The sequence below is a fragment of the Lepisosteus platostomus genome, chromosome 7, assembly GCF_059453375.1.
Source record: "Lepisosteus platostomus isolate fLepPlt1 chromosome 7, fLepPlt1.hap1, whole genome shotgun sequence".
NCBI lineage: Eukaryota > Metazoa > Chordata > Actinopteri > Semionotiformes > Lepisosteidae > Lepisosteus > Lepisosteus platostomus.
The window spans coordinates 619,995-671,100 of NC_142617.1; the positions used below are offsets into that span (position 1 = coordinate 619,995).

General features: G+C 43.1%; 3 protein-coding genes across 3 annotated transcripts; all 3 read left to right on the forward strand.

Moving 5' to 3' along the window:
- The first annotated feature begins 2,783 nt into the window (after positions 1–2,783).
- On the forward strand, positions 2,784–12,454 carry LOC148657715 (matrix metalloproteinase-20-like). Its single transcript, XM_088638357.1, has 10 exons — positions 2,784–2,977; positions 4,638–4,879; positions 5,135–5,283; positions 6,756–6,881; positions 7,251–7,412; positions 7,745–7,931; positions 9,161–9,294; positions 9,691–9,847; positions 10,328–10,431; positions 10,763–12,454. Exons 1-10 carry the CDS (start codon positions 2,849–2,851, stop codon positions 10,861–10,863), a joined length of 1,491 nt encoding a protein of 496 aa, XP_088494483.1. The 5' UTR covers positions 2,784–2,848; the 3' UTR covers positions 10,864–12,454.
- Positions 12,455–13,457: 1,003 nt separating this feature from the next.
- On the forward strand, positions 13,458–34,269 carry LOC148657716 (uncharacterized). The gene is made up of 20 exons (XM_088638249.1): positions 13,458–16,155; positions 16,566–16,807; positions 17,114–17,262; positions 17,366–17,491; positions 17,840–17,998; positions 18,525–18,690; positions 19,578–19,711; positions 19,829–19,985; positions 20,103–20,206; positions 20,770–20,869; positions 25,479–25,575; positions 26,952–27,193; positions 28,798–28,946; positions 29,551–29,682; positions 30,478–30,639; positions 30,799–30,901; positions 31,216–31,358; positions 31,942–32,098; positions 32,628–32,731; positions 33,435–34,269. The coding sequence occupies exons 1-20, from the start codon at positions 16,021–16,023 to the stop codon at positions 33,533–33,535; spliced, it is 2,862 nt and encodes a 953-aa protein (XP_088494375.1). The 5' UTR covers positions 13,458–16,020; the 3' UTR covers positions 33,536–34,269.
- A 3,930-nt stretch (positions 34,270–38,199) lies between these two features.
- LOC148657717 (collagenase 3-like) lies at positions 38,200–49,241 on the forward strand. The gene is made up of 16 exons (XM_088638250.1): positions 38,200–38,898; positions 40,009–40,238; positions 40,328–40,476; positions 40,827–40,952; positions 41,881–42,042; positions 42,130–42,283; positions 42,545–42,669; positions 43,341–43,506; positions 43,632–43,729; positions 44,242–44,339; positions 46,166–46,306; positions 46,804–47,021; positions 47,277–47,425; positions 47,653–47,778; positions 48,695–48,856; positions 49,060–49,241. Exons 1-16 carry the CDS (start codon positions 38,779–38,781, stop codon positions 49,104–49,106), a joined length of 2,271 nt encoding a protein of 756 aa, XP_088494376.1. The 5' UTR covers positions 38,200–38,778; the 3' UTR covers positions 49,107–49,241.
- The last annotated feature ends 1,865 nt before the right edge of the window (positions 49,242–51,106 follow it).

The following is a 51,106-nucleotide window of genomic DNA, read 5'->3' on the forward strand; positions in this document are numbered from 1 at the left end:
AAGTTCAATACCCTCCTAAAAGTACATTTAAATGCCAGAAAAGGCTCAGCTGGCATCTTCCTTTACTCATGTACAGTACACAAGACACAAGGGTTGTGATGATTCAGCCTTTTCGATGTTGTTTTTGCAGTGTACATTAAAGCAGGTTAAGGTAAAACAGACTGTATAATTAGTGCTGACAGAACGCATGCTGCTGGCTGTGGTTTCATTTAAAAAATGGTTTGAGGACTTTTGTAAGCAAGTGGATGGAGCTGAAAATCAAAGTGTGAGGCACAAAACATCCAGCACTTCACAAAACACAGCACATGTCCTAGTTACCTGCCTTCTGCAGTCCAGATCAGGGGTCTTCCATGACCTTTTTGTGCTTGTTTAACCAGCACAAAATTACAAGCACAAACGTGTGATTTCATGCTACATAACCTGCAAAAACATTAGAAAGATAAACATAGATTTTCTCCTCCAAAAGATGCCTACAATACTGCAGTATATTTGAAAGCCAGTTTTAGCCCATCATGAAACTTTTTAAAGGCTACATTGTCACAGGAAAGACAGTGAGTTCAAGTCTGTATTCTCCACAATATATATACATTCGGCTTTCTTGAGAACCTCCACTGACCCCTTTTGTTTAATAAACGGAGGAGAGGAGGTCGAATTTACAATCTCACCCACTTCCACCCTCCTGCATAAAAATATGTCACATGCTGAGCCCCCTCTCTACACATCTTCTCTCTCTCCCCGCCCTCAACCTCATCTTCACCCTTGCAGCTGCTCCCTGGCTCATTCCTCGCTTGCAAAGGTGGGTCTTGTCAGTCTTGATCTTATAGTCAGGCTGCTATTTCCTCAGCTACATGAGTTACGTCAGCTTTATCCCTAAACGTTCTGTTTGTCATATGAATTTAAATTAGACATTCTTTTCTACTACACTAATTACGAATTTCTAACCACTAAAAGGACATTGGGGAGCCAGGAATCACAATTTTTTAGATGGAATTGTCTTCTGATTGGACTGATGCTTCAGTGTTTTTTATAATAATTAGCTACTCTCACTCTTGCTATATGAAGCAGAACAAGATTCAGCCATAATGTGCTGCCATCAATTTCAGGAGGCTAATTGATTTCTGATTCCAGAAAAGAATGAGAACATCACAACTTATACAGTACATGCCACCTTGCACACCAAGCATTGTCTCACTTTTTTGTCTCACTGTTCCCCTTTTTCTCATTTTGCATCTATTATAGTTTGTCTGACATCTAATGTTTAATTTGTCCTTCAACCCATCTGTTCCTTATTAACACAATCAATAAAGGGATTTTTGTCAGACAATAATTGGAAATTGCATTGAAATAAGGCAACAGGCAGTTCTGGGGGAGAAAAGTCGGATGATAAAAATCCATCTTTAGATAACAAATCAGATTGTTATAACGATGCAAAGGAAAAACTAAAGCTCTAATAAAGAACATCCAGTTTCTCAAAGCCTTTCTGGTTTCAGAATCCCCACATAATAACCGCTCCCTGGCTCTGATTTGTAGCTGCTGGTGTGCGATTTGATATTCATCATTACTCCTGGCAGGGGAGCTCCCTTTGATCTTGAAGCTGGATGTCTGCTGTGCTCTGCTGCCTGTGCTTCTCTCTTCAGTCCCCGAGCTGCAGCGCCCTGTGCATCCAAGTGAAAACAGCAATCACACAAACCCGAGAAGAAACCACATTCTCACAACAATGCTCCTGGTTTACCTCGCTCTACAGTACCTGTTCTGCAGTTGCTTTGACTCCCTGCCAGTCTCTGGAACTGATGATAAAGTTACACATGCCTGCGCCTTCCTGCAGAGATTAACCTGAGAGCCAGCACAGACTGTGGAGTGATTTCCTGTTCCTTTTTGCCAATTGTACAGTATATCAGAGCTGGGTAATAATCAGAACACCATTCCTGTCTGTACAAGAATACACAAATACACAATCTGCTTGTTATTTCCTTGGAAAAAACATAATGGTTGCTTTTATATATAAAAGGACATTTACAGTATTTGCTCGGAAAACATGGCTAGAAATCAAACACAGAAACTAACAGCTGGGCATTGTAAGTTAAGGTCATCTCGAGAATCTAAAAACACCTTGAAAAGACTAAAAAGGCAAACTTAATAATAGAGAAAAAAGAATGACATAATTACAATAATTGTCACAAGGCATTATCTGTCGCATCAGGAATAATTCAGGGCCTGATGCTGACAACTTAAGTGAGAGAAGAATCTCATTTCCCTATATGTAATAATATGAAAACCTTATAATGAGTGCATTTACAGAACTGTAAGCTGCAGTGTCTCTAGTAGGAAATTCTCAGTTGCTGCTGCAGATCAGACTCTCAAAGCTCAAAGGCCTCTTTATTTATTGGCAATCTGTCCTCTGGCTTCCAGGAATCATGTGGTTTGTATGTGTCTTAAACAACAGACGTCCAAACAGCTCAAACTTTGATATTAAAGGTCTAGCAATCTATTTAATGACAAAAGCACGTTATGTGTGAAATATATACATTTCATAACTATACGCATCTGCCAACATTTTTTAAATGTTTTGATTCACCGAAAAGCCAATGGGCCTTTACATCTTTACACTTTTCATAACACTTCATCCCCGCATTAGATACATTAGACTTTTCCTTCAGTACCTGTTTATCCAGAACTGAACCCCTTCATCTACAGCCCCAGCTGTATAATTAGAATTTGAGACATGATTCATCCTGGCTCTCATTACATATCCTTGCTTATCTCTATAAAAGAAGCAAAGGCCCTGCCACTCTGTGCAGTTGTTCGACTTCTGGTGTAAAATTAAAATCCAAACACCTCCCAAGGAAAAATGAAGCTCCTTTGCGTCTTCTTGCCTGTGTTGGTTCTGCTGATGGTGACGGTCCGGTGTTCCTCAGCTCGGCAATTTCGAAAGCAACGGTATGGACGATCGACCTGGAGAGACTTTTCTTACGCCCAGGTTTGTGAGATTTAGTCAAATACGACTGCTCTCAGGGACCGACTTGATCACTATCAGTTGTCTCACTGTGACTATTCATAGTTTAAGCATCGTTTCTCATGTGGTAGTAATTAGAAATACTTGTATTTACAGCTAGCTAAATGTTTGTGGAATAAACTGCTTGACCAAACTAGATATTGAAGTGAGTGGGTACTGCATAAATTAAGCCGACGCACTGCTGGAATACAGGTTTATGTTTTGCATTGTGGAATTTTTGACTAGTTCTGAAACAACACCCAGATGCTGCAAGCACTCCTGACAGTGAACTAATATCCATTCAACGTGATCTAAAAGAATAAAAAGAAATAAGGCAGTAACTTTGCTCTAGTGGTACGTTTCAGCCTGTAAGGCATGTAAAACTATCACAATGGAAGCAGATAAAGGAAATACATTCAGTATTTAATGGTACAAAGGATGGAGGGACGTAAATGTCAGTAAATGAGGCTGCAGGGAGGACACTGATTATTCCTTTATCTTAGGCTAGCAGTCTGTTGACTGTTAAAAAAGAGCAAGCTCTTGATTACAGTGACAACCCGGAGACCCAGTTTTACAGCTGAGTGTCTTGTCCAGGGGTACCACAGCCACCCCCAAGACCCTGCAGACCCCGCCGCTCATGGGCCCAGACTGGGGCACCTTCTGCGTGGAGTCCCGTGTTTGTGAGGGGCTTGACCAGGAGCCGCGGTCTCTTCCTGCCTTTCAAAGGCGTGCAGGAGAGGCCAACCGACATCTTTAAAATCCTTAAGGGTTGTGTGCAGCTCTGTCCTGCAATAGACAGGAGTCCTTTCTGATGTCAAATGGCTGCTCTCAGAGAAGGATGTCAAAGGAGCAGGCAGGGGCGTCCTGTTCAGGGGGCTGCCCCTGGAGGAGGATTAAGCTGTTTGCTCTTTAATCTGTTGCACAAGAGCGATCATGTTGCCCTGTGATTGAAACCCACTGTGCTGAGCTCGGCCTGTCACGACACCACCCACTCAGAGCTGAGGGCAAGACGTAGCCCTCGGTGAAACCAGTCGGAGGAGAAAGAAATCCTACTTCACATCCAGCGGCAATACTGCATCAAAACAGAACGAAAGCTGAAAATATTATCTGAATATAGGAGATATTAATAAACTGAAGAGCTGTGCATTGTCCCTGTCTGATATGAGATATTTTAAATAAATATATAAATATATAAAGAAATAAATAGAGAGAGCTTAAAAGTTTAACTTAATTATTAAGTTCTCACAATCTCTTGCTTAACATGCTTAAAATTTAGCATGGCCCCGTTAACACCAGGCTTGAACAGACACAGGCAAACTCTAGCGCCCCCTAGGGGCCCAGGGGAGAGAAGTCACCACAGCAGGGTTGTTCTGCCCTACACCCACTTAGAACTGAGGACATTCTGAGCTTTACTCGTGTACTTAGACATGATTTCAACATCAGATGTCCACATCATGTTTTTTCTTGCGACAAAACTGTTCTGTGACCTTCCCATTGATTCTGAAGTGGCACAGAGCTAAGATCAAAACACTCTTGCTTTCAGAAAGCGAACGAGAGATTCTGCACATAAAAAGCACTGTGGCACTGATACACGTGAGATTTGTCTTCCAAGCTTTCTGTGAGTCTTTTCTTCCCCGCCGTGCAGGAGTACCTGTCCAAATACTACGACTCGGAGGAGGAGAGCACGGGCCTGCTGAGAGCCCCCCGCCAGCCGCTGGCGCGCAAGCTGAGGGAGATGCAGTCGTTCATGGGGCTCCGAGTGACGGGCCGGCTGGACCGCAGCACCATGGCGCTGATCCAGGCCCCGCGCTGCGGCGTCCCTGATGTGGAGAACTACCGGCTCTTTCCTGGGGCGCCCAAGTGGAAAACAAACACCATCACATACAGGTAACACCCCCGGACTGAGGGCCAGCAGCCCCAGGCCTCGTCCCACAGCTGTCGCACACGGGAAGAGCCCAGAGGGGCGCACCGAGCCGCCCGTGATGCAGGAAGACACTTCTGAAGGACGAGGTGCCTTCTGTTTCACCACATTGAGTTTTTCTGGCCGGCATTCGTTCCACTGAGCTCCGTTCTGAGGGTTTTAGAAGAATCTGTTCCGAAGCCCCCAGTCAGGCAGCACTCTGTCTCTCGTCCCTGTGAAAGGGTGGCGAAGTACACATCCTCCCTGACGCGCGCGGAAGTGGATCACGCCGTCGATATGGGGCTCAGCGTCTGGAGCAGCGTCACCCCCTTGCACTTCCAGAAGATCCACAGCGGCGAGGCAGACATCATGATCTCCTTCGAAGTTGGAGGTATGTTCCCGGCGGCACACAGGGCTCGCCTCTCTGCCTCAGGCGATGCAGCACTGGCGTCTCGGAGACTCAGCACAGACTCGGTGTCTCGGAGTAGTTTGCGCGCCGAGCTGAGCCAGTTTGATATTGTTGATGAAAACGCAAACGCAGCCTTTGTGAGAGGATTCAGGCCCAGGGTCTCGGCTCCTCCGTGTGTCAGGACAGTGTTGTGACACGTTTGGTCAGCAGCAGGGCCTCTGTAAAATGCCTGGAGTTTTTCTGGATTAATCCAGATTTAAATCTTCCAGAAGTACAGTACTAGATGGAACAATTCCACAAAATCCCAAAGCCTTTCTGACTCTAATGAGGTTGTGCTGAAAACAGACACGTCCCTGATGAAATGCCTGCTAATTTTAAACATCATGATGGATTCCTGCTCAACAACTACAATCAAACTCACATCGACTGAAACATGACTTCTTACTTCAGCTCTGACTTTATTTTGTAGTGAAGGAATTATTGTTGTTTTATTAGATGTTGAATGGAAACACTTTTCGCAGTAGGATAAAATGGAACAAATTTCAGCATAAAAAAAGAACACGAATCCTCCAGTAGTGTTTAGCACAATCACTTCCATCATTCTAATGTTGTATCTATTGCTCCATGCTTTAATAGTATAGTTCCTTATTGTACATCTCTGTAACCATTTCCCATAAAGTCTTACTGCAGTTGCAAACTCTGAGTATCTGCCTTGGCCCACATGCATTTCTGTTCCATTCTGCTGAGGTTGCCAGAAGCGCCTTTGAAAGGCTCCTGGAAAGAAGTCGTCAGCACCTAAAGCCATTAGCTGGACAGATGTGCTGATACAGAAAAACACAGGTGAACCAGAGGGGGAGCTAGAAAACTATCGTGCTGCTGCTGCAAGGGAAACTTTCTATTACAGGTGTTTGGAGGATGGAGTTAATAACAAAGAAGCAGATAAGAAGTTAAATTACTGCTCCCTTTGGCGTGGCCGGCAAATCCATCTGACTATTTCTGCTCTACTGTAGCAGCGGCGCTTAAGCAGAGACCCTAATCCAGGAACCTCCCCTTCTCACGTGTATTAGGGGCAAAAAACTAGACCACTGATTCACATTCTTACCCTAATCATTACTGCAATGGAGCAATGAATATCAGAGGTGCAATAAGACCCAGATGTCCTAGTGGCCCACCCCTGGTTTTGCACACAAAACACACATTCTGAAGACATTATATCGCCTGTAAGAAAACTGTTGAGTGGTGGACACCTATTGCCCTACGGGACTGGTGTCCAGCCCAGGGTGTGTCCAGCCGGACTGAGTGATGCCCGAGATTCCTGCCGCAGCCGTGTGCACTCAGAGCTGAACTCGTCGCAGTTCGAAGTCACAGGGCAGCACAGCAAAGCGCGACCCGAGGAGACGGGGAGAGCAGTGGTGTTTCGAGGTCTCACAGCGTGTTCGTGTCACGGCCCCCAGCTCACGGAGACGCGTACCCCTTCGATGGCCCCCGAGGGACCCTGGCTCACGCCTTCGCGCCCGCCGAGGGACTGGGAGGGGACACGCACTTCGACGACGAGGAGAAATGGACAATGGGCACTAACGGTGAGTACGTCCCCCCTACATCCTTCTGCCCCTAACAGCACCCCATCAGCCAGAGGTCACTTCCACAAGGAAGGGTCTTGTCCAGGCCGGCTTGCATGGGGAGTTCACCGCGAGCAGCCTGGGGAAAGCTCGGGTTTCAGGGTCCAGAGCAGGGCACCTGGGGAGACAGCAGAACCATCAGAGAAATAACACATCGCAGTTTTGTAAGCTGAGGTCCTAATCAGAATAAAGACATGCAGGTGAGGCCATATTTCCCAGAGACATCTGACAGTGGGCACATTGGGGGGAGCCGCTGTACGAGCTGGTATCGCCTGTTATATGCTGAGCATCAGTGAGCGTTTCATCCCCGTTGTCCCCCTGTCCTGGCAGGATTCAACCTGTTCACGGTGGCGGCCCACGAGTTTGGCCACGCTCTGGGCCTGGCACACTCCAGTGACCCCTCTGCCCTGATGTACCCCACCTACAAGTACCAGGACCCCCGGGGGTTCAAGCTGCCCAGCGACGATGTGAAAGGCATCCAGTCTCTGTACGGTATGACAGGACAAACCTTCCTCTTCAAACCACTGGGGGAAACACACCCCTGGCCTCTGCAGAGCACAACACCATCTCCAAATTCAAACAGTGTTGTTTGCAAAACATGACTTAAAACAGCCACCTATAAAATTTGCAATGGGTTTTGTGAGATTAAGTTCATGATTTCTAACACCTACCACCTGATTCTGATTGGCATATCTCTAACGCTAATTGCGTCTATAAAGATTATAGTCATACTAAACAAATATCAAAATCAAAATATTTTTTTTGTTTTAAAACAAAAGTCCTGAACTGTTTTATTGTTTGTATTTTATCCCTCAAACTTGCAGGATCTGCCAATAAAAATCAGGAGAAGCATGAGAAAGAGGACCACCAGAACAGGCAGCAAATCCCCGTCCCTCCGGTGCCTCAGCCTCCCTACTGGCCAGTCCCCCGACACCCGGACATGTGCGACAACGACCTGACCTTCGACGCCGCGGCGGTCTTCGGAAACGAGCTGCTGTTCTTCAAGGATGGGTGAGGTCCCGACCCGCCCTGGCCCACGCAGGAGGAAGGCTCCTTTCGCCTGGCGCCGTTTCCAAGTTCAGCAGAGTTTTAACTTTCACAATTTTGGAAACACCTGAGCTCAATAGCTGATATATATCCTGGGTCAACACAGTCGCATGAAACAGGAAAGACAATTCAAGATACCGAGAGAATGCTCTGCAGGGAAAGACATTTGAAGAAGAAAACTATCTCAATTAAAGTAGTAATTTTCTTAACATTGTTTTGCACAAAATACATTTAGGAAATAAGAAATCTCAGCAACATGGAGCAGGAGAAATGAAACAGAAATGGCTACGGTACTTCCGGTGGTATCAGCCTGAAGCCAGCAGACAGAAATCCACCCGACTTTAATATTAAAGCTGTAAACCAGGCCACTCCAGCATGCCAGCACAGCACCGCTTTGACATCACAGCCCGGTGTTACTCATAATAAATATTTACAGAGCAAAAAGCATTACCCATCTGGTAATTACACGCCCTGGCAATGGCAGCATGCACTTTTCAGGCCTGCCTCAGCTGTTTCTATTCAAACTTGCCTCCTCTGCTCAATTCCAACGCCTTCGCTCCCAGTGTGCTCAGTGCAGCTGTAATCAAGCATCTCACATGACTTTTAATTTGCCAGCCTGTGATGAACAAAACACCAGAGGCTACTAACTGCTACTCAAATCTGTGATCCACCAAGAAGGTGTGAAAGGAAAATTATTGGGATATTTCTTCATTTGAGACTTACTATTTTCATTGCCAGTTTTCATTTTATATGTATAACACATTTTACTTATTTTCTCTCTATTCCCTTCATAAACCTTAATGAACAACATGGGTCTAATAATCGGGTCTTAAATAAGTACAGCAGTGGTGCCAGAGTGATCAGTACTCTGCCAGCTGCATCTGTTACTGTTACGATTATTTCTCAGGCTTGACGTGATTCAGGGAGCAGAGCAATGATTCGAATAACAAGTGTTCGAATAAAAAGCTTTTAGAGCGTCTCTTGCTCATTTTAAGAAGCCTTCAAAGTGGGGACAGTTCTGGACACACAACCTGCACACACAATCACTGTTTGGGTATTTGGATGTTTGGGACTTCTTGTGTAACATAAGGGGTACAAACTGTGATGCACAGGCTCTGTCTAAGGACTTCAGAGGGAGAATATCCCACATGGTTCACGGAAGTTGAGGATATTTTCTGCTTGGTTTTCTGTAGCTTCCTCTGGCGGAGACAGTCCCGGCTGAAAGATGTCCTCCCCGGTTACATCAGGACCTCTTTTCCACAGCTGCTCACGAGCATCGACGCTGCCTATGACGTGCCCGAGAAAGGATTGGCCTACCTCTTTAAAGGTAATGTTTCCCCGTCGGCCGGGGCTCGGGCGGTCAGCCCCCCACACCGCAGCCCCCTGACACACAGGAGCAGACGGGACAAGCAGACGCTCGTGACTTCAGAGCGCGAACCGCGAGGGCTGACTTTTTCAATTAGAATAGTTTTGTCCACAAGTGTTTTGTTTGAATGTGATTTTTAAGGTCTTTTTAACGGGCTATGACCACACATGAGAAAGCTGTGCGTTTGGTTGCACCGTGGTGTGAGGTGATCTGCAGGGTGGCAGTAGATGAGAATAGCATATACTGTACTCAAGTCATTACATCCCTGTTGCTTTCAGTCTCGGGTATGGTCTCCAGGCCTTCTCTGCTGTGAGGGATGACCTGCTGACCTGCTGACCTGCGCTTTGTGCTTTTCAGGATCCAATTACTGGACGTCCCGGGGGTTCCAGATGGTGGGGGGTCCCAGGTCAATCACAGACTTCGGCCTGCCCAGCCGCGTGCGACAGGTGGACGCCGCGGTCTACCTGAAAGACATGAAGCAGACCCTGTTCTTCGTCGGAAACGAGTTCTACAGGTGAGGGCAGTTTCTCAGCTTTCGCTCTTCAGACGAACACATACTGCCATGGTTGGAAGAAGTTCAAGTAGGGAGCTAGATCAGCATGCAGAGGCTGCAAAGGAACAGGTAAAGGTTTATTCCAATGCTGAAAAGAAAAGAGGCCCAACATTTCACACCTGAAGAAGGCTCCACAGCCAAAACGTATCTCTTTTCTTTTCCTTTCAGAAAGCAATTAACCTTCACCCGTTCCTGTACATGTTTATTCTACTGTACTGTAGAAGGAAGATGTGGACAAATATTTTATTCCTTAACTGTTATTTATACATGTAATGTTTCAGTGTGAAGTTTACAGGAAGCTGGAGTGAAAATAAACATTCAAGAGCAGTAACAGATGAGAGGAGGCCATGTGGCCCTTGGAGCCCATTCACTAATGTAATGTAAGCTCAGTAATGAGAAATCCCGCCTGAGCCCACTGTCTGTCCTCCTTTTCCTTGCCAGTTACAACCACGCGATGCTGCGAATGGATGACGGCTATCCCAGAAAGATTGAAGAGGAGTTTTCAGGAATTAGAGGCAAAGTCGATGCTGCTGTTGCAGTAAATGGTAGGAATGCAATCTTACATTTCTATAGCTGTCTCAGTTGTAACAACATCTTTACATACAGCACATTATATTTGTCAAGTTGTTTTAGCGCTGAGCACAATTTTCCATGACAATCTTAAACGTATTACTGTTAAATATAAATTTTAAAACAGTCATCACTGAACTAATCTTTCTTACCTGTGGCAATATCACTGAAAGAAAAATGTACCCTTTAGAGAACGAGTTTGTAATTGATTGCTTTAATAATAATAATAATAATAATAATAATAATAATAATAATAATAATGCTGTTATTATGTTATTTATACCAGTCTGTTCTCTCCTCTTCTAGGATTTCTCTACCTGTTCTCTGGGCCCAATGCCTATAAATATGACAGCGACCGGGAGGATGTTATCCGTGTTGTAAAGGCCAATTCCTGGCTCGGCTGCTGACCGGGAGTGCTCAACGGACAGACAGACAAAGCAGGAAAAAGCAGGAGATTTAAAGACACATTTCTAACCCTCTGTGTGAATAACGTATAAAGGACCAGCATAGACATGTCATAGACACACTCATGTCTTTAAAGTAGAACCCTTAACAATGAACACGGGAAGAAGAAAATCCTTAATTTATTTGTTTTATTCATATTTTTTTAATTTTTAGGAAGGTACAGTAAGTGTGTTTTGTGCTATAAAACAGCCCCCGCTCAGTTCTTGTTCCATGTCTCTGCATGAGGAACTGGCAGCTGGCTTAACTTTGGTGTTATCAGATACTGTAGCTGTAGGTCTGTCGAGTTGTTTGTGTCACTCTGTGTTTTAAAGACCTGAACACACGACCACGTCAATGACACCAACCAGTAAAACCATCAGCTACAAATGGAGGTTGGCCCCACAGCCCAGAGGTCGCGGGTTCGAATCTGGGCTGTGCCGATGGCCAGCTGTACCCAGGAATCCTCGCGGCGTGGCACGGGATTAGTAAAGCTCCGCCTGGAATGGGTGGGCCCGGCACCCAGGCCCTCAGCCGAGGGGCTTCAGGGATGCCAGCTGAAGTCTCGGCTCACAGCTGGGCAGAGTGCGGCTAGGAGATGTGGCATCCCGAGCGAGTCCTGCACTGGGCAGAGTTGAGAACAGGCGGCTCTGGTAGGAACAGGCACCTTGCAGCAGGTTCTGGAGGATTGTCCAGTGTGGTTCCCCTCTGAGGAGACCGACAGACTTTATGATCAGCTCGTACAGCAATGGGAGGAAGCAGAATGGTGGAGAAAAATAACGTCCCTCTACATCCCCCAGAAGCCAAACTGAGGGTTTGCCTAGTGCCCACCGTTACCCCACCACTGGCTGTTGCTGGTTATGGGTGTTTTGGGCTGTGGGTCATCCCCCCACCACTAGGGGTGCAGTGGGAGAATGATCCACCAGCTGGCCTCCTCCTACTGCAATGCTAATATATGCAAAGTTCACAACAGTGCTATATAGTAAAACAGTGAGACAAAAAAAAATATGACACTTAAGCAGGGAAAAACAGGGACTAACATCAGAAGGAAATCATATAGCCTGAATATGAAGAGGAAGGAAATGAGTTGGATAGACTGACTGGTTCAGAGCCTGGCGGGAGGAGAGCTACAGACACTGCAGTACAGCTGCAGCCTACTCCCCTAGAGCACAGTGCCTGAGACAGGGAGGGCAACAGGGCAGCGGGACAACAGGGCAGCAGGGCAACAGGGCAGTCTTCTACAGAAGGAGGGTCTTTCAGGGCACTTCTGAGAGTTTCCTGCAGAGAATACGGGAAGAGCCGAATACTCCCAAGCTATTTGGTCATCCTAATCATTTTTTATGTGAGATTAGGGAGGAGGGATAGCAAATGTATATGTATTTTCAAGAATTCAGTTTTTTGTATTGCAAGAATGAATGCATATCATTTCTCAGTTTTGTACTATGAAATGTTTTGTGTTGAATCTGTGCCGCTGCATTTGATGATTCTTCTGTGTGGGAGTTTCTTATGGGAAGAGATAAAACATTGTGCAATACTCATATCACCTGCTTCAGCTGGGCCAGTCCAATCCCCTTTTCTTTCACATACTGGTAATATAGCATCATTTAGAAAGCACATTCTCCCTCCATTCGGCTTTCTTGTGACTTTATACTACACAAGCACATGTGATGACCAGGCCTATGTCAATGGCGCAGCAGAAAGATTAGTCTGGAAAATGTGTGGCCACCACATTTCTGAACATAAAGACAGGAGGATATTTATGTGTTGTTCCCAGTAGGTCTCCAATCCCTAGAAGACATGAAGTAATTTTAACACAAAAAAGCATCTGAAAAACTCTAATGATCTTTAAAAATAATAATTATTATTTTTAAATGTATTTATATTACTCACGATCTTTTGTGGCAATGTGTTACGCTTTTAGACCCCTAATTCAGGTCATTTAAAGTGCCTTTGCGAAATATACAGCCCCCTTACTGTGATGTGCCATTGTGTACAGATACAAAATGATTCATGCACATTTTCTTAAAATCAGTATTTTATTCAAACCATGAAAGCTCAAACTGAAGACATCTGTGGGTAAGATGGGTTACAGTAAATGCCAGCAGAAATTACAAAAAACTTAGAGAAAAAACTGATTTATCTTGACTGCATAAGTATTCATATGTATACTATTGACAATTGCCTGGTGTGATTTCTGCCCTTATAGTTTTCTTCTTACAGTTTCACCCTTCATGAGGCAATCGCTGTTTGACATAGATCGCAACACTAAACCAGGTGTCAATAAAGTGAAAGAAGTGTCCAAGCCCCATACACACTTGTTGTAAATCAGGGTAAATACATCTGGAGGCTGGCATTCTTCTGGATGCATGGGCTCACTACTAGCACACTAAACGTTCACTCACAGTGGGATAAAATAATCAGAACCTGAAAGGTTTTTCTGTACAGCCAAAACTAAAACTAAACATTCAATATTTCAATTGTTTAATTGTTATTCTTCTTGCTTTCATTTCTAAACAAACCTTCTTTCTAAAAATGTAATAGTCCGTTCCACCTAGAATAAAGATACACATTATTCATTGAACAGGAGGTGGGTATACAGCCCATCTACCTGTCCGGCAGTTAGTAGCTAATTGATCCAAGGATCTCGTTCTGCTGTTTCCTGAAGGAAGCCAGGGGATCGGCTTCATCCAGACACCCACCAGCCTCTGGGTGAACAAGTGCCTCCTGACCTCAGTTCTCAATGGTTATGAAGAAGAAATACTAAAAACTGCAGATCTGTAGACAATGTAGTAACTGGATTGCAAGGGCTTGTGCAATGCTAATGGTATTAAGGAGATGTGATTAACAGGGATTCCATTAACTCTGTATATAGAGCTTCACGCTGGGGATCAGAAATGTATAGTTGGATCTTTGCAGGGCACAGTGACAAGACAGATTCCACTGTTTTTACTCTTGGTGCCTTTCCTGTCTGAACTCCACCACCCTCGAAAAACCGATTCTCACTGACTGCTGGACTTCACACTCAAGTGAATGAGTACCCTGCCTTCCATTCAGTCACTCGTTTCACTCACACTGACCTCTCGAGCCTTCTCTGGAGCTTGTCCTTGAATGAAACATCTTCCATAACTCAAGTAGGGAGCTGCGTCAGCATGTGTAGGCTGCAAAGGAACAAGTAAAGGTTTATTCCATGCTGAAAAGAGAAGAAAAGAAACACAACGTTTCGACTGTGGAGCCATTTTCAGGTGTTAACACCGAAAGGCCACCACACCCAAAGAAGGCTCCACAGCTGAAACGTTGTGTTTCTTTTCTTCTCTTTTCAGCATAGAATAAACTTTTACGTCTTCCATAACTGGTCACACTCTGACTGTTAACAGATGACTTGAACATTGTTGAAATCCTTTCAATAAGCACAGAGAAATACAGCAGCGACCTGATAAAGTCAAACATTAAGAAACATTTCTATTCTATTCTGTCATCTTTCTCAGTCAACAATGAAAAAACTGTAAGATTCAGTAACTGTTACATTCAGTGATTTGATTTAGTTGCAGCCATTACTGTTACGGTTTCAGTCTAAAAAAAGCAGCGATGATTCAAATCTTCATGTAGGACGATGCAGGTGTTTGTCAGCATTTCACCATCCTCAAAGGAGTAAAAGAGAAGAAAACAAAACGTCCTTCAATGACTAATGTGCTCTGCTAGTGTGCTGATAATTGCCCAATTTGTCAAGGGTAATACTCGCAATCATTGTTTTCTTAAAGCTGTTGCAGTGACAAACACGGACACTCACGGATATTGACTGGAATACACCAAGAGACACCTTCTCCAGCCTTCCCACATTGAGCAAAGGAATGACTACATCTGTCATTAATTATTAGGAAATGTTTGCCTTTTTTAAAAAACAAGCTATCAAACATATTCTTGATACAATATGAACAGTTTTATTAAAATCTAGAAATGGAGAGTGCGTTTTTAAAAAATGAGACAGGCACTTAGATAAGTTGATATAATACACACACATCCTACGCAGAGAAAATACTTTTTTCTTGGGCTGTATGATGTATGGGCCGATCACTTTATGAGCATCTAGAAAAATACAATAAAAAATACTAATCAAAGGACCACTATTAAATTTGCAAGGGTCATTTTGATTCAAGGAGTAGATATTGCAAACATGTTAATGTCATGCATGAACTCAAGCTGTCCTACAATACTGGAGGTAAAAAAAACAGACAGTAATCCCTCATGCTAGAGAAGGCAGGAATTGGCACTTCTGTGCCCTGTCCTTTAGCACAGGTAATTGCTGTTTACAAAGGTAAGATGGCAGTTTTGGTAAATCAGGGCCTAAATCAAAACGCTCACACAGAAAATAACACTCTACAGCGCTGCCCAGGCCTGCTTTTAAATGAAAACATATTAAGAGCTGGAGTTAGAGTCTAGTATGATAAGACCACAGTCCACCCAAACTGTTTACCCCTCACATATTTTATTGGTTTCATTCATGCTTCCATCCATCTATTCTTACCTAATAATGTTTCCAAACTGGCCACTAAGATTAAGTCTTTTAGAGAGGGAATTCCTAATCTCTAAAGAATCGTAATATTAAGAGATGGAATTTTCATGAATGCAAATTCAGGGTGCTTATACTGAACAGTAAGAATTATGATTAGTTTCTGTTTTAAATGATTTAAGCACGAAAGCCTGTTTTCTGACTAGTAAAACACACTTATAAGAGTTTGTAATGTACAGTATTAAAAAAGTGTGTAAGAGGTGGTCTTTACCTATCGCTTACAACATTAAGGTGTACATAGAAGTCTGTACCTTTATGTAATCACACATAAATTATGATACAAATGTGAAAAGAGCAGCAGCTTCAGTGGTAGCATGTGTTTTTTAAAAACAAAAACAAAAGATTCTTGTGTCTTAACAGAAAGGATTTTTTCCCTTTGACCCAACTAAACCACTCCCTGATTTCATGCTGTCGTTTGAGGCTTTCATGGTTTTAGGTGAATGTGAGTCATGAAGGCACAAGTTATAAGACATCCCCATTACTATTCGCAAGCCTGTCAGCTTCGAGAATTGGAAATTGATTCAAGCTCTCCAGGTTCCCTCATCTATTCATAGGGATGAAGTGGCTTTTTCTGTTCTGGGCTTTTACCTTAGTTGATGTACGTCTCTGTGGAGCTGCCCCCGCATCGGGATTCAGAGAAAAAAACGGCCTTCTGAAAGGAACTGTTCGAAATGACCTAGAGCTGGCGACAGTAAGTGCTATAATAACATCTTCCAGGTCGGGTTAGTTTTCATTACTTGTGTCTTGCTGTCAGTGCGCTAGGACTGCAGTTTCAGAGCCGTCAAACACACGTATCAATTGTTTAAACTCAAGATTGGTTCTATATTTACTGTATATTACTGTACATCACATTTAAAGTGACCTGAAAAGAGTCCAGTGCAACAGTAACAACAAAAGCTGAGGAACTGATTAACACTGCATTCTTAAGGTGCCAACATTTTCCTTTTGTTTTATTCAAAAAGTACACAGCATACGAGCCTGAAAGGCTTTGAAATTCACTGTAACTTGGGCGAAGTGTGAGTGCGCGCGGCCTCGCTCTCGCTGCCTCGCGATGGGAGGGCCCCCCAGCTCTGCACCCACCTGACTCCGCTCTGCCCACAGGGGTACCTCCGGGACTACTACCGCCTGCAGGAGGAACCCGCCAGCCGCGCCAAGCGCAGCAGCGCCTCTTTCGGCTCCAAGGTGCGGGAGATGCAGCGGTTCTTTGGCCTCAACGCCACGGGTGGCCTGGATGCCGAGACGGTCAGCACTATGAAGAGGCCGCGGTGCGGCGTGCCGGACGTGCAGAACTACAGTCCCTACGGGGAGCCCTCTCGGTGGCACAAGAACACGATAACCTACAGGTGAGGCCCTGCTGTGTCTGGACAACAGCGTCAGCTCACAAGAGATCTGTTCTTTTTCATGTTCTTAGCCTGTACACGTGTGTGGACTCATGGCTGGTAAAAGTGCTCACTGATGAAGACCATTTAAAATATATGTCTGCTGTTCCTTTCCATCCTGATTGGTTTACAAAATGCGAAAGCACTAAAGTCTGTTTTTACTCTTAAAAATGACATAAAATATTGAATTACAGCTCTAGGTGCATCACACGGTGATGCAAACCTTACAGAAAGCATGAGGTTGAAAAAAGTGTCACTGGCATGTTGCAGTATTGGACAGTACACCAACGACTTGCCCTCCGAGACTGTGGATTCGCTCATTGACTCGGCGCTGAAAGTCTGGAGCACAGCCAGCCCCCTGACCTTCGTCAGGTCGTACTCACACAACGCCGACATCATGGTCGAGTTCGGGACGTACGGTAGGTCAGGATGGGAGCACGGGCTCGTAAGTACCAGCACAGCTGACACTGCAGCTCCCCATCTCACACTCTGCTTCTTCTGTGCTGCGTGCGGCCTTTCCAGACCACGGCGACTTATTCCCATTCGACGGGCCTAAGGGCACGCTGGCCCACGCCTACGGGCCCGGAGAGGGCATCGGAGGGGACACCCACTTCGACGATGATGAGCACTGGACAGCAGGATCGGAAGGTTCATATGAATTTCCATCTTATTGTGCTCGTAGAGAGCGTGGACAGCTTAGTAATCACAAAAAACGGCTCGACAACTGTAGGAGTGCAAGTAAGAACAGAAGATTAAAATCACACAAGTCGGTCTACCTTGAATATCAACACGCCCTCTGTCCCAGACTTCTGTTTGGGACTGTTCACCTTTCAGTTAGAATTCTGCACTTTAAGCTTGATGTTTTATGGTAAGAGCTTCAGAAAACGGCATCGTATGTGGCTTGTGATATATAAGAATTCTCTGTGAGTTTGAGAACTGAATACACCCTGTGCTCCACTTTGATTGTGTGTCTCCACATGTACTGTATGTTTCCAGGGTTCAACCTGTTCCTAGTGGCAGCGCATGAGTTTGGTCATGCCTTGGGCTTGAGCCATTCCAGGTATCCAGGATCTCTGATGTACCCCACCTACAAGACACGTAGCCCAAGCAACCTGCTCTCAGGGGAGGACATCCGGCAGCTCCAGGCTCTGTACGGTGAGGAGACACTCACCTGCTCCTGTTCTCTATGCGGCAGAGCTGTATAAAGGATCTTCACTCACAGAGTCAGCCAACTATCCAGAACTTCATTAGGCATTTCATTATTATTTCATGTTGCAATTCTGTTGCTCTTACCTTGAGGGTTCAGTGAAAGATTAGATTTTGTAATGTGTTACTTACAGACCATTTATTGCTGAATTGATCTTATGCACAATAAATTACAAATGAACGTTAACTGCTGTTAGCAAAATGAAACAACACGGCAATATATGTGCTGGATATCCTCATAAAATGAAGAGGAGAGGGCATGAATTTGGGATCAATACAGCCATACTTAATGATTAAATATTCAACACAGACTGACAAGATTATATATTTCCAAACAGACTGATTAAATACAGAAGATAATTCAATTTACAGCATCTAATTTTTTTTCAAACTGCATAAAACAATATAAAAAAATCTTCTTCCACAGAGTGTTTCAAAACAACATTTATATTTTTTTTTCGCCCTGAATTCTTAGGACCAAGAAGAGGTTTTGGGTACCCCCGATCCGGCTTTAGATCTTTCTATCACCTGTGGCGGCTGAAGTCTGGCTTTCCTCTCCCGCTGCAAGACAGCTGCAAGCCTGGCCTGTCTTTCGACGCTGTGGCCACACTGGGACAGGACGCCTTACTTATGAAGGACGGGTAAGACAGCAAGCCCTCCTGTGGCAGGCTTCAGATTTAACAGGCAAAAAGGGCAATTTGCTACATAAGATTTTGGTCTGTAAAATCAGGAATACTGGACTTTCCTATTGATAAAGCTGAAATGCACAAAAAATAAAACAAAGTAAAATAAATACCACACACTGTAGGTTTAAAATGAGTCCCAGTGGTGCCCTGTAGGGGTTGGTCAGTTTGCGTTTGCGTTTTTCATGATTTAGCCAATTTTATACAGTATAGTTACGGCACATGAAATAAACATCTTGAATATTTAGGATAACAATTTTCATTGACTGCGTTGACCGGAATTGTTAATAAATAGGTCAGAAAATCCAGAAAGCAAACATACAGTACTGTTTCAGTTTACAGATCCATATCATAGTGTGTTTTGTGACTGAAAAAATGTCAGTCGTGATTTGACCGACATTTGGCAGTAACGGACACCCCTTCCTTCCTATTAGTCCCTGAGACCAAGAGTGTAGGGCATGATTAAAATCCACGTCGAAGTCAAAGTGCAAAGTGTGTGTGTGCATGCACCTCTGCACTCTGCTTTGACCTTCTAACACATACAGTACGTACTGTCACTATTATTTACCACTCTATAATGTACTGTCTACTTCATGTGGTTTCTACTGTACTGGGCAGGTCCTGAGAGAACGGGGCGAATAAGAATCCAAATGTACATGTGCACTTGGCACATAAACTCCCCTGTCTCTTTCTCTGCCTGTATGTCAGGTCTCTGAGGGAAAGACAAGCACTGCTGCCTTTCTATATTTTGAATTCCCAGAGCTTCTGGTTATGCCCATGCAAAACTGTCAAGTACCTTAATTATGTCTGATGTTATTGAAATTGTTCTTTTTATTCCAACTCAGGTATCTGTGGCTCAGACACGGGCAGCAGCCCAGTGTAAAAGCTGGGCTCATCAGTAACTTCCTGCCGCAGGTCCCATCAGACATTGATGCTGCTTACTCTCTGCCGCAAAGATCAAGCACTGTCCTTTTTAAAGGTATCATCCCCCATGGTGGCGCAGCGCTCTTTACTCCTTTACTTCACTACTGTAGGTTAAAACTTCCACGGTCAGGGTCCAGATGACTGTTTTTTTCTTCCTGTGCGTCCCTTCAAGGATCCAGCTACTGGACAGTGAGGGGGTCCCGGGTGAAGGGCAGACCGAAATCCATCTACGGGCTGGGGTTCCCCGAGTGGGTGACAAGAATCGACGCTGCAGTGCATGTAAGCAAGACCGGAAACACTTTGTTCTTTGTCAACGACACATACTGGAGGTAAGGGAGGTCGTGGCCTCGATGTGACAGCAGGAAGCTGAGTTGTTGCTTAGAATCCTGAATTGCCTTGTTGAGATTCATGGGACTGAATACGCAGATCCTCTTTTTAAATAACAGTTACAATGAGAGCACAAGAGCCATGGATGAGCACTATCCCAGAGAAGTGGCCGATGACTTCCCAGGGATTGCTGGTCGGATAGATGCAGCAGCCGAGAAAGATGGTAACTATCATGCTGAGAGCAATGAGGTGTCATTCATTCAGTTAGATGCAGGAAGGACCCTGTATCTGCTCAAGACCCAAGGAATTTAATTTAGCATGAGCTTTAGATCTTTCTAACTAAAGTAGAAGTGCTTTGATTTCAAGGCACCTGCACAGTGAACAGTACGAACAGCAGGTTTGCATCCCTAAGGTGCATGCCTTCAAAATAAAGGGTCTTCTTTATTCTTCCCCCGGTTTTCATAAAGGGAATGATGTAGGGAGTAATGACAAGAAATGAAAAAAGGTGCTTCATGTTCATGTTCAAAACGAAATAAGGTGTTTCATGTTCAATTTTAGCCAGATCTAACTTGTGAAAAACATTTTACTCCAAGATTCTTGATTTTTTCCTCTCTGAATTCAATGAAGACATTTACGTAAGATCATAAGAAAGATGACTTACTGTAGGAGAGGCCATTTGGTCCATCTAGTCTGCTTTGTAGTGAATGCAGAGGCTCAGCCCTCTGCGTTCCTCCACACAGACCTCGCTCGGTGTCCCTCATCAGCGCTCCTGTCGTGTTTCTGCAGGTTTCCTTTACTTCTTCAGCGGCGCATCCGTACAGGTGTTTGACAACAGCCAGAAGCAGGTTGTTGGGACAGAGACAGCAAGTAGCTGGCTGGGCTGCTAGTGGGGTCTACAGAGGAAACTGTCACTTGTGTTGTCATATATCAGTGTTTGTATAGATGTATTATAAATAATCTAGACCAAAAAACAGACGGAAGCACATCTACTACTATATGCCTGGTAACTGGTACTTCATAACTGATTCTGCTTTCTTTCCCAAAACTTGAATTTGTCTTTGCTCATGAAATTTCATATTGTTTTTTATTCACTTACAAGGGACTATAGAATAAATATATCTGCATATGTATTTATGTGTTTGAAATATGTTTTCCTTCCCTTGTATGAAATTGTGTTTTTATTACCTGAATTGGGAACAATTACAAGTATCAAGGAATGTTTTGCCACCTTTGTTCTATTTTTTTTTATTTACTACAATGATTCTGGATTTGGTATATCAATTCACCTACAGAGCAGAATTTTACTGGATTTTTTTTATATAGACTATGTAGACAACATCTTCTAATGTGTCTTCAATCTTCATGTACTCTTCATCTTCATACTGTACATTACGGTCTCCTGCACATGCAATAAGTGGGATAATCATTACCTCGTATCTGCAGCACAGCTCCACACTTCACACCTGAGCTCGGATTATGTGTGGTTTTCTCTTGTAAAAAGGGACAAGCTGAAACACGACATGCTGCTACCAAGAATGCACTAAGCACACAAACTCCAAGCCTCTATTGAAACCACACTCTGTGCTCTGCGAGCAGGAAAACATGGCAGTGGAAGAGCACATGGTAAAACAGAAACTACGCTCTTTCATAAAAACATTTTGATAGACAACGTGTCCTACATGGTGGATAACATGTTCCATAGCTCCTTTCAGGGCTGTTGTGGCTTTTAAGGGTGTGCAGCCTCTATTCCATACTCAAACATTAGGGCTCATCAGTGAAACATGCCTCTCAGCACTTTAAATGGACAGAGCTACTTAATATTCATTCCTATAGCACAGAGAAAGATTCTTCAAGAGATAAATGCAGTCCATTTTGTCAAAAAGAAGCGTATTGTTTGCAAAATCCTGTTGATTAGCTGGATATGTTATATGTCTTAATTCTACAGAAGTTATAGAAAATGAATTTGTGATTTACATAGCTTTGACAGGAGCTATACTACAGTTGCTGCAGTTAGAGAGGTCTTGGCAAGGCCATTTGCAGATAGAAAACGCTCTTGATCATGGCAGTGTGTTCATCTCTTTCTCTGAACGTCCTGCACCCTGGTGAAGGACCAGTACAAACCAGAGCTCACACCCGGCCCCCGGTGCACAGATCACCCCCTGTCTGGGACACCAGGTCAACACAGGTCATCCGTCTCCACACATGCTGGATGCCACACCAGTACAGAACTGTGGATTCAATAACCTCATGCTGCTTTTCTTTAATTTGTCGTCTTCCCTATTAACACACCTTCTTAACTTAGTTGTCACCCCGGCAGCCCACTGAAGTTCAGCAGGTGTGAGCCTGGTCAATACCTGTATGGGAGACTCCTAAGAAAGCTAAGGTTTCTGCTGGAAGAGGTGTTAGAGGGACCAGCAGGGGGCGCTCACCCTGCGGTCTTTGTGGGTCCTAATGCCCCAGTATAGTGACGGGGACACTCTACTGTAAAAAGGCGCCATCCTTCGGGTGAGACATAAAATTGTTGTCCTGACTTTGTGATCATTAAAAACCCCAGGGTGTTTCTCGAAAAGAGTAGGGGTGTTACCTCAGTGTCCTGGCCAAATTTCTCATTGGCCCTTACCAATCATGGCCTCCTAATAATCCTCATCTCTGAACTGGCCTCATTACTCTCTTCCCCACACTGAGAGGTGGTGTGTGGGGAGTGTACTGGTACACTCTGACTGCTGTCGCATCATCCAGCTGGGGCTATACTGGTGGTGGTGAGGAGACCCCTTTACCTGTAAAGTGCTTTGAGTGGAGTGTCCTGAAAAGCGCTATATAGTTTAAGGAATTATTGTCATCATCATCATCATCATCATCATCTTACGTCATCATGATGTCCAAATGCATCTTACGTCATCATCATCATGATGTCCAAATGCCTGAGTAAACATTTGTTTTGTAGTTCATTTTCCTTTTTCTTTGGTTTGGAAATGTAAGCATTGTGATTCCGTTACTGTCCTGTTTACTAGTAGGTACTCAATTGTCTGGAGGAAAGTGGGGAGAGAAATCCTGGGGCTCATTAACAAAAATCGTTTCATGCACCTTTTCCTTCCTGTGACCTGTGTGAACCAGTGAGGCTTCATTCCCAGATGCTTCCACACAGGTTTTTAATTAACAAACCTAAGTTCCAGATCGCAAGATAAAACATTTCAGCGCATGAATCATGTGGAAGAACAGAGGTCTGGAAGAGTCTGTCTACCCAGAGAGACACTAGACTGAGGAGAAAAATATTTATCAGTCTGCTGTGGTTTATCAGTCGTCTTCAAAATCACAACCTCCAACTCTCAAGAGCTCAGCGCACTTTAAACCAAGTGAATCTGTTTTTAAAATTTGATTAAAAAACACTGTCTGAATTAATTAAAAGACTTATCTGTAATTACCAAGTATTGTTTTTACTTTTAGCACCTTAATTTAAATTTATCAAAAGGCTCAGTAAGATAAAAAAGCATCTTCAAGCACCTCATTTCTTCATGGTGTTGAATGCTGCCAGAAAATAGCTGAGGTTCACCGAAGAATTACAGCCAAGAGTTTTGGTAACGTCTGAGCAATTTAATTGTTGAAGATAATTGTTCTGTTCTGCTCTAGGGAATTTGCTTGAAGTATAGAAGAGCAAATAGAAGCAGAGTTAATTTCTTTGGACAATTTTATTTTAAAATGTTTGTCAGTTAATGTGCACACATTATCTTTATCCTTTTGTATGCAGATGTTTCTTTCTGTCTTTTTTAAAACGTCCTAAAATAAGTGATATGTAAAAGTAATGCATACTATTCACTGGGAAAACCTCTCTAAATCAAGCTTTAAACCAGATAGAGATGGTGCATTTAATGTCCCTAAATCTAATGTCAGATATATTTGATAACAGTCAGTCAGGTTGAAGTCTTCTTCACATGGAAAGCTGTTCAAAAACTCAGACTACAGGAGCACAAGAATCATGGGACAAGTTTACACCAATATTAACAAAATATAAGTCCAAAGATCAGATGTGAAAGTTGTAAAAGCATAAAAATTTACAAAATGTCACACAAGATTTCATCATTGCCATTTAGAATGAACCACAGGAACACATTGGTTGGAATTGTCTAGCCTGTGTGGTAGTTAGTAGGATCCAGGGATCTGCTCCTCCTTCCACTTCGTGAAGGAAGCCAGGGCATCAGCTTCAACAACACGGCTGGACAGCTGCCTCCCACTCACACCCCCCTGTTGAGCAGCTTAATCTCAGTCCTAAATGACTAATACGAAGGAACACAGAAAAATGCCAAAGAGTCTGTGGTTTGTAGGTGATGTAGTAACTGGATAGTTTGTAAGGACTTGTGGAAAGTTAAGGGTATTAAGAAGAAATGATAAAGAGGCAAGTGCAGCTTCTCTCTGGGGATCAGAATTGTACAGATTCTCCTTACAGGTCACAGTGAGATTTGTAAATTCCTCCGGATGTTATACTGTACTTAAGACCTCTCCTGTATCATTTCCACTAACCTCCTAGGTAGGGTTTGTGTTTATGTTTGTCCTAGGTTTGTGTTTCTTTATTGATTCTGTGTTAATTGTGTTGAAGCTTTTGAGGATTCTGAGGATTAGGAATGCTTGGATGAGCTCATCAGGATTGAAATGTTTCAGTTCTTTTAATCTGTCAGTGGAGGATCCTCCTTTTAGTCTGTAAATATATCTGATTGTTCTTCCATGGACCGATTTTACAAGAGCAATATCTTTTTAGTAATATGATTACCAAAATTGTCCACAATATTCTACACCTTTTGAATGGCAAAAGGTGAACAATGAATGAAAAGGTCATTCCCACACTGAAAGACAAAATGAAAAAAGAAAACCCGCAGCAGCCACACCTGATGAAGATGTCACAACTGAAATAAACACATTGTGTTTATTTTCATCTTTCTTATTTTTCAGCATGGAATTAACCTCTACTTGTTTTTGCAGCTAAACTGATACAACTTCCCTCTTTTCTAAATGATCTTATTCGTGCATTGTTTAAATAAAGATGCCTTTATTTAAATTGAACACCTTTAACAATAAATCCCAGAATTATGTTTTCTATTATTGGTTCCTCACAAAAGAAGGCAGCATCTTGGAGATGCAAATAACCGACAGTAACATGTGAACACAGACACCTGAGACCTCACAGAGCTCCACTGAAGAGAGAGAGATGGAATTAGCTTCATCTGCCCACTGCCACACCTGGGCAAGCTCTTACCCTGGCTCTGGGCTGGAGAAAACAGTGTTACCTCACGCAGATAGAGCGCAGTACTCCCTTGTCTGCTACTGCAGTTGTAACCACTGGTCCTGTAAGCTACTTAACTGTTAGGTTGAGGGTTTTCAGTGAGCTGTGAGCACACGTGATTCACCTGCCAGGAATCCTGAAAACACGTTCAGCCCTATAAAGCCAAAGGTAAAATGAAACAATTGGGCTGAAGTGCTCGTTTGTAAAAGATGTTGCCTTGGAGTTCTCTGCTTTTCCTGCTGGGGAATCTGACACTCGTGGTGACTTTACCCATCGCAGCTGAATCAGAGCTGAAGCCAGAGGATGTGACTTTTGCTGAGGTCTGTTTTTTTCAATGTATTTTTTGGGGGAGAAAACCCCACCGACAATCTAATTTTGAAGTGTGTCACAGGGAGGTGATAGTCTCTAGTCTATGAGCAGTAAGCGCATGCAGAAATATAATTAACAGCTCACAGAAGGTCTAACATAGATGAGGGGCGCTTTCTGTTCATTTAGAAATTTCATGTATTTAGCAACAAAAATCCCACAGATGTTTGTTTACATAAAGTACTATATATAGAGAAAAAAACCTCTTACACATGCATCACTTTCTCATTTTGGTTCAACCTTTAGAGGAACAGTGTGATGTCAAGCAGTTTTGTCTCACATCTGCTTTAATAAATTAAAACATCCTTCAAAACAGAAAGCAATGAAATAAGAATTAATTGTTGAGAAAGTGATATACTTGTGCACTTTGTTAGAGCTCTGTTTGGTGTGTATTTTATGTTGTCAGTACATTTTTGACGTTTGCTTTGCAGGGCAAAGCTGTAAAGAGAACAATACATTATTTTCTTTAGACAAATTCTGCTGTTTTAGTCTCCTGGAATACCTTGATGTCAAGATCTTAAACAGCCATCTACATACTGCACAGTCATTAACAAGAAAGCCCACCCAAGCAAATTCAACTGTATTATTCTGAGCAGTAGAGGGTCTGTAATTATTGTGCCTGGTTTGAGAGGCGTGAGTGCCGGTGTACAGGGCAGGCTTTAATGGTAAACAATCCAGAGAAATCTCTAGACAGTGGTTTTGTAAAATGAAGTCATCCTTGTCTATTGATGCATTCAACAGTACCTTTTGCTTTTCTGCAAAACAGTCATAAGTCTACTACAAAAAGTCTTTGACTGAAAATATACAGTATATCCTACTGTTGTTCTCACAGATGACCTCAGGCATAGCAAAAACATATTCTGAAGAAGAAGAAGATTATCAAAATGTCGAAGGCTGCAACATTATTTCTACCAATGATTGGATTTCAGCTTGGCCCATGACGATTCAGGTTTTCCATGTGCTACTGCTGGGAATGGTTTATTCTAATTGTGCTGCCCTGACAAGTAAAGTGTATTTTATTGACTTACCCCAAAACAGGCCTGTGTAGACGTCAATAGCCCTTGTGAAGCATCTTCCCCTTCGGAAAAGCTCTGCAAGTTTTACTTAGAGATTCTGCAGCTTGAGGGTTGTCCAGGTTTGTTTGATAACTGAAGAAACTGGGAGCCCCCACACATGCAAGAGTGTGGATGTGAAATATAGATCAGCGTTGCAGTGACAGCGACACGACAAAGTTTGTTGCTTTGTGCACCTGCAGCAGGAGATAAACCATGCCACAGCGTTCGAAGGGCAGCACGGTGGGCCTGTTAAAGAGCCGGTTGCCCTTCCACAGGAGTACCTGAGCAGGTTCTATCCGCTGAGGGAGGCCGACGGGACGCGCACCAGAAGGCAGGCGGCGGCCGCCGAGGAGAGGCTCCGCCAGATGCAGGAATTCTTCGGGCTGGAGGCGACCGGGCGGCTGAGCCGGCAGACCGTGGCGGTGATGAAGAGAGAGCGGTGTGGCGTGCCCGACACGGAGAACTACAGCTTCTACCCCGACAAACCCAGATGGAGGAACAGCACTGTAACCTACAGGTGACTCCAGAGGCACATCCAGGGGTTTCGATACAAGCCAAGCAGGGAAAAAAACAACAACTTTTATGCTTGAAAAAATAGATGTCTTCAGTGTTTATATCAACTTGAATGTAAGGTACATTGATCATTCCTGGTGTCTTAGAAATTTGTAAATCTGTCAATTGAAATAAAAATTAGACTGGGTGATGACAGTTTACCGCAGCACCAGCTTTCCCATGTGCACCTTGCTTTAGTGCGGATTCCCATGCTTGTGTTATGCTTTACCCTACCTGTCTTTGTATTACAATGCTTGTACTGTGTTTCCTATGTGCTTTACAGTGCTTTACTGTTTTCTTGCTGTACCTCAATGCTGACAAGGTTCTGCAGATTAGTGATGTTCTCTGATAACTACAAACCTCGATCCTTCAGCCACCTTCTCCGTAATGGACTTGTCAGTGGAATAAAACAGCACAGCAGAACCAACCTTGCACACATTCTTTAACCACATTGTCTGCAGGCTACTTAAACCCAAAGGCAATTAAAGGTAAAAAGTAATGAGGCAGGAATCCGGCAGAATGAGGCATGCCAGACCACACTGCTTTCTCACATCTGTGACGAGCCAGAGAGAGCACTGCTCCTTCCTTCTTTTACATTACTTACTGATGAAAAAGATGAATCCAAGTTATGATGACCGGATGACCATCAGTGATAGTTGAAACTGGAAATAAAAAGGTTAATTTCCATCTCTTTCCTTCTTCTCTGTGGCGATGTGATTAATACGTTATGCACAGTATAGTGAGTTGTGAGCACATTGTGGCTGTGGCTGATTTAAGGCCTGTGCAGCTGCTGGCTTAAAGGATCTCTGCCATGGCCTGCACTGCCCTGTTCTCACATGTATAATGACACCAAATGTGGTGGTAAGGGGAAGCATCTTACTGCTATTGTTTCATATTAAACATCCCCGGCCATTCTCCACAACAGCTTAGCTTGTGTGCATGTACAGCACATTTTGTGAAGGATCAGAATGTTTAAAGACATATGCATACACAGTCCCAGAAGCAGAGAATGTCCATCACAGAAGGTATCTCAAACATATGTTCCCATTTAAATGCTTTTAAGGTTAAGATACTTTTCATTTATGTGATTTTTGTAGCTTCGCAGGAAACAGAAGTGCTGTGTCAGCCACGATAGCTCTCATGCACTTGTCACGTCACCTACTATCCATTAACTTCATCAGGCGTGTATTGTGTTAAAATATATTAAAGGAACTTCATATCCTCAGGTCTTGTCCTAAACTATTATTAATACAGATGACCAGCTCCTTAAACATTAAAACTGTATCTGCATATAATATTTTAATCAAATTTCAATCAAATCGATTCAGAAATATTTAAAACGTATATAACAACATTCTTTCCAGGCTCAGTCCAGGCTGGCCTCTGTCTGCCTCAGGCGCCCCGCGGGGTCTCAGGGTTTGCCGTCTTGTATAGTCTCCCCAGTCAGGCTGGCAAAGCAGCTGGAGCAGAGTCCTGGATCGACAGGCTCTTAGCATCCAGACAAGTCCAGCAGAGCGAAGAGCTTCGTGCTGTTTGTAGCCTCCCCTCTGTTCCCGTGTTTTTCTCCAGGATTGTAAAGTACACCCCAGACCTCAAGAGAAAGGACGTTGAGAGGACTTTCAGGCAGGCGCTGAAGATCTGGAGCGATGCAGCACCGCTGAAATTTGTGAGGCTGGACCATGGGGAGGCTGACATCATGATTAACTTTGGGTCTAAAGGTACACCTGTTCAGAATTAAGATTCTTTCTTCTGCCATTTCTAACCCAACTTTGAATTTCCAAGGTGTTGCCTGAAGGATGTCCACTCCTCTCTTGGGCCAGTCCTGAGCACATACACTATAGCAGCACCAATGAACTGTTCAGGGTCATTCGCACAGACGCGGTTGGGAAAAGAGTTGGAATGAGGTTACAATGCACACGCGTTTCGAAACGGTGTGTATGACATCTCAGTGCTGGGATCAAGTCAATGGCCCCCGTTAACCTGAAACTTGTGTGCACATATAAAAGCCACACTTTAATGCTGTACAGCAGGAAAAAGCTACACTTTGTGTAGAAATGAAGGAATTTTGTCTCATATTCAAGAAGTTAATGATATGTACAGTTATTACAGGGTTAATGTTGACACATTGCAGAATTCTTTATTTGAAAACAAAACCAGAAAACTTTCCTCTGAGAAAATAATGACTGGATATCATCAGCTTTTTCTGAATCACAAATAAGCGCTATTGTTCGCTCATCTTTGCCAGGCTAGAGCAGGGATACCGTGCCCGGGATCCCAGAGCATTCCGATAGCCATGACCATACTTCCTCTCTCCACCTGCAGCCCATGGGGACTTCTTCCCCTTCGACGGGCCAAAAGGAGTGCTGGCTCATGCCTTCGAGCCCGGCGAGGACATAGGAGGGGACGCACACTTTGACGAGGATGAAATCTGGACCATGGGGAACAAGAAGCCTGGTAGGACGACAGGCAGTGTCTCGCAGTGTCTCGCTGCCCCCCCTCACGATCCTTCTGCTTCTGCTTTTGTTTTTCTTGGCCAGCAGCACTAAGGTACTTAATTACTAAGTTAATCAAGTGCTCTTGCATGCTCAAAGAAACCCTGCAGACACAAGTGATATCTTGTTTTCAGCTGAAAGATTAATAAATGAAGTTCAGAAAACATTTCAAGGATATATGTTCTTGATTTACAGCCATGTTTTATGACTGAATAAATGCCAGTTAAATGCCAGCTGTTATTTTCCCTTTGATAACAATCGACATGCTGACTCCAGGGGTTGTGCAGAAAATGCTGAAAATGTTTACAACTATAATAACCCTGAATTCTGGCTCCTAGCCTTTAGCAACAATTATCTAAATAATACATTTTTATCTAATCCAACAATCCAAAATAATAATTATCCCCACTTTGCTTAAAAAATAATTTCTATTATATTAAATTATTTAAATTTGCATTCTGTTCCTGTTGCCGATACTGATATTTGACTAAAATACATTTCTAAGGATTGTGTACACTGGGTCATGACAGAGGAAGACAAACCTCTTTGGAAAATGTTGTATTTATTCAGTGTGCTGCATTGTTTCATCCTCTCTCTACCACCAGACACAAACCTCACACGGCTCTTTCAGGCTGGGTCACAGGTGGTCCCAGGTGGCTTAGGAAATTCAATTGGAAAGTAGCTGTGACCCACAGACATTTGATTACTAGGGCTTATGTTCCTGAGGTCTAGTATAATACAGACTCTTTTGTTTCAGGCTACAACCTGTTCACTGTGGCCGCCCATGAGTTTGGCCACACCCTGGGGCTGTCTCATTCCAAGGACCCCTCTGCTTTAATGTACCCAAACTACAAATACTACAATCCAGCCACATACTCTCTGCCCAGAGATGATGTCCTGGGCATCCAGGAGCTCTATGGTAAGTGGTGGACAATGCTAACTGTCAATGCACTTCAAAAAGGCCTTGTCTTGTGGAAAGTGACTTTAAGAAGCCGTTTGCCTTAAACAGTCTACGGTGAGATACTCTGTACAGGATGAGTTTGCTGCCCTGTCCGTAACCCAGGCTTTCCTTTCCAAGGCAGAAAACCTGTGGCTTTGCCCCCCCCTGAGAAATGCGACCCCTACCTTTCTTTCGATGCCGTTGCTGTGATTGGACGAGACATTGCCTTCTTTAAAAACAGGTACGGGGTCGCTGTGCCACTCTTGATCTGTGTCACACTGATGACCTTGGAGAAGACCCTCAGCTGTTCTCACAGCGGCCAGCGCCAGTGAATGACTGCATGATAGTGATTATCCACCAAGCAAAGCCTTACGTCAAGCCTGGTGCCCTGGGTACGAGATACACATACTGAAACACCATCCAGGACTATATCAGGAAAGGACATGTCTCCTGCACCCCTGTACTTATCCAGAATACATACAGTAGTGGGTCTTTGTTCAGCTGGTACCGTTGCTCTTTGACATTCCTGCTGTCTGTGTGTCCTCCGCTGTCCAGCTACATGTGGCTGCGGATGACATGGATGATGAACTGGAATTCTCTCCGCGAAGGCCTCATCAGCTCCCTCCTGCCCAGCATCAGCTCTCCGGTTGATGCTGCCTACGACATCCCTGCCAAAGGAGTGGCCTACCTTTTCACCGGTAAAGCACAGTGCTCAAGAGCTCATCAGCCTCTCTGCACAATACTACACAGCACTGAGCATCACAACATAAGAATTTAAACCAGATTGCAAACGAGAAGAGGCCATATGGCTTGTCTAGCTCTGCTGGTCGTTATTCGTTTTTTAATCTGAGGGTCATTCCTTGTGTCTTGAAAGAAAGCAGAGTATTTTCTTCAATAACATGACTGGGTGACTTGTTACACACTCCCACAACCCTTTGAGTAAAGAGGTGCTTCCTCTTCTTGGTTTTAAATGCACTTCCCCTTACTTTCCCCTTGTGTCCTCTGGTTCACGTTTTGCGACTGGCTGTGTTTGAAACACAATCAAATTAATTCTTATTCATGGCGTATTATCAGTCCACTTCTCAAAGTTCAATAAACGTCTTCTTTTGAAAAATCCTCATCTAATTTAATTGGATTCTTCTTTTGTCGTTATACAAGCTTGTCATTTTAAGACAGCTCCTCAGTCTAAGGGCTTGGTATTCTTCTATGCCTAAATGCACATCAGTTTTATTTCTGCTAAATAAAAGCATACAGTAATCTTTACAATCTAATCTTTTCTAGGTCCAAAATTTTGGATTGTGCAGCAGTTAAACATGAAAAGCTACTCCGGTTCAATCTACGACATTGGCTTTCCCACAGATGTGAAGCAAGTTGATGCGGCTGTTCATGTCAAAGAGTATGGAAAGACTTATTTCTTTGTAGGGGAGAGATATTACAGGTATGCACTTCTAAAGATCACTTTTAATCACTTTTAAAGATTCAGATAGTTACCAGATAGCATTGCTTTCAGCAGGATTCCTGTTTATCAAATGGTTTCAGATTTTACTCATCGCAGGTCTAATCCCACTTCTGCAAGAGAGTTCCTAAATGTTCCCATACAGAGAAAGAGAGTTTGCTAATAGCTGCTATTTTGTCATAAACATGAGCTCATATCTCTACAACAGCACCTAATATGAAACAAAACCATGTATATTAGTTTTGGACACTGGATTAATATCACCTGAAATCCTTCGTCATAAGGCAATTCCACACCATCAGTTTGATGAACCATATATTCGTACATGAAAAATGTTAAATAATCGATTTAGCCACAAGAGGGCGGCAGACGTGCAGCCTGCCTACTTGTACCTGCTGGATAGATGGCTAACGTAATCTAAAAATTGTAAAGGAAATGTTTAATGATTGTTTAATTAAACACATTTTGGAGCATAAATTGTTGCATTGCTACTCGACTTCCTGTTCCACAGGTTTGACGAGACCTGGAGCAGGATGGATCCTGGATTCCCGAGGAGAATCAGAACAGACTGGCCAGGAATTGGAAGTAAAATAGACGCAGCCTTTGAGCTGGCAGGTGAGCTGGGAGAGTTGGTCCTTGCTGAGAATCTTGTTCCTGTTGGATGGAGCCTTGTGCTGTCCTTTCAGTGACAGGATACAGGAGGACAGCTACAGGCCAGGACAGACAGACATGACCCTGGATAGAAGACTCAAAATAAAACTCAGTGAGCTGATGTTCCAAAACTACGTTAAGTGAAAAAAAAAAAGTATGAATTCTGATTATTTGCTTACTTCCTGTACAATACTTACTACTGATCATCCATGATTAAAAGAAAACTGCATACTCACTTACACTTATTACATTTAGTTATTTCATACTTCATTTTGCAAGAAATTTAGTTATTGTCAATAACCCAAGTGAGTTCATATACTTTTCCAAAAAAACAGTGTTTCAGGACAGAGGTGTCTGTTCTGCTGGGTGTTTTTTTTCCAGAGTATTGTCTTTTGACTGGTGTGCTTGTACCTCATTACCTTTTCTGGTGTGAATTTTTTTTTTAATTCAGTTTCTGCTGTTAATAAGTTACAGTTATTTTCAGAAACTGAGAACCATGTTCTATCCTGGAGCAAAAGACTTTGAATATTGAAAAGTGTGCAGGTGATTTAGTATTGAGCAAATTTCCAACGTTGCTAATATTACTTCAGTATGAGCTCCAAACCAAGCCTGTAAAGGTTCCTGAGTGTCTTTTTAAGGTTACCTTCGCTGTGTGTTTTCTCGACAGGTTATATACACTTCTTTTCTGGACCCAAAGCCTACAAGTACGACTACAGACAGAGGCAGGTCCTGTATGCAGTCAGAGCCAACGCCTGGCTCGGCTGCTGATATCGAGCAGGAGAGATCTGGGGACGGCGCCAGGCAAGATAAAATACAACTCTTACCGCTTCAAGACGTGACCCAACACTCAGAGAAAACAGCTGTAGGATCCAGCATGTGATAGGCATGTAAACCTACACTGTCGCTGTCTGAGAAGAGCAAAAATGAATCCAGATGTACTGTCAGGAAGCAAAAGAGCAGACATCACCAGGATGGAGACAACCTCTGAGGTGTTATTTAAGCTGTGAAAAACATAGGAAAACACCGTACACCACACATTCATAACATTTACTGTACACTCGCAATCATTACAATAAATTTAAGAATATTTAGTCCCACATTAAGCATGTTTTTTTCAGCTATCATAGTTAAACCTGATTTAAAAAGAAACACTGCATTTGGATATTATTTATAGTCCTGAGTGCTGATGTGTGTCCGAGATTTAACACTGGGAAACACTGCGGTCTGCTGTGAATGTCCTTGTCACTTTATGTGCTGCTGATCTTATCACTGATACTAAATTGTTTGCTGTGAGAATCGAAATCACATTTCTATCACAGGGAAGGTTTTTGATGTAGTGTTCTTTAGGAGCAAGTATATCTAACATGTCACTGCCCTAGGCTGGCCGTGTTTTTTTTCCGATTTGTTTATTGGATTAATCCGGGTAGAAGACGCTTCCCGTTTTATTGGATGTTGAGCTGCTGGCCCCGCCTCTCGTCTCAAAATAAATTCGTTTCCTCCAGCTTGACGGTGAACTTGTTTCTCACTTTTACAATCATTCAGAAGCGGAGTTTCTTTCTCGGACTTGTCTGGCGTTTGAGTTTTTTTGCTCACTCATCTGCAGTGTGCATTAGTTGTGTCCGTGAGTGTGGACTTTCGTTAGGCAACTAAGGCGTACGTGTTTCCATGGTTTGTCATTCTGCTAATCAGTTTAGTGATGTCCCTGTATTGTAATTTACTGTATGTTAGTTTAGGGTAGAAAAGTGAGTTTAGGTTGAGGAAGACCTTTCTTTGGCTCTGACACTTTTATATTCCGGGCTGGAGTAAGTTAGGTTTGCTTTTTCCGTTATGGCAGGGTAGTTAGTTTTGCTTGTTTTCTTTTCAGGGACTCACTATTAAATTGTTTTGGTGTAAATGACAGAAACGAACCAATAGCGGTGTCAGCCCCAGTTGTCTTGTCGCCCTGTATCTGCCCCCGGGGAACGGGTCACGGTGTTTAAATCGACTACCGCTATTCTTTAACGTTATATGTTCACGGCTCCTTCATCCCCTAATGATTGAGTGTGAAAAAAATAATGTGTAGTCGTAAGAAAGAACATAAGAAGGGTTACAAATGAGTCGTTTTTTGCCATTTAGCTTGTTTAGTAATTGGTAGCAAATTGATCCAGCAATCTCATCCAGCAGTTTCCTGACAAACACTGGGGTTTCAGCTTCAACAATATGGCTGGGTAGCATGTTCTATACATCCACTTTTTGTGCCCCCTCTTTGGGGATTTTTCCTGCCCTCTGCATGGACTATGTCAGTGCCAGTGAGAATTTTGAATATTGTACGGGGTCCCCCGTAGTCTTGTCTCCCCGCAGTTCAGTTCTTTCAGCATATTGGTGTGGGAGAGTCCTTTAACCCCTTTTAGGCTGATTCCAGAACAGCAATGTCTTCTCTCTTTTATATAAATATATTAAACTATATATTTAAGAATAATTAAATGCAATTATATCCTTTGCCATTAAAAGGAAATATTTAGCATTTGATCATTTCATTCCAAACCAGCCCAGGAAGTTGCCTCTTAAAATAAAAACTGACTCATGATCAAATTTAGATCAAAATTCTGAAATTGCACTGCAATATTTCGTTTTATCTCCCAATTTAAAAAGAGAGTGTGGATGTGTATAATTATGGTTAACTGTGCGTTCCAGCTTTATTTCTTTTTTTCTAACTGTACTTCCTTAAACCAGACTCACATGCAGGTGAATCATGGCCAAATAAGGCGATCAGGACATCTCTGCTGCCCTCCTTCAAGCACAGCCCACTGCTCAGTCACAGCTGGGCTCTGCTGCCTGGAGCTCTTGTGGCTAGAGCTCAAATGACTAGAAGGCAGGAGCAGTACTTTGAGGAAAATACAGCTGAGAGGGAGACTTCTACTGCATTTCATAACAGGGTAATTTACACACACCTTTTATTGCATGGAGAAACCACACACAGAGCACAAGATATTTGAATCAGAAATCCCTTCCACCAAGGTTGAATTTTAAATGTAAAAACCTCATTAAGGTTACAAATGAGAGGAGACTGCTTGGCCCACGTTGCTGGTTTAGATGCTAGTAGCTAATTCACACAAGGATCCCATCCAGTCATCTCTTAAAAACAACAGCAGCATGGCTGGATAGCTTGTTCCAGACTCCCACAACCCTTTCTGTAAAAACGTGCCTCCTGTTCTCAGTTTGTTTCAGAAGAAGTCCACTAGGTTGAGTTTATCAATGACTTAAAAGATTTTATAGTTTTCTACAAAACACTGAATAGATTCTATTCTTTCAATTAAATTGTCAGTGTAGGATATTCATTTATGAATGAGCTCCCTTCATTAAACATGTGTTAAACACCACAGCGGAGAGCATTCAGCCCTTATCTGTTTCCTATCAATTAGCCAATTATCACTCCAAACACATACTTTGCCTTGAATGTTAATTGCTTGTAATAATTCTTGTTTGAGAATGAGTCTTTGACAAGAAACTTCATCAAAGGCCTTCTGAAACTCTTACTGCCGTTGCATGTTCAAAGAACTTTAACAAGTTAGTTAAGCAAGAACTACCATATCTATGCATACTGTCAGTCCCCTGGGATCTTATTTCAATGTACTGTACATGATGCTCTAATTCCAATTTTCATTTCCATAACCTTTATATAAAATAATAATAGAAATCAGACTTATTGTGTTTTCTTAAGTACAACTGATGGAATACATCAGGGCCTGAAGCTTTGCAGAGCCCGAGTCTGAAGCATGTTATCAACTTGTACTTTACTACACAAATACGCAGAATATTAATGTGATATATCAGCCATTTCCCTTTTAGTTTTATTGTTGTAATATAAAAAAAACCTTTTATTATTTATTTATTTTATTAACCACTGAAATATTTCTATATCTCTTTTGGCCTTTGTAATATCCTTATTTGGTAAAATGTCATTCCTCTGGCTACAGACTGAGGGGTGTTTCCTTGCCTACAGACACATTCCTTTGGGTACAGACTGAGAGGTGTTTTTGTGAAATGGACTACACAGCCCTTAAAGTGAAGTTTCACAACCTCAGTGCATCCAAAAAACTTTAATCTGTTTTGCGTAAGAAGGTAATCAGGTCTGTGTGCATCCCATAATTTTCTGTGTTACTTTCATGTTGAAACTTTTGGGAAAGTCAGGTCCTAGAGTGTCTCAATGGAAAATATTTCTTAAAACCTCCTATCAGAAAAAAAATGCAGGAATAAGTATACTCATAAGTTTTAGAAGCAATTTTTCTTCAGAAACTTCATGATGTACTTTCTTCCCACGTTTGCATGGGTCTCCTGTCCACAGACATATTAGTAAGATAACTGGCTTCTGGGAAAACTGGCCCCGATGTGAGAGCATGTCTTTGTGCTGTGTTTGTGTCTGTCTGCCCTGTGGACGGTGTCCTGTCCAGGGAGTATCCTGCCTTGTCTCTGGATGGATGGACTTTGTGAATTTCCTTCTATATCATCTCATCTTTTCTTGTAGCACACTTCAGAACGTCTTCATTTTAGGTCTTTGGATAGTAAGAGAAGAATGTACTTCAGGCAATGAAAGAACAGTTTTGTTTTTCTGGGAGTGCTCTTTTTCCAGAGAGTGCCTCAGAATACGTATGTTCAAAGTGCAGTTTCCTGAAACAGACCCACTGATATTATAAAAGGACCTTTTCTTTTTTGTGTAAATGTGTTCCTAAAATAGTTCTTACAAGTAAGAAAAAGGCATTTTGTTTATTTTCCTTTCATGCATTTCCTGGTAGGGGTGCAAAAAAACAAATTAACTGGTAAGAAATCCAGGAAGTAAATTATTATTTTACAACAATAGATGCAGTGTTCGGCGCAACGCAGTCTAAGAAAGACAATAACTAAAGCTGTTTGCTTTAGGGAGGCGATTTATTAAAATGATTAACATGCTAACATAGGTGTAAAAAACTCCTCAGTTTTATAGGAAAGTTTTTCCGGAAAAGGGGATTCATCCGTGTGAATCACCACGCACAAAGAGGAAACTGGACAAATGCTGACATTTACAATTACATTTTAACATTCCATTCTATTGTGCAGCAGAAATCAACAATATGCAGATTATATTAAAAGCCTCTTAAGGGAAAAGCATCTATGGCACTACACAATAGTAAAAGCTTATGTCATCATGTTCTAGGTGTAAAGTTACAATAGTTTCACACACTGATATGAGGCATCGGTTCGGTCAGGCAGTGATATGGAGCTATCAATTCTCACGGAATTGCTGAAAGCAAAGTTGAGCACTTCTAGGATCTTGATGAACCCAGTCTTTGAAAAGGGGATATCGCCTTTGTACCACGTTTCTGCCAGAAGACATGTTTCTTGAAAAAACAGAAAATGATCCAGTGTACAAATATTGCTCTCCCTTCCATCATGTGCCGCAGAACAAGCGGTATTAGGAATCGGCTACAGAGAAATGACTTTAATAGTGCCATGAGCGTCCAACCACTCTCTGTTGTCAGGGATCAGGATTTTACAGGGGCTTGGCTCTGTCTTCAAGATCCCCCATTCATCTTGTATCCCTGGACTGCAGGGGGAATGAAAGGAAGACGGAGACCTGGCTGCTTATGTGCTAACCTTTGGGAAGCTGTGGACACAGGAGGCCACCATCGGGACATTTGAACATCTAAACGTTCAAACAGCCCCGAGCCCGTGTTTGTGCTCAGAGGTAACTGGCCGTACCTAGGCCCTTCTCTGCTGACACCACGATGATGCAGATAGTTGCTCCACTCTTTACTCCCCCACCAGCACCTTTCCCACGCCCTGTTGCCTCTTCCTTTCAGCAGGATCATTAACCAATAACCCCACAGAAGAAACACAACAGGAGCATCGCAGCTCCAGTCTTGCACGCAGCACGAAGGCTGTGCCAGTGACTCATCCTTTGTCTAGTCTGTTCGCCAAACCTGCAGGAGTTGTGAAAGCAGCGGTAGGCTATAAAAGCGGAGAGTGGCTCAGGGGCAGAGAAGGAGACAGTGGAGATGGAGAGCAGGTACCTTGTGCGCGTTTCTCTGCTCACCCTCACCAGTGCTGTGCTGTCTGCAGCCCTGCCTGTGGGCCAGGATGCACAGCTCGGCACGGACGACCAGCACTTTGCAGAAGTGAGTGTGTGCCTGAGGCACATCCTTTATGCATTTACTTACTAACTGTGCTCTCTTACAGCATGTTTATCTGCTGATAGCTATTCCTTCAGCTGCAGGTCACAGAGTGGGAAATTTGCTCTGTATTGACACTGTAGTGTTTGCCATTTTGAAGAGAGTATTGAAAAATCATAATCAAGATGAATGCAAGAAAGTGATTAAATATTAGATGGATATTAGATAAACTTTTTAAGGTACTTTTCATTTTTTTAAACATTTGTGGTTGATGTTCCTCTTCAAATTCTTTGAAAATGTCTGATGGTTTTTTTGTCGTCTGTGTTACTCAATCATTTGACAAAAAGAGTGAATGAAATTAAAGCTGAAACCACAACAATGCTCTATAATGAGTAATTCTGGAAGTGATTGATCTACCATCCTTTCTGTCATCTTACAGGGTTTTGAAGATTTTGAAAGAAGTGCTGAACAAATATTGTTTTTTACCACAAAGTGATCCTGGCTGTTTTTGATTTACAAGATTGATACGCATTTAAATATCAGCTGACAGTTCAAACGCAGTCACATGGAGTCACATTCTCATTAAGCTGCCACAATGCTCTTTCACATACAAAGGATCGCATTTCAAACTTTAATACATTTGTAATTTATATGCATCTCAATTTTGACTATCAGAAGACTGATCAGAAACAATTTAAAATACTGAATTAACAACCTTGCTAATTTCCGCAGTTAACCAGAGCGCACACTCAATAAGTACTACCTCTTGCTGCTCCTATTAATTGGCAGCAAGAGTTTAAAGTAATGCTACACATTTTTAAAAAGTTTTCTGCTACCTTCAGGTTGCAATGTTTCATGCTAGTTTCAGGGTTCAACTGAGAAAATGTGGATCTACTCATATTTAAACTCATCTAAACTTATTAGATTTTGGGTATCCACTGCCTGTTTATTTGGAGCTCAAAACTGTGGAGATGGAGAGACTAGATCAATTCCTTACTATCTAGCCATACTGTGCCTGCTGCATGTGTTTTAGGTGCAGTGAAGTTACAGGAAAGTTAAACAGGAGGACGGTGTGCTCGGTGTCACACTCTTTCCTCTCTCTGTTTCGATGCTCAGCAATACCTGCAGCGCTTCTACAAAATGAAGCAGGGTCGGGGAGCAGGGTCCAACGTCCTCTCGGAGAAGGTGAAAGAGATGCAGACGTTCTTCAAGCTCAATGTCACCGGCAGCCTGGACGCAGAGACGATGGAGGTGATGAAGAAGCCGCGCTGCGGGGTGCCTGACGTGGCTCGGTACCAGGTGTTTTCAGACAGGGCCAAGTGGACAGTCAACCCCGTCTCATACAGGCAAGCGCCCTGCAGCAGGACTGGACATTACTTCCGACAGTCGAAGAAGCTTCTTGGGTTTTCTCAGTTTTCTGTTTGTTTTCCAACAGAATTGTGAATTATACGCCTGACCTGACAACACAGGAGGTGGACAACGCCATAGATGCAGCCCTCAAAGTGTGGAGTGACGTCATTCCCCTGACCTTCAGAAAGACCACCGACCTCACGGCAGACATCTTGATTTCCTTTGCTGCTGGAGGTAAGACTAGAAACTAGTGAGCTCAAGGTGACGTGCCTGCTTTGAGCACTGCACCACCCATCTGTAGAATAAAATCAGGGCTAAATGTCTGCACTGCACAATCAAAAACAAAATACAAACATGCTTACAGGTTGAGATATACATGTGTACATATTTATACCCAAATAGCTTACATGGAAGAGCTCCGTGGCATTAATGTAAAGCTAAGGGGTGTGGATGCAATGGTAGTTCATTCAAATAGTATAAAATATTGGCAATCACTCCTTTCCACGAGTCACAAGTGCGACCTGTAGATCATTCCTCCTGGCTCCCAAAGGAACCTCTGTGCCGCTTTAACCCTTGTCCTTCAGAGCACGGAGACTTTTCTCCCTTCGACGGCCCCTCCGGGACGCTGGCCCACGCCTTCTCTCCGGGCTCAGGACTGGGGGGAGACGCACATTTCGATGAAGATGAACGTTGGTCCACAACATCCAAAGGTAGCAACCCTGTTCAGTGCAACACTGTTGTTTTCAATATCAGCATCAAGCTGATCTTGATTTGTAATCGAATCAAAGTTTGATCCCAAATACAGATACATTTCATAGTGTGTTAGCAAAACCTATGAACTCTTCATAATAGGACAGGTCCTTACATCCACTAAAACAAGTCATGTTATTATCTCTTGTCATATGACAGCATGAGTACCTAATATGATCTGAAACATTGTATCTCCTATAACTAAGTAACCAGGGCTCATGTCTTTGCTGATTATGTAATTCTTCACTTGCTGCTTCAGCCACTGTGCACCTGCACTGTTCTATTGCTCTGTATTCGGTGTTTCAAGAGGTACAGAGCACATGGTCTGGCGCAGTGCAGTGCTAAGCCACTGTCCTGGCTGTGAATCTGGCTCTGTTCATGATCCAGTTTCTTCATACAGTCCTGAGACATGCCATCCAAGTCAACTGTTTCTCTAAGTAGCCCCCTGTCTGGCGATGTTTGTATTCATGTGTGTGTGCCCATCAATGTCCAAGCCAGGGTGCAGTCCTGTCCTGTGCTCTGTGCCTGCCAGGTTCGGCTCTGGTGTCCTGGGATCCTATATGATAGAGATCCTTAGGTAGTTGGACAGATGATGATGTGTTCCAGCCTCATTACATCACAACTTATTACTTACTTGTACAATTCCATTGCGATTGCCTATCCATTTTTGACACTTGAATTTACACTTATTCTTTTATGTTATTCATTTTAGAAAAAGTTCGCAAATTTTGAAAAAATAATAATTGTTTAAAAAAGAATGTTTTAAAATATATATAATAATAACAATAACCACAAACACAGGTCTTCTACTTCAGTGGTTCCAAGGAAATCAAGCAATCAACAAATGAAAGTTGTAACAAGCTCTTCTCCCACCTGTCTTTGGACCAGGGTTCAACCTGTTCCTTGTCGCTGCCCATGAGTTTGGCCACGCTCTGGGGCTGGACCACTCCAGTGACCCTTCGGCACTCATGTACCCCACCTACAAGTACGTGGACACCACAGGGTTCGTGCTTCCCAGCGACGATGTCAAAGGGATCCAGTCTCTGTACGGTAGGTCCCCGCTGGGCTCCTCCATGCAGATCTGACTGAGACGTTGAACAGAAGCTGGTCATGATCGCCCTGCACTTTACTCCTCAGGTAAACCCACAGCTAGTCCTGCGACAACTACAACTGCAACTACAAGCAAGGCCCCGGTGAAGAGCACGGCAGCAGCGCACCCGGGCTGTGATCCTAACCTGACCTTGGACGCTGTGGCTTATCTGGGCAGTGACTTGCTCTTCTTCAAGGGCAGGTGTGCACGTGCTTTCTGCCGCATTGCTCACCATTTCACTGTTGACGAGGTGGAGGTGGAGGTGGAGGGTTGCTGTCACCAGCCTCTGTGCGTTTGCCTCCTGCAACCTGGCATCACTCTGCCTTCACAGAACGGTTCCAACAGCAGCCCCTCGCCTGCCTGGCTGTCCGCCAGTCTCCTCTGGCCTGCGTGACCATTACTGTTCCACTGGATAGGCAACACCCGATCAAACCAAACTGACCACGTGTTGTAACTTTGCAGTGCCGTGTGGCGGAAGAGGCAGAATGGATCAGTTGTCAGAGAGCCACTCTCTGCCAGGTTCTCCTGCCCTCTGACTAATGTCGATGCAGCGTATGACTACAGAGGGGCCACGTATCTCTTTAAAAGTGAGTTTCCGTCGAGCGCTGGGAGGGCTGGTGCCGACGAGGACCAAACGAAAGTGGGTTGGGCTCCTGCCGCAGCTGCCTGATTAGATTTTAGGGCCTCTTTGGTGGAGGTGGGTCCTACAGAGGACAGAGGAGGGGGATTTGAGGGTGAAGGGAAAATGTTTCTCTGCTTTTTGTGAATCCATATTAATAAAAACTGGTGAAAAAGAAGTGGGAGTTTTCTCTGCTCAGAACCACTTGTCGTGCGCATGAGAACACCAGACATCTTAGAAATGAGAGGAGGCTGCTGGGCTCAACAAGCTGGTTTGGTTTCGGACACTAATTGTGCTGAGGATCTCATCCAGCCATTTCCTGAAAGAGAACAAGCAGGGTATGCGCTTCAACACCTCAGCTGGGCAGCTGGTTCCAGCAGAGGTATAGAAGTGCGTCCTGTTCTCGGCTTGGACTTGGAATGCACCTCCATTTGTGACCTATGGCTTGTGTTTCACTGTTCTCAAGAGCTCCTCTGGGCTGAGCCTGTTCATGCTTTTGAGGACATTGAATACTTGAGTCAGGACCTGCCACAGTCTTCTCTGATCCCTGGTTATTATGGAAATTCACCTTCAATGTTCTCTGACAGCACAACAGGAATGTATCTTCAATGTGGCTTGTGTCTTCTCTCTCCTTTGCAGACACTGACATGATCATGTGGTTGAAAGAGCAGGGGGACAAATACAAGCCATATCAGTTGAACATTTCTTACTTTGGATTCCCAAGGACTGTGAGGAAGATAGATGCTGCTGTCCACATCGCGGCAACAGGAAAGACGCTGTTCTTTGTTGGTGATCAATACTACAGGTGTGACAATCGTAGCTACAGCCTGCTCATTTCTTTTTTAGGATTTTTACATTCTTTTTATATGTAGGTCTATTATATTGTCGGTTTTATGGGACATAACAACTCCCGTTGTTTCATTTCTTTAGATTCAATCAGAAGACGTCGACAATGGAGCTCAGAAGAACCATCAAAGAAGACTTTCCAGGAATCGGCTCAAAAGTTGATGCTGCCTTTCAGATGTCTGGTCAGTTTCTTTCTGCAGATAATCAGGCAATTTGTTAGTGATTACATACTGTGAAAACGCTGTGGTAGTATTTTTAAAGAATATTACATTTTGCTTACATCAGTACAAAATCTTTATTTTGGTAACAACAAGCTCATTCACAGCTGCTGTACAAGAGGTGCACCACAAAGCTGCAGTTACAATTAATTCTTCTTTTTCTCCATCTCAAGTAAACAGACTTGTAATGAGGGTAAACAATGATAACGACTTTGGAATTAGGGTACTACTGTTAAGACAAACTGCAAATGAATAAAACGGTTGTGAACAAGGGGACGTCCTCAGTAGACATAGAGAGGAAATATTGCAGAGAGAATATTTTGCAAGTTTATTTCTAAAGGGAAAGAATAAATAAGTATGACACTCAAAGAGCGACATATCGCGTACTTACCTAAATCCGTTTAAAAGAGAAACGGAAATGCCGACCACGCCACCTAGTGGAAAAAGAGTTCACACTAAATTCTCTGCGTTTTCAGGTAAAACCTACCTTTCCAGCGGACCCTATCTGTATGAATACGACCTGAACAACAGACGAGTCGTCAGCACCCAGAGGAACTCGGCGCTGCTCGCCTGCTAGGCGCGGCCGGAGAAGACGCTCACTCCGCTCCATGAACGCGGCTCCGCTGCCGTCTGCAGCGTCATCTGTCGAAACCCAACTGACCCAATGACTCTCAGTGACCACACTATCCCCTGTACATAAATATCATACGCCTGTATTTTCCAGTGCATGTTGCTGAGGATTTAAATGTACGGAATACAACATCCTCTCGTAGTATTTTGAGGGTAGGTGTTGTGGAGAGCACGGTGGAGAGGGTTCTCCAAGGCAGAAATCCTTCCTGGAAGAAAGGAAACGCAGGGATTAACCACCTGCTGTTTTCTTCCTCACTAAAGCTAGATTTCGCTTGGATGAATAACTTTGAATATAAACCGAAAACAGGCTAAATAGACATTTAATCTGAACAAATCAGTAGTTTGTAGATGCAAGTTAAAATATTTCAACCCTCTTTAATCTCTTTTATTTAGATCTGTGGTCAAATGATATTGTGCATGTTAAGTCATTAAAACTTTGGTCATTGCTAATTATATTCAAATGTAATTCAAATATTATTTATGGGATTTTGTTGTAATTGGCTTTTCTCTGGGGTACATATTGCACATGAAATATTTTGTATGCTCAGGTGTTTGGACATATGGTGTAATATTCAGCTTTGAAAAATGTATTATTATGAAATGTTATAGTACTGTATTAGATTCTTAACTAGATGTTGATTCATAATGATTATTTTGTAAATGAATGAAACTTGTAGTAAAAATTTTTCAAGATTTTTTCTTATTTGCCTTTTTGTCATATTCACTGGGGTTTAGGAAAAAGTGTTAGCTGGACCTTCAGAAGGTTATGTTAAACAGATGGGAAAAACACGAGATGGACATATCTTTTTACTGAAATAGAAGTGCACACAAGTTGTGATACGCTGTTGTAAGGCGAGTTTCTGATTTTCATCAGCAGCTCAAGCTCCCATGTTTGTTGTGAACAAAGATTCAAGCATCACTTAAAGAGCACCTCTCACACTCTGACACAGCACTTTCCTGTCTTCGAACTAAGATGTTTTCATAACATCATAAGTGCTGATGAAGCATTTTAGATCATTTTTTAACTCTACAGTGTCTTTTCCTTCAGTTTCTATTGTTTCTCCCTTCAATACAAAGGCATCTCTTTTGAGGCTGATGAGAAAAGCAACATGCATACAAGACACTGCAAAAACTCTGTTTCACAAATACCACGTTGGAAAACCCCCTTAAATAAAATTATGTCCCTGTCCTTCAAATGAAATATTGCTCCCAAATACACATGGAATATCTGACAGAGCTCTGATTCACGCTGTCAAAATAGCTGTCTTGTATCTTCTTGTATGAAATTAAAACTATTGTGTCAGAGGAGCGGATTAAGAGGCCTTTTGGTACTGCTTGGATATAGGATGCCACCTACTGGACATGTCAAGTACTACGTCTAGACACTACGTGCCCCGTGCCTGCGTTCACTTGAAGTGTTGTAAGTCAAACATTAAGACACTTTCATGCTTAAATTATAAGGAACATGATTTCCAAAAAACAATCTGTGCTGTTAACATCATGAATGAATTAAAAACGTAGCTTTGGCGATGTATTTTATATGATTAAGACAAGCTCAGCAGCTAAACTGCTGCCAATGTGAAAGTGAGCCAGTGAAAAAAAGAACCTGGGGAGCACTGAAGATTTTGTTTTGAAGTCGCCTGACCCTGACGACAGCCTTTCCTTCCCCGCTTGACTCATAATGGAAAGGGTGCCACGAGTGGTGACTGCACCAGGATAAAAACCCTCCCAGCTCTGCCCGCGGGCTCACAAGAAGACCTGTGTTCACAGGGCGAGTCTCTGGCAGTGAGAATGCGAACCTGTGGGATGCTAGTCATGCTGATGCTCACCTGCACTCCGCTGGCCTCCGCAGGCCCGGTTCCCCTGCGGGCAGAAGGGAGGAACTCCTCTGAGGATGTGGACTGGGCAAGGGTACGTACCTCACGTGTGAGCAGCCTGCACCCTCCACAGTGTGCCATGAGATTAGCTCAGCTCTACTATTGTCTTAGAAAGCGTGTGGCTTTTCCCTCACCTACAACGGGGAAACTTTCTGGTTAAACCTGTGGCGTTATTTCCACAAGCACAGTGTGGCCACTGTCTCGACAGTGCGGATACCATGTAGTATCAGTGGAGATACAATTGTAGCAGTGGGAGGCTCTTCACCTTCACTTTTCCAGCGTCTGTGTTTGCACAAGGTATCTCTTTAGTCAAACTCCTTGTGTCTCGAAAGCACACACTTTTTATCAGAACATATGAGCAAACAGAGTATGGGCTTTCAGAGTTAAGAATTGGTTAGTAAATGTGCTTGAGGTGGATCTCATGGTGTTAATGCACAGAGTCTTGTAGTTTTGCACTCCTGTAGCCTCCCTGCAGACACTGAAGGACAAGGTTTCAGAGTCTGAATCAATGAGGAATTGTTGGTTTTGCAGCTCTATCTGGAGAGGTTTTATAACCTCACACAGGACAGACACCCTCTGGAAGGCAAGCTCCGAGAGATGCAGCGGTTCTTTGGCCTCAAGGTGACTGGCAGGGTGGACAGAGCGACGCTCTCCATCATGAAGAAGCCCAGGTGTGGGGTACCTGAGATGGCCGATTACAGCTTCTTCCCCGGAAAACCAAAATGGACAAAGAAAAGGCTGACGTACAGGTAGGCTCAGATAACAATCAAATACACACATAACTACCTTGTGTTTTTTCCATGATGTCAATTAAAGAGTCACAGTTGTTATTATGCTGGGGGTGTGAGATAGATTTTAAGACAGTTCCTTTTCCAAAGCTGAATTTCCAAAGCCAGCTCCTGTTAGGGCAGCCACCAGGGCGCTGTCACCAGCAGGATGGGGTCTGAGAGACAGTTCGGCGGGCTGCTGCAGGTCCTGACTTCAAGTGCTTATTACTGCCGCAGGATCGTCCGGTACACGGCTGATATCAGCAAGAGGCAGGTGGACCGGACTGTCAAGACGGCTCTCAGGCTGTGGAGCGAAGTGACGCCTCTGAAATTCATTCGCATCAACAAAGGAGAAGCAGACATTATGATCAAATTTGCGTCCTGCAGTAAGTCTGTCCCTGTGAGTTGTATTTAATTTAATTTACTGCAATCTGCGGGTAGCTATATTTTCTAAGTGGGCTGCCAAGAGCTTAAAAGTTGAAGTCTGTATAATGGAATAACTGCTTACTTATTTAACCTCTTTGAATGAGAGTTCTGAAATCCCGCTCTGCAAGTCTTGTGAGAAGACAAGCCTGCAGCAGGGGCGCCCTCATGTGTGGTGTGCCGATCACAGGGCATGGAGACGACTTTCCCTTCGACGGACCTGGGGGAGAGCTGGCCCATGCCTTCGCCCCAGGGAAAGGCCTGCTGGGGGACGCCCACTTCGACAGGGATGAGACATGGTCACTCGGACAGAGTGGTAAGAACCTGCAGGGCTCAGAGCTAGGGGAAGCTGAAGGGATGATCTGGTGGACTTCAGCAGACGGACACAGAATTTAAATGAACAAGTAATAGGTTTATTCCATGCTGAAAAAAAGAAGAAAGAAAACACAGTGTTTCGGCCGTGGGGCCTTCTTCAGGTCTTCTGCTGACGCAGCTACCCACCTGAACTACATGGGCTTTCAATGCTTTCTTGGAGATTTAGTTACAATGCATGGCAGTTACAACAACAACACTTGGCTGCAATTTACATATAACATCACAATCCATTGCTTCCAAAAGAGTTTGGTCAAGATCAAACAAAGGAGCACATAGACTTAAGTGTATATATTGATGTTTATTATGATTAGTGTATATATGAATGAAACTGAGGGCAGGGTTAGAAAGGGAGTTTATCATGGACCAAGGATGCTAAGGCCTCTATTCTCTTAGCCCTGCAAGTTAACGTTTGTTGACCTCCTAATCTGGGACAGACCAAAAACAAGCACATTGCAGGGAAGGCTGCTGGAGTGAGGTTGGCCAACTGAACTTGAACTCAGGGAGTGAAGATGTGTGGCCATCACAGCTCTGGTGAAGGGAAGGCTGTGAAGATCCCCTGTGCTGGGAAGACTTGACTGTGAAATATTTGCATATTTGCAGAAATTTGAGAAGGATATTTTATAAAAGCATTAAACAGCATTGAACAATCTAATAGGCAGCTGATCAATAGATTATAAGTGGCTTCACTACTCACCCAAGAGTAAATGCACTCAGAGCCCCTCACGAGAGCCATTAAGAAAATCGCAGTTTGTGTTTCCACAGACACACACAGGACCGTCTCTTGTCTTGTATGAGCGATATTTCTGCAATATCCCCCACAGGATCAATAAAGTATCTATCTATTTCTCTGTCTTCAGGAATCAACCTCTTGCTCGTGGCGGCTCATGAATTTGGACACTCGCTGGGTTTAGGCCATTCTCAGGATAAAGATGCTCTGATGTACCCAACCTACTCCTACAGAAACACTGCTGGGTTCCAGCTCTCCAGGGACGACATTGCTGGAATCCAGTCTCTCTACGGTGAGAAGCCATCGAGCTCGACGGCCTGTAGGAATAATGACAAACTGAGGCTGCCGTTGCAGTCGTTGTTGTTTAGGAGAACAGCCTGTGGGTTTATATTTACATCATGTATGGATTTGTTTCACTCAAAAACTTATTTGTTTTTAATCTCTGTTACAGTTATAGATTGACTCTTCACTAACTTGCTGCGTTCTGTTTTTCAGGAACAAGGAGAACTGCTCATAGTTTAAGCAAAACAGCATCAAAATGATCCAGTTTACCAGTTTTTGAAAAGGCTTCTATAAAAGATAAATAAATTATGTTTGTGCTACCTGTTAATACTGATAGAGAAAACACACTTGAATTCCATTACATTCTTTTTGCAAATTGAAATATGTTTTATATATGAATCTATTTATTTATTTATCAATCTGTGTAATTTAAGGTAAGAAGAATCATTGCTATTTTCTGGCAAAATAAATAAAATGAAATAAAAATTATAAGCAAAATAATCATGATGTTTATTAATGTATATTTATATTTCATTTTATACATACATTCACCATTTAAGATCTGACCTATTCTGGCCTAAGATTTAGACACCTCAATTAATGGAGGGTGGGAGTGCGATCACAGTGTGTTTGGGACATTCAGGTGTCTGTCATAATTCAATGGTTCACAATGTAAGTTTGAGCTTGAAAATTTGCCTCAGCCGCCCTGACTCATAATCATTCCTGAAGTCATTTCCTAAGTTAAAAAAGACTACAGTTTTTTCCTTCACATTGCTCTGAGCCTTCCTGTCCCCTCCTCTCTGCTTGACCTCCTTGGCCTATGGGCAGGTGGCTGGCCCTCATCCAGAGGAGCTGAGCTCGAACTTCACGTGACTATGCATTTCATTCCTGGCTCTTTACTCTTAGGGGTACAATAACCCTGTGAACCCTGTGAATCTGCGTTAAGACAGGCTTTACAAGTCTGAGGTCATTACACATTTATCTTTCAGTCGCCTTGTTTTCAACTTGAAATTCAGGGTCAAACACAAACACACATGACTTTAGGGTCCTGATAAAAGATACACTTTTAAGGTTAGTGATTAACCCATTCCGTCCTGATTTTCTCCTACTGACAGCATTTAACCACCATATTGCCATCAACTTTACCTTTGATTAACATTAATTGGAAAAACGTTTTGTGCTTTAAAAGCATTCCAGATGGTGAAAAGGATTCTCAAAGGCTATACATTAAATCGCAAAGAGAAAAACAATACTTGAGAGTTTAATGACTATTGTAGACAGTAGGCATTAAACTGAATCTGATATACTTTCCTTTATCCTTTAGGTTACCTTTATTTCTCAGACGGATCACAGCAGAGTGAGTACAATTTCCAGAAGAGAAGAATAACTCTCGAGTTTTGCTGAACTATGGATGGCTAGATTACTACTTAAATCTTGCAGATTTTCTCCAGATCTCTGTAGCTGTTACAGTATGTCTAGCAAAATGCAATAATGAATTTTCAATGGTATTTTAGTTTATCTAATGCAATTACTAGGTTTTTTTTAATATTGTATTGTACATATTTTACAAAACTAAATAAGACAGTGTGAAATAAGCTTCTACATTTCTGGGCTTTTAAAGATGACTACACCTTTGTAAATTAGTAACATATTTAGTCATTTTTGTCCTGTTCAACAATGTTCATGCTGAATTGATGGTAACATACTGTAACAAATGATGTCTGATATACAGTACATAATCATCTTAGAACACAACCAGAGAACTTTAATCTCTTTTCAAACCGATTCTTCTAATTTTGGGTCATGGGGAACAGCAGTCACAATGCAGGACACACTCTGGAGAGGATGCCTGTCCATCACAGGGCACACACAGACACAGATACGGACACACACACACCCACACCAGGACCAGCTTTCACAGAAGCCAAATAACTTATTAGCATGTTTTTGGACTGTGGGAGGAAGGTGGAGCACCAGGAGGAAATCCACATGAACACAGAGAGAACATGCAAACTGTGCTATCCATGTGGATGGCTTCCTAGAGCCGAAGTTGAACCCTGGACCCCTGTGCTGTGAGGCAGCAATGTTAACCACTGTCCCACTATACTGCCCGTGCAGAGAATGTGTCTGGGCAAAACACATAGAATTGGCTCAAGACACTTACCAGATTCTGAGGTGTGATTTTAATCCCTCTGCACTGCTGGTATAAATGATGAAAAAGTGCATTCCAGGTTCTGTTCCAATGAAATCCAATAATATT

Excerpts from the sequence above, each read along its gene's own strand:
- LOC148657715 (XM_088638357.1), top strand. The coding sequence starts at position 2,849 with ATGAAGCTCCTTTGCGTCTTCTTGCCTGTGTTGGTTCTGCTGATGGTG. Across the intron at positions 7,413-7,744 it reads AGGCATCCAGTCTCTGTACG|GATCTGCCAATAAAAATCAG; the intron begins GTATGACAGGAC and ends TCAAACTTGCAG. Across the intron at positions 7,932-9,160 it reads CTGCTGTTCTTCAAGGATGG|CTTCCTCTGGCGGAGACAGT; the intron begins GTGAGGTCCCGA and ends GGTTTTCTGTAG.
- LOC148657716 (XM_088638249.1), top strand. The coding sequence starts at position 16,021 with ATGAAGTGGCTTTTTCTGTTCTGGGCTTTTACCTTAGTTGATGTACGT. Across the intron at positions 18,691-19,577 it reads GCCTTACTTATGAAGGACGG|GTATCTGTGGCTCAGACACG; the intron begins GTAAGACAGCAA and ends ATTCCAACTCAG. Across the intron at positions 28,947-29,550 it reads GATTAACTTTGGGTCTAAAG|CCCATGGGGACTTCTTCCCC; the intron begins GTACACCTGTTC and ends CTCCACCTGCAG.
- LOC148657717 (XM_088638250.1), top strand. The coding sequence starts at position 38,779 with ATGGAGAGCAGGTACCTTGTGCGCGTTTCTCTGCTCACCCTCACCAGT. Across the intron at positions 38,899-40,008 it reads ACGACCAGCACTTTGCAGAA|CAATACCTGCAGCGCTTCTA; the intron begins GTGAGTGTGTGC and ends TTCGATGCTCAG. Across the intron at positions 43,507-43,631 it reads GTTGGTGATCAATACTACAG|ATTCAATCAGAAGACGTCGA; the intron begins GTGTGACAATCG and ends TCATTTCTTTAG.